General features: G+C 39.7%; 1 protein-coding gene across 4 annotated transcripts; it reads left to right on the top strand.

Moving 5' to 3' along the window:
* The first annotated feature begins 48,316 nt into the window (after positions 1-48,316).
* KCNG4 (potassium voltage-gated channel modifier subfamily G member 4) lies at positions 48,317-70,290 on the top strand. Of its 4 annotated transcripts, XM_074881900.1 has the most exons (5): positions 48,333-48,367; positions 48,758-48,807; positions 50,490-50,593; positions 51,458-52,257; positions 68,681-70,290. In XM_074881900.1, the coding sequence occupies exons 4-5, from the start codon at positions 51,508-51,510 to the stop codon at positions 69,464-69,466; spliced, it is 1,536 nt and encodes a 511-aa protein (XP_074738001.1). In that variant the 5' UTR covers positions 48,333-48,367; positions 48,758-48,807; positions 50,490-50,593; positions 51,458-51,507; the 3' UTR covers positions 69,467-70,290. The 4 variants fall into 4 exon arrangements, with proteins under 4 accessions (XP_074738002.1, XP_074738001.1, XP_074738000.1 ...); XM_074881901.1 differs by lacking the exon at positions 48,758-48,807 and having other exon boundaries at positions 48,317-48,367; XM_074881899.1 differs by lacking the exons at positions 48,333-48,367; positions 48,758-48,807 and adding an exon at positions 50,083-50,354.
* The last annotated feature ends 588 nt before the right edge of the window (positions 70,291-70,878 follow it).

Genomic DNA, 70,878 nt, shown 5'->3' with positions numbered 1-70,878 from the left:
CCTCTTTGCCCCATAGTTGTGGCAGTCATGGAAGACCTTGAATGCGGGCATCCCCCATTGCTCGAGGGCTGCCCTCCCCACACAGCAGCCATCTGCACAAGCAGGCCCTTGTGAAGAACAAAGGAGATTCATGTCTGTTTGCTTACAAACTTTTAAAAGCACGACTGTAATTTATGACAGATTTCCCTTTCCCGACATCAGTGCTAGACCTGGAAGAAAGCTCTGGGTTGCTTACTGCAGCTATCCATGGTTTATGTGTACACAGCCCTTCGATGCTGAGCTACCAAGGACATGTTTCCTGCACAGATGCTGTTTTTTTGCTGAAAGTGATGAATTCCAGAGATCACAAAAGCTAGAAAACTGTCAGCAAAGAGCTTGTGGCTCAGGGAAAGAAAATGCAGCTGCTGGGAGCACCTCTCCCTGCGGGGCCCCTGCCGTGACCTCCACCTCTGGCAGGGAATCTTTGAGGAAGAATGGTATTTCAGTGCACGAGCTAGCTCCCACGTGGAGGTCATCAAGAGCAATGGCAGAGATGTTTGGGGATGAGGAGGGCTCCCAGACTTTTAAAGGTTTGTGAATAAACACCGTGGGAATGGTTTACAAAAGATGCTTTACTAAAAAGAGAACTCAAATTGCCAGAAATTCCTGCCCACCATTGCTTCCTTGGTATCACAGCAATATGTCACAATTTAATTAAATTCATTTTTTTCTGATTTTGTGCAAAAAATGTTTGTGACTTTACAGCCTGAGGGGCTTCCCAGTTCTGTGAGAGCAGAGACAGGATCCGTGTGTAAATCATTCCTCCTTTCAAACTGACCTTTTGCTACGGTGGATTAAAATCTCCACTTTATTTACAAACTTCAGTTTACTGAATAAGCTATTGAGGGCTGTAACTGTTGATCAATGTTAAGGCCATCTGAAACATCAAAGCAAAGGCTATTTATGAGAGAGGATTGAAAAAACATGGCAACTTGCCTCTTCCTTTCTAGCTATGTGCAGCAGCGATGGCTCAATCAGTTCAGCTTCTGTGAGCGTATTTTAGAAGTACAGGTTGCAACTTTTATGGGCTGAAGAATAAATACCAAATGTAGTCTTGATGGCAGCAAGCACAAATCTCCTGATTCCTCAGAGTTACAGTGTCATTTACTTCTGTGCAGTGAATAAATATGGCAGTGCAGACAGAGGAGATGATGAGGAGGTTAGACCTGGGTTTTGAAGCATCAGGGTTGGATCAATGTTGAAGGCACTGCATTAGCATAGTCCTCCGGGCTGTCTTACTCCAGCAATTAAAGTCAAGGCACAAGAAGTCAAAATGGCTTTATCAATATCATCAGAATGACAAAATCCTGCTCATTTCTAGCTTTACGTTAGCAGAGGGATCCCTTTAACCCCTCAGTCCTAGGACCTAAATCAAAGACATACCCTTGAGATTATCTCCCTCAGCTTTCCCAGGTTGCAGATCCGACAAATAACATCAGTCAGGACTTTTCCCCCACCAGTTTAGATTTCCCTCAGCCCCATTTGAATCAAAGGGTGGTTTGTTGCTTTTCATTTAATTTCACTTTTTTTTCTTCTTCTTTTTTACCTGGCAGGTTGAAAAGATTAAAAGGATCAATTCATTTTTCAGATAAAGTATTTCACTGAACACCCCCTAGTCAAGAACTGGGACGCTTGTAATAGATTTCAGATTCACACAAGCAACTGTTCTCTATTTTTCTTGCAAAAACACAAATAAATATGCAAATCAAAGCTATCAGTGGCTTAGATTCTCATCAGAAACCATAAATAAACATGCAGTTTATTCAGAGGAAACACATTTTGGAAAAACTTTCAGCTTTCAAAAAGGCTACAGTGCAAAAGGAGGGGAAAACTAGGCACAGCTTCCTCTTGCTTCCACTCCTTTCATATTTTACCTTGACATTTGTCATCTACCAGATAAAAGATTTGCAACAAAATTGAAATATTTCCATTGATAAGAGAGGATGTGCACAGTCCAGAAGAATACTTTTGAGGGTGGTTCCTTTCTATGTTTGGCTACTGACTTCAGAAGATTATTTTCCACTGTGAATGACACTCAAATATAGCTTGCAGGATACACTTGGCTAAATATAGCAACCCAAAGCCAAAAAGGCATTTTTATAAAAATGTGCCAAGACATTGATTTCACCAGGCATTCAACAGGCACCAGTCTTTCAGCTTTGTTTTCAATCAAAAAAAAGTTTGGAAAAATTAGTTACTAACACATTCTTATGACGTTGACCACTGGACGGTAATGTTACATGGTCTCTCTAGTTCTTTTCCTTGCCATGTGGGCAAATAGCTCAGATCTGGAAGCGAACACTGCATTTCTGTTGTTAATTATGGGAGGGAGCTGAGCCTAGCAGACCTAGAGTTGGTTCAGAGCCTTTACCTCTGTCAAAAGCTGGTTTTGTGGTAAAGCTACTTCTTGGAACCTGGGGGTAGATGTCAGATCTCCAAAATGGACCTGCTTCAATTACTGTTGGCAAAACCAGTCTGATTTGCTTGCAACCACAAGTCCCATGTCACTTCAACCCTTGGTAACATCCTCCCTCAAGTCCTTGCACTTTCCTGCACCTCAGGTCCCTCTCTTTGCTACGTATCTTCCTTTGAACTTAGGCTGAGCCACGGAAAGAGAAAATTAACCTGTAACCTCATGGAGCCAAAGAGGAGATACTCTGCCACACACAGTTTCTTACAACTTCCTCAAAAACTCTTAGCTATGTCCTTGTCTTGCCTTTTGAACTAACGTCCTACCTTAGCTCCTTATGTCTCCATCACACACTAAACGCCAAGGGGCCCTCATGTGAAGACTGTAGGCTTCTTTCACTTTTCTAATGCAATCTCCCCAAAAACCCCCAAATTACAAGCCTTGAGCATTTCAATAATCTTCAAGTGAAGGTCACTCATAAGTGTATAAAAGCAGAGAATTTTGTTTATACAAGGCTTTATGTATATGCTTAAACTTAAATGAGTAAGTTCCAGAGAAGGGCTCATACACTTAAATTTACAGATGGGACGTAGGATTTTGCTGGTTTGGGATCTTGGACCACAAAACACACAAAGGAGGTCTGCCAGACTTCACATGAACCACAAGGCAAATTTAATCTCCTTAGAAATGTGCAGCTGACTTGATACAGATTTTCTGGTGCACAGATCAAAGTACATTGGGCTAGCATGTGTCTCCATGTGTGAAAGAGATGGAGAAAAATGGAACAAATGTAAGAAAACAATGGGGTTTCAATCTATGAAAGATTCCTTACATTTGGTAGAGAGACTCTGCCTGTTAGCTAGTAGTGAGGGCTGGGGAATGTAGGAATTTTGTTGCTGTCTTGTGACTGCTTCAGACAAACCCCCCAAACTGCTACAACTGCTGGCCTGAATAGTTTGCTGCCAACTTCTTTCACCTCCTTGGAGAAAATGGGTTCTTTTAGCCTCCTGGGAGAAATAGTTAGGCAGAAGTGATTCCAGCTGGGAGAGGATGGGATGTCTTTTGTATTCACAACATCTGTACAGCATAGGACAATCCAAAGGGCTTAGGGCATTAGGTGACAAGTTGTGTGGCTCTCTGAGGTTGCTGTTGAAATGAAAGAGTAAAGAAAAAAGCCAGCTTTGTGGCTTCTGATCTGTTTGGAGTCTCTGCTGTAGGCATGTGACGGGCTGCATTGCGCCTCACACAAAACAGTCACAGACACACGCTCCCAGTAACATAACTTCAGGTGACATGGCCTGACCAGCAGGATGTTTCCATCAGCCTCTCTTCTTATCCCAGAGGAGATAGGGTATAACTTTGCACCTACCTGGGCCACTCGATCTAGGGAATAAAGTAACAGTGTTTGTGGAAAAATTTAAGTGGCAAAATAGAAATGTGCTCAGAGCAAGAATGTGAAGATTTGGTGTTTCTATGAGCTGTCATAAAGCAGTTTCTGTATCTTCCCCCAGACAGAACCTTGACAGCAATCAATAACTAGAAAAATGAGGCCAATTGTTGGCAGGAGGATTTAATATCTCTTCAATATGGTACTTTGTTTTATTTCTGTGTCTGTTATCTGCTGGGACAAGATCTGGGAGAAGAGAAACAAAATCCAATTTTTGTTGTATCTTCCACAGTAGGATCAAGTCTGTTTTGTACCATGAGATGAGACTGTACACTTTACAGAATAACTGCTCTGTCCTCTGTTTTTTCCTCACCCCCAAATTCTCGAATTCCTCCAAAAGGTTAAATATAGTTCTGCTTTGACCTGGAAAACAAGATATGTCTAATGGATTTTTAAGGATTAACTTTTCCAAGGTGCATTATTTAACTCATTACTTCAGTGCTCAGCTGAACTGTCAGATTTGGTCTCTGTTGTGACACTTGGAACAATCTGCAATTAGACACAACAGATTCTGCTGGGAAACTGGACATAAATCAGGTAGTGCTGAGCACTGAAGCTAAATGGGCAGACTAAGCAAAACATACACTCAGGGGTCCCCTGCCACTCTGCATGACTAGACATGATGAGATTTGCCAGGAGGTATGTGATGTGGGCCAGCAGCAAAGTGTAGGTGTCAAATTCTTGGCACACTTGCCTTGCAATGTGAGGAGACACCAAGCAAATTCCTCAGCTTTCTACAAAGGCAAGGACTGTCTTAAGGGCAGACACGGGGCAGTGCCCGGCTTTCTGCTGGCTCCGTGGAAAACAGCTGCCTCCGTCTGCAAAGTCACAACCGTTTCCTTGCATGGGTGAGATACCGGCGTTATCAGTACGAGAGGGCAACAAGTGACACAGAAGCATCTGCTTGTTCAAAGCAAAACAAGATCTGAGAGTCAGCAGCTCTTCTGCACAGAAATGATACAGTGTTATTCAAGGGGCCTCAAAGCGGTGCTTACTGCCTGTAGGGAGGGCTGAGGCGCCCAAAACCAAGGCTGGTGTACAAAGCTGTGAGGACCTTTTTGTTCCGAGTGTTTAATAGGACAATCCCTGCTTAATCCTAGACTCTGATGTAATTTTCATGTTACCAGTTGAGACTGTTTATTCTGAGACTTCCAGGACTTCATACTACAGGGTTGGTTTTTTTCTGTAATTTTGTATTCAGCCCACACATAAAATGTCATTGAAGGAATAAGTAACAGATTACTTGCCTTACAGCACAGGGCAATCCCAGTTATCCTCCCACTCAGTCCTGCAGTACATTGAGGTCTCTTCTCACGGCAAAGTGAGCAACAGAGCAAGTAAGCACACACTTATCCAACATCTGGTATTAGAGGTACAAGACTTATTCTTCTGATTAGTTTTAAACATGAGTCCTCACCTTAAAATAAGTATTACTTCCTAGTCTCAAAGAAGTCCTGCTATGCAGACACTAATACTAATCAATGCCACTAGTCATCATCAGTGTCAACAACAGCTTTATCTGGAATTCAGAAAGGTGATAAACAGATATTTTCATGTTTCGTTTACAAAATCTCCCCTCCCCCTATCAGAAAAATGTATGTTTACTAAATACCTCTGATGACATGAAGCACTTTTTATTGTTTGAGTTAAATGTATGTCATAGACCTAATTAGTTACACATTTCCCTAGGAGGAAATGGGAAGCCATTAAACCTACTGCATTAAAATATCCCTCAATTACTGCTTCTTTGCAGATGATTTCAATTTTGTTCATCTGCCTTTTCATGCCGAGTGGTTTCAGCAGAGATGTTTGAGGAGCAGCACAGGAGCTGCACCAGAGAAGTGCTATTTGCAGGTCCCGCTGTCCTGCCACGGGTGCCCACATCTCCTGGGGCTGGGAGCCGTTTCTGTCCTGGCCCTCCCCATACCACCCCTTCCAACAAGGACTGTCACTCCATGCTCCCTTCATCCCTTCTTACCTCCCAGCCTGACACGTCCATTCAGTATCTCAGTTCCCCAATCCCATGTTCCCTAACTCGTCCCAGTCTGTACCATTCCTCTGTCTCCAGGAGGAAAACCATACTTATTTCCAAAACCCTGATCCTCTGGACACCTTGTGTGCCCACACCCCTGCAATTCTGGCCTCCTGGTGTGCTGGTGCTTTCCTGTCACCTACAATGCAACAGGTAACATTCAGCCTTTCGATTTACAGTTCTCCACTTACTTCTCCACAATAAGAACAAGCAAAGAAATACAAAAGGCAAGAAGAAAGATGATGAGCAGACAGAAAGCCTTTTAATTGTGCGAGTTCAAAGCAACATGCTCAGAGGATGATGAGTATGACATACTGCTCATTTCAGTTCAGGGCCACGTTGAAATAAGCTGAGTGATTTAACTAATGATTATACTTAAAACAAGGAAAAGAGGGATCACTGAGAGGTGCAATTATTTCAACAGATGCTGCAAATAAGGTCCTGTCATTGCTCACAGAAGGATTGTGCTGCACATTGTAATGCAGGGACTCCACAAACAAGCTCTTTTTGGGGACTCTTGTGCCTTGATTGTAGGAGCTGGAATTGGTCCCTTCACTGGGACTTCATTCAGGGACTTTTGAGACCTCATCAAAAGCTGAAAAGTGTTGCATTATACTATCATACATAAAATGGGGCAAGAATGACCATCACAGTTTGGATTAGTGAGCTGAGACAGGACCTTAGCATCGGATTCTGTTTGCTTGAACTCCTGATCGCATTCTTGTTGAACACGTGAAAGGCACATGCAGACAGACACAAATGTGGCCAACACCATCCCAGGGATGGTGGATGCAGTAGTACCTCTGTGGTGTCATGGTGTGACAAATGAACAAGGGCCAGGGCTTGTGTATCTTCTTAGTCAAAGGTGATCACTGAAATTCTTTAATTCTCTGCCAGTGCAGATTGAGAACAGCACATCTAGAGAACCGAACTCTTCCTCAAAACAATTATCCACGATTTATGTCATCTCTAGCATTTAATCCTTTTCATAAGTCAAAACATATATTTTTCTCTTTTTTTCAGAGTACTCTAGATTGTTAGACAAAGTTCAGAATAAATCCTTAAATTCCCTGAAATCCACCTGCTCTGAGATTTGAGCTTTAAATTCAGGCTCGCTTTGTGCAAGTGTAAACCACAAGCTTCGGCGGTGGAGGCCTAGAAGTTAGGGCTCAAACTTTCTTGAGAAATTTTCCATTTGAGAAATAATGTAGAGGGAAGTGTGCATTTTGAGTGAGGTCTGATTTTGCTTGGAAATTAAATCTATTTACACAAGCTCTTTGCAGCTTAACAGCTATGGTTAAATCTCTTGTAACCCCACACAGCATTATCACACCTGTTTAAATAAGGTACTGGAAGCTGCAAACTCACATTTTCTGGCTTCAGAAACTTGTTTACTTTCTCATTTGATAGCATCCTATCTTTTCTGATGTTTCATTTCTCCCATTTCCAGTTACAACTGACTCTTCCATTACTTCAGGACTATCAAATATTGCAAAAGATGAATTACACAGAAATAGATGTTTGGTTCTTTGTTAATACTACTCAGCAGCAACAATCCAAAAAGCATTTTAAAGACTCTAAAAGGCACTCAGAAAAATAGATAACGTTCATGTAATTTATTTTAGTGATGCTGTTAGTGTCATCCTCAAATGTCATAGCATTTTTTCTTCTTTTAAAGGCAATTGAGGATCTGACTGCAATTCTGTTAGCCATTTTCCTACAATTGTCAATTTAACTTGAAAGAATGAGTGTTTTTATTGTGCAGAAAATGTCACAATAGAAAGAGCCTTGCTCCAGAATACAAGGATCCTCCACCTTCTGAAAGGATGGCATGGCACTGCAAGCTGGAACTGGCCTGGGGGCTTAGACCCACTTCAGAATTAGACTGGGAGACATCTTTGCTGAGACATTTAAAAGTGTTTTAATAATTTTTTAAGAATGCAACTGTCCCAATCAAAGTAAAGAGGTTTTTTAAATGAAGATATTGGAATGTTCATGCATATGATGCTTTCTTAATAGGAGGAAGATGCACAGTCTTTGCTGACTGGCTACAGTTGTCCATGTAATGACACATGAAAACATCTGGATATGCAAGATGAGATTAAGGAGCTATCTGAGAACACCTGCTTCCAAATGGCAACTGATACATAAAATCCCAAGGTGTGGAGACTGGGTCCTCAGCAGCATCTGGGTCCTTAGCCACCACACAGCAGCTCTCCGGCTTGGTTCCTGTTTTGCTGCACTACTTGCTCGTGCAGACACTGTGAGGTACCTGGGTCACCATCTATTTTTCTGCCTTTTGCAGCATTGTTTAATGTCAGCTAAGAGTTTTGCACTGACTTTCACATCCCATTGACAACCTCTGATTCACATTTGTCTCCACAGACATAAACCATGTGTTCGACAGAAGAAAATAGGACAGATGAAAGGCAATGGGATTTTGTTTTCTTTATCGCATACTTCTAAATGCATAACCTGATACTGATGTACTGCCATTTTTACCACTGAGTCTCCATCTGAAAACAGAAGACACTACACAGACATTAGGAGACCTCTTAACATCAGATGGATATATGAACTGCTTAAGACAAAGGACTTTCCCCCAGAAACTTGTATGGCCTCCCCTATGTTAAAAGAAACATCTATCCGTATTTCAACGATAACCTGAAGCAGTACACCTATAGCAGTTACAGCTACTGCATTAACACAGTATCATTAAAAACTACTTAGGATAATTTCTACAACAGCCATTACCCTTCCTCATGAAGCAGTCACACTACAGTTGAAATGAAAGGACTGTTCTTCTGATGATCGTGCAGTGATGTTCCACAGTTGAGTGTTTCAAGCATCCTCATGTGAAGCAATCTTTTTTTCAGAAATATAAAGTCACTACAAATGAAGGGGAATTACTGAATAGGTTTGGAATTATCCACACTAAGCACAACAGGTTAAGGGCACACATATCCCTTCAACTGATGATGTAAACAAGCACTCAATTATATTTAAAGCATAAATGGAAAAAAAATAATGTACACTAAATACAGGAAAAGCACTTCAGAAAGAGCTCATATGAAACAAAATATTTATTAAGTCTCAGAGAAACCTACTGGTGAGAGATATCTGACTTCCAGCATCACCAAGGAAATACCCTCTTACAAGCTTCTTGGAGCTGGTGAGGACTTTCCAAGAATATTCTTAAAGTTAGGCCTAGTCCAACACATCTGCTCTTTAAACTAATGCTCCTTTGCTTCTCCCAGGTTCCCTCATCGTCCTACATAGCCAGCAAGGAGACTCTGCCTGAGACCTTCATCTCTGAGTACAACATGGGAGCAGCTGGATGGGCCACATGGAACCTGCATACAAAAAACCAACAAAGGCAGCAAACACACCATGGTGCCGTGAAAGAGACCCAGTTATATCCTTTGTCATCCACAATTAACTTTACAGATGAAACTAGAAGGTATCTAGTCCAAAAATGCTGATGAAAGGGAAAAGTAAAACACAGCTAGGAAAATTTCCTTCATTGCAGTGCTACTGTGAGCAAAGTATAAAATCAAGAAACCAAGTTTGATATGCTCTGTATCTGCCCCATTAGCCTGACACATTATGTGAGTTGTCACTAATGGAAAATTCAGTTTATACCAACAGGCAAGCATTTGGGCACACATTTGTTAATCCACACTGGTTTTAAAGCAAAGTTTTAGCAGTTTAGGGGAGAAAGAAATAAAAAGAAGTGGAAAATATGTTGTTCTAGAAGCTGAGCATTTAGAGAACTTCTGTTTGCAAGTACAGAAATAAACAACTTCTTGTAGATACTGCCCTCATGCTGCCTTTTGATTGAACTACATAGATCAAGGAGTTCTATGGGGAAGAGAAAAACAAAGCAGTGAGGAATTTAAATGAGTTTTAGGAAGGAATTAGGAAAGTCTCCAGGACACAGTTGTAAATATCACAGATCTGAGTACAACAATATAATGGATTTTCACATATACTGCTTGCAGCAGCTCTTACAGATGCTTGTGCAGATCATCCCCCTCAAGCCAGACCCCACATGCTTTACTCCTTTCTCACATGTTATGGATCCCTCTTGCATGAGCCCCCAGTCCTGTCGCAAGATCCGTATGTGTGGATAACACCTACACATGTAACTCCAGCCGGGATTGCCTGGGATGTCTGCTTTATACGAACCACTGAGGCCTTCTCGGACTGCTAATTCTTCTAGACTCAAACACACATTCTTAAAAGACTCCCTCTTCAAAGAGGGCTGGCTGGCCCCAGGAATAAATCACTTGGTTACAGGCAGGCACTTCTGAACATTTTACCCACGGTGAAAGGAAAGCACTATGTTATGTTTTCTAATGAACTATTCACGGTTATGACAAACTTTGTTAATCTCAAGGTCAGCTCCCTCTCCCCACCTCTTTCCACCTTGCCTAGCTGTTTCATTCAATGGCTTCTTCTGCTTGTCACATTGAGTGAAATGTTCTAAAAAACCAAATAGTCTCTTTACTTGCCTCTTGCCATGAGGCCTGAGCTGTAACTGGAGATCCCAGATGCTACCAGATAATAATTTTAATGATCATCTTCCAAAGAGTTCAAAACCCAAAAAGCAAAACTTGAATTCCACTGAAGTCAATGGGAGATTTGCCAGAAACTTCAATGCTGGCAGGATTTCATCCAACATTTCTTTCCCATTAGATTTAATTAGTGGTTGGTAATGAGGTACTCTTAAAATTCCCCACCTCTACGGAAAAAGAAACATGATTAGATTAGAGTGTACAGTTATAATTCACAAATTGGATTGTTAGAACTAGTTTTCCTCTGCTTTTTCCCCTCTTCTTTGCCAGGAATAACACAATTAAACTCAGAGTCTCCACACATATTTCAGTCAGGAATGACTAAAGTAAGGTTGTGTTGAAAAAAGCTGCTGCAGACTACTGAAATGGAGGCCTGATTTAGGGTTCTTATTTCAGACTTGAGGAAAGTCAGATTACTTCACATATGATACTTTACAGAAGATTACAAATTAACCACAAGTCATCCAAGAACATGCCTTCAGATGGAAAATAAATCAAGAGGAAATTAGTCAAAAAGTAAACACCTCTCTTCTTCCATCAGGTTAATGAACACAGACCATTCTTCTTGCCAACAGTGTCCCCAGCTGAATCAAATGAGGTTGCGCTCCTGGGAAATGAGCATCCCTCAGAAAATCTCAGCTGTAAATTCACCAGAAATGTGTCTCTGGTCTTAAGACAGGACCCACAGAAGCCAAGGTGGTGACATCCACTCTTCAATGCCATGCCACACCACTGCCTGCTCAGTCCAAGCCATAGACTGGCTTAGCCCTAATAGCGAGGCTTGTTGAACCTTACATTCACCTATCACAACACTGAATTCCCATTTGATTTACTGAGTCTGCCAGACCTCTCCTCTTAGGACCTCCAGGTATTAGAAACTGAACAGAGGACAGCATCTCACTTATTTTCTGACACTAAGCTGCAATAAAAATGTACAAATACACATCCAGAAGTAGATGTTGCATTGGAGTTACAGCAGTGGTTGTTTCAAAAAAGGGATTCTGGTGAGAATCCACCCAGCAGCTTCACAGGTCCATGCAGGGATGTCCATGCACTGGAGAAGGAATAAATAAGAGTAGAGTGGGGTGGCATGGCTGGCACAAAAGATGATAATGGGATAAGCCCGACAAGAAGGTTGCACACATTTGAAGAAGAGGGAAAATGGGGTAATAAACAGAGGAAGTTCCGAAATCTGGCATGTAATTTTCATATTTCTTGGAAAAAAAATACAAACAAAACAAGTTTGTTTATATTTGAGGATTCCACAGGAAGCTGTTTCTTTGATTTCCTAAGCAAGAATTTCCTTGGTCATGTCAAACTCCTCTGATATTCCAGGTCAGAAAAGAACAAAGACTGGAAGTTGAACTCAATTTAATACTGCTACATAAACCCAAAGTCAGACACTAGCTGTAATAATGGTTGGAAATATGGATTTTATTTCCATTTGCTTTCCTGAGTAAGTGCTCCTGGTTTTCATTAACGTTTGGAAGAAATCATGCCGACTCCAAACCGATTAGAAGGGGAAGCCAGTAAATGTAACATGGATTATGGGATCACTGTCTGGATTAAACTGACCAGAGAATGGCTACAACCTTCACTTTCACAAAATACAATAGTTTCCATTTGCGAATGCAAATGAGTGAACAGCATAGTTACAGCTATATTATTTTATCCAGGACTATTTTTTCTTTCACTTCCCAGAGGATTAATACTTTTTGCTTAGAATAATAAGCAATAAAAATGAGTAGGCTGTAAAACCCAGTGATCTGGATGGATTTACCCCCAACCTGCTTCAAAACAGCTAATATTCATGAGCCCTGGTGATGAGACGCAGAGATAATAGACCATGGCCAGAAGTCTGCAGCAGTCCCGGGAAGGACAGACACTCACAGACTTCCACACTCACAGGATGCAGAAGCATGACTGTATAGGTAGTCTTCCTCAGTGAAAATGCACATTTTAAGATTGTTCCTGCCCTTCAAACATCCGTTGCTACATCTGTGGGGGTGTGGAAAGGTGGTATTTGTTTCACTATATAGCCTAGAACAAGAAGTATTGAGTTTCTAATCTGCTTTTGCTCAGTTAAAACCAAAATGAGCAATGACATTCAGCATAACCGTAAGATCAAATGTCATAAATAGCCCGGTGTCTTAATTCTGCCCTGAAGGTATCATATTTTCATTCTCATCAAGATATAATTGTGCATATCTACCAGTGTCACATCCACAGGGAAAAAAGTCGACTTTGCACTTTACACACAATCTGAGATGCTGTCAGTGATGCTAAAGAAAACTCCTATCACTGTGTAGGCCATTTGACACAATCAGGCTCCCATACAATTTACATGAGTCTGTTCCTGGCATCAGCTGAAATCTCACTAAAACCACAGAATAGTGGTTGACCTTGCATAAGCCTTTTTCTGCTTAGGAAGTACTTATCAAGAGTAAGTTTGTAATGAAAAGACTCATCTCACTTCTCCAAAATGCTTCTGGAAATATGCAGCCTTCAGAAAACAAGGTGATACTTTATGCTCTGAGACTGATGAGCAGCTAAGCAAATGTTATTCTAATATTTCATGTTGTTACTAGAAAGAGGTACACAGACTTCATTGAATTCTTGACTGCAATGGTAAATCTGGGGGCTTTATCCTGAGATAAACCACAAATCACACCAAACTGTTCAGGACAAATAGAAACATACTTCTGAGAAAGCTCCCCTATATATATAAAGTTTCTCCCTGTATAAAACAGATACATATCCATAAACCTTAATCCATTTGTTCAAGGAATGTTGAATATATAGCCTGTATGTATCACAGTCTTTCTCTTTCCCAGAACCTGGAGCACCCCAAAGAGCTGTATATATAATTTTACTGATTTGATAATGTTATATTATAGAATTGTACTCTGTCACTGTCTGGCCAGGCTGTATGATCCAGAGGGAGTGAATCTCTGCAGAGCCTATTTCTGTTCCAAGCAGAGGAACAGCGCTGTTAAAAATTAAGTGCTGTCAGTGTACCGGCCTTTTCTCAGGATCCAGGTCTGAGAACAAAGATGTTTCCCTCCAGCAGCAGGGCAGGGAATCTGAAACTTAAACAATTGGTTCTTCTTTCTGCAGGACTTCTCCACTCCAGTATAAGAGCATGCCTCTCTTTCCAATTGTTTTTAACTTCTCGAGAGCAATCCCTTCTTCTAATGGAATTGATGCCAAAACTCCTGGGAGCACAAGTACTCCCCCAAAAAATATAAATCCTTCTCCCACTTTCTCTCTTAATCTCCACTAAATCCCCTTACATTATGCTGAATTAGATAACAGGGAGGGCATTAATAATTCTGCAGATAAGAAATAAGCTGCCCTCAGTTAAACAGCCCCTATTATTTATATCCATGTGAGCAACGATCATGGTTTAGAAGATGCTGGCTTCCCTGGCTTTTTTGCCTTTTTTTTTTTAATCTATTTGCATATTTCAAATAAACTTGTGGAGCTGGGGACAGAAGCTATTAGAGTAATGGGAAAAGCCTGATGGAACAAAGCTGATCGAGAACATGGATTGAGGAATATTATATAACTATAAAATGTTTCCCAAAAGCAAGTGAATAGTGCCCTGAATCTGCAGAGATGACATCACCGCCTCCTAAGAACTTAATTCCCACAGATCCATTGTATCTTATTATTATTTACAGGGAAAGCACTGAGTGAGATTGTTTCCAAATCGCACTCTGTGTGCAGCCATTAGGCTTAGGAAGTGCTGTTGCCTGTAATGGCTTCAATAACTGGGTTTGCGGGCTTCTCTTTTATTATCGGTGCTGCTGAGCTGTGGAACCCCTTCAAATCCACCTGCTTCTGCGATGGGGGAATTGACTGTTGTTGATGGCTAGGTTTTTTTGAGCAATATTCATTCACCTGTCAGGACCGAATATCTGAATGAAGGTGGAAAAGGCTCTTTAAATATTTTCTCCAAGCCACAGATGGGAGCATTAAAAACTCAAGTAGAAAAGTACAATTTTTTTATTCTCATTTGAGCAGAAAGGTTAAGTCTGAACTGTAAGCATGGATGACACAACCCCAGGTAAAACAAAATTCATGTAGCAGCTCAGCAGGAACTGTTGATGAAACAATTACCAAATAAACTGCCTGAATCTGCATTTCTGAGGTACAGGTCTGATTGTCCGGCAGTTAAATTAAAGGCCAGTTGAAAGCAAAGTGCTCAAATGACTTAACAGAATATTCATTTGCCATCAGTAAACACATACAACAGGGGTTAGATGAGAAAATCCTTGAAATTAGCAAGATCCGGGAAAACTACCTGTAATAATTTCTTTGATGAATGAAACTTTTCCTCCTTGGCAGAGATCACACGTCGTAATTGTTCTGAATGTGCTTATTATTTTAAATTGTTTGTTCTATTATTACCTCAGCAAATGAAGGTAAATGGATTGTTAGGAAAAAAATACCTGTGGTTATTCAATCTGTATGTTTAGTCACCAAAAGTGCATACTTTTCTGTTCCTGAATAGAAATCTATTCTTCCCCTGTAATATTTGCTAAGTGTTTTCTTCCAAAACAGAATACTTTTGCAAATAGACATAAAGAAGAAACAGTAACAAGCAAACCAAGGGTTTCCCAGTCAGATTATTGCATACTTTTATTTCTGTTCAGCTAGCCACTACACGGGGTAGCCCTGCTGACTTGTTTAATTTCAAACTATGAATTGCATCCACTACTCTCAGTCTAGCTCATGTATCCAGATCGTTCTGCCCCTCAGTCATCCTCGTTGCCAAAGAAATGAACCTGCAAATTCCCTGTTACCCTACAATTTCAATAAACTCAATGTAAATCCAGCTGTAAAGATTTCACAGCATCAGGCAGGGAGATCATGTTAATAATTTACATCTACAGTGTTTAAGCCATATAAATCTCTGCAGGACTGATTATGTGCTCAGCTCTGGCTTCAAACATTGCTGTGCAAAGGAGCATAAAGTTAGACGAGCAGAAGGAAGGTGTCTTTCCTCTCCTCCTCCCAAATGTTGCCCTCTCCCCTCCCTGGCCATATAATCAATTTTTGTCTGAGCCCTGGAGAAGTTTTGGGTGTAGTCAAGTGAAGAAATAGCCTGACAGACTGCTCCCTGTGTCTAATCCTGCAAATCAGGACCAATAATCGTCTTAACTGTTCAGCAGATCTATTTTTAATGAGTGCCACCCACTATCTGACTTTCGGCTCCTGATTCCAGATGTGAAGCTATTGGCTGGTGGCTAATACTGGACTTTCACCCGGACTGTATAATCTGTTGGGATTATTCAGTGAGACGCTTCCCTCCTCTTCTTACATAACCAAGGGGACCTTTCTTATTTATCATCAGAATTGAGTGTTTTCTAAATTCAGGCCAGAAAAGCTGTTCTCTAAACTCACCCACTGCACACTGATATTTATCCATTTATAAATACAATATACTGAACTCAGATAACAAGGCTCCTAATTTTAGGGCTTTCAGCTTCTCAGTAATTGTTGCAACTAAATCTCAAATAATAATATATTTAACTTTTCATTAGATTCAAATTTTCCCTAGAAAAAAAATAAAATTTTAATCCTAGCCCAAACCTTATATAACTCTTCAGAAGATGATTCATAGTACAATTGCATTGGATGACAACTGCATTTTGAAAGATACACACAGACATTAATGTTGTCTGCCAGAATATCAATTTTCTTTGAAACATATAAACTCACACTGCCTTCCTTTGACTGAAGGAAGAAATCTGTCAATGTTTTTAAAGTTCAATATGAAATACCTCCATTGCAACAAGAACTGAGTGGGAAGATTTTTCCTGTTCCCTGAAGAACTGCAAGATTTTGGAAATGGTTCATGTTGTGCATCAGTACAATCTATCAACACTTTGAAAATCTTCAAGGAACAGAAATCAGATTTCTTGTCATCGGTTCTGTGCGGCCGAAAAGTTTCATTCCTGTAATTTGAAAACATTTTGTTCCTATTTGAAACATTTACATTTTTTGAGCTGGAGATATTACCTAAAATATTAAAATGAAAAACTAGTGCCTTCCAGAAAAACACCAATTTTATTATTTTGAAAATTATTTTTAAATTCATTAAAAATTAAGCCAAGAAATTCCTATAAGAATTTGTCATTTACCAAAGGAAAATTTCACGTAAGAATTTTTCAGGGCGACTATTTCTTTAGGAATCAATAAGTCTGTGGACTCAGTTACCTGTATTATAGTGTTCAAACTAAAACAGTCAACTTGAATAAGAGCCAGAGAGAACAACTATACCTTGGCATTGTATTACCAGTGCAATATCCAGAGGAATACAGGGAACAGTGGAGGGAGCTGGCTGTGTTACCTGTTTAATGAAGTAGACATATGTTTCTACCCAGGAATCTTACAATTACTAAATATTCCTCATGGTTTAATTACGGAAAATACTGCTACATGATTTTGTTTTGTGGAAATTGGAAGTTTACAGAGACAAAAGCTGTCCCCATTTTGACTGTAATGTTTTTGGCTTTTTCTCTTACTCTCTAAAATCTCAGTCTAAAAAAAGTGGGATCTTTTCTTTACAACCTTTCTAAAAGATAGGGTTTTTTTAAAACACCCACTCAATATATAGTCAGAAGTGTAAGAACCAAGCGATTTCACAAACAAAAGCATTAATGAAATATATGTGTCTGGGTTTGACTTTTGTAATTGAAAACAGAAAACACTTCTGTGATTTCTTGACTACACCTATACTATGTCTTTCCTTCACACACTCCTTCCCATTCTGTCCTACCAAGTATTTCTGCAGTGACCTGCACTTTGCTGATGCCAGCCACAGAAAAGAGCCTGCAGAAGTTTGACACGTGCCCTGCCCACACAGAGTTGTGGTAGAAGCTTCCTAACTCCATTGGTGGGTTCACTCAGCCAGCCAGGGGACACAGACAGACTGGGTAATTGCAAAAATGGGTTTCCTAGGAAACCAGAAAATCCTGAAAATGCAATATCACTTGATGAAAATAGTTCATTCAGTGATTTAACTACTTCCTCTAGATTTAAATTGGTCTCAATTACATTTTTTTTTAAAATTTTGACTCTTTAAGTAGAAAAAACCCCCTCATTTTACTTTTATCCACATTTTTAAAACTACCTCACAGATCGTTCATAGGACTTGGGCAAAGATACAACAAAGGCTGCTGGCAGGACTGGAGAGTGACCTTTGATCTCTTGACCTTCTAGACCAGTGCTTCAACCTTTCTTTAGATAATTAAAGATATATTATTTTTCATAAATTCTGTGGTTCTATTTAAAGGGTCAGGCTTTGTCATTATCATGTTTCAATGACTGCAAGGGGTTTCAAACCTACGGCACAAATTAGTCACAGTTAAATGCAATGAGATCGCTCTGTGTGCTTTGTCCTTGATTACCTCTACATTACAGAGTTGGAGATTTTTTTAACTCCTGCATTTTTTAAAACATTTGGTTAATTTTGAAAGGTCAAGTAAAATGTTTTCCTATGCTTTGCATTTAATATCACTTGAACAACGGCTGGAACAAATAATTATGGGATGTAGCAAGAGATTATGCGTGTGCAATCAGTGCTTGGGAAGAGCTGGATGTAGACGCCATGACTCTTGTTGTTACGGTGCTGTCTGAACGAGCTATCACATACAATATCCTTTGTTACTTTAGGACAATCCCTAATGGACTGAATCACTACATCACTGTAATCTGATTTAAAATGAGAAATAGCCATAAACATCTGCTGCATCACTGTCCAGTTTGGCTTTACTAAACTCCTGTGTGTATTGCAATGAAGAAGCCACTATCTGTTGCCAAGGTCTTGCCCTTTCCATCTTCTGTGCCTCTACTAACAATCTCCAAAACCAAGAAAATCCATAGAATGACTCAGAGGTAGAGCAGGACTGAGACCAGAGCTCAGTGGGAGATGTCACATTGCATGGTAGGTCACAACATCCATGCAGTCACTCACAGCTACCCACATACTCCCACATAAATACATGAGTGTACTTGGAGAAGTACTTGGCTGTGGAGTCATCCCACAAACATCTGTGCTATTTGCTACACTTCCTCCTCCAAAGGATCATGACAATATGGGTCATATTTGGAGGAAGCTAATTGACTTTTCTGAGCTAAGAGGGGGATGAGAGAAGACTGACTGTGAATCCATACTATGAAATAGGAATAAAAGCAACCCCAGTTGCTCTATATATCAATATGTTCATGTCATATTCTTGCTTATTTTTCTACTGTGAGAAAAAAATAAACTATAAGAGATCCATCAGCAGGTTTTTCTGACTGCTTCCAGCTATGCCTTTATAAATATCATGAATTTGGAGAATACATATATTTCCTGACCTTCCCAGTCAGGCTCCAACCCCAGTGAAACTCACGGGCAAGAGCAGCAAGTAGCAACATAGACCACTTTGGGGGTTATGGAATACCCTTCGCCCTGACAGGCCAAAGATTTTCCCCAGCATTTTAGTCCAGCCTCAAACATTCATTCTGGATCCCAGTGTTTTCATTTTCCAGTGACTTTTGCCAATGGTAGACCTCAAAAAGTAGCCAGGGGCATTATGATGTAAAAAGAAACTCCTCTGCAAATTATCTTCTAAAAAACCCTGTTATCTATACACTGAACTAAAAATAAAACACATGCATGATAGAAAAAGAGAGGAAGGAATGAGTCACTTGCCTTTGCTGTTTGTCTTCTTGTGTATTGGCTGTGTTGTGCAGAATATATGATTCAACTCCCCCAACATTTTGCTTTCATGGGCCTAAGGGCCTTAGGATTTCAGCAGACAGTTCTTACAGTTTTTTCAGTCTTAAAATCTCTCTGCTAAATAAATTTATGCAATCCAGTGACAGATTGGACTTTTACTGTGTAGACAGAAGAAAAAATCAAGTACAGGACAGAAAAACCCAGGCACCCATATAACTTTACTGCCAGAGAAACTAATTGGTTTCTTAAATTGCACAGAACATGTCAACAAATAACAATAATGTAGTGAACTATGGCATGAAATGGCTTGATCCCTATTCCAACACAGTGCTTGGCTTGTCCACCTCAGGTCTAATCTTGCATCTTTGTGGTCAGAGAAAAAGGAAATGCAAAGTTGCCGCGAGTCTTGCACAAAGATTTTGGGGCAACAGAGATGTATTTCATCTCTATTTCATCTCTCATTGTATATTTCTTTGGTAGTTAAGTGGGATCAATTGTGGAAGGAAGACATTTTTACTTTCTAGTTTTCCAGAGGCTGATTCTTTTTAAAATAAGGTCTGTTTACATATGTTACAGCTCTCTGACCTGTGGCACACAGGTTAGCACATCCGTAGCACAGGCAAGGCTGGCAGCTCCGTGCTGGGAAAGGCTGGTGATTCATCTTGGCAGCAAACTCATTCTCCCTTCCCATTGAGGAAATCATGGAGATGGGAATCTGTTCCCTGCTATATACTTTCTCTTAATTACAGTTAAACCCAGACCACAACGTTTATATGTTTCAAATGTCACCTTACAGAACTCCTCCCTGTGTTAGCACAGGCTCCCCAAACCCAGCGGAAGACACCCGTCTTTTGTAGATGATTAAATACACTGTACAATTCAACCTTCTTCTCCACAGAAGTCAGGGGCTACCCCCAGAGAAGCTGCTTCTCTTTCCAACCATGCATACAAGAAGAGAATTGAAGCTGATCTTAGCAGACCGATCTGTGATGAGCATTTCAGCCCAAGACTCTAAAGTCTTGACTTCATTGAAAGAGGCAACAAAGCTCTCAAGAGCTTAATAAAGCCAAATCTCATCCCAGTTCACTGTTTTCCAAGTCTAGGGCTATTACATCTGTCCATGATCCTTGTAAACAAGAGATAGTTTTCCACAGATAAAACATTCAGCCATTAGAGCCAACAGACTGGATTTACCTGGGTAACTTTCTTCTAAATAAGCGTGTGAAATAATAGATGAGCAGATACTTCTGCTGTTCACATTTACAAACAAACTGGCATTTGTCATGTTGTCTGTACCTGCCTTACAGTCACTGCTCTAACTTAGAAATGCACATTCATCTGCCCAAAGCCTCCAGCATGTTTGGATGGAAGGAAAGAAAAAAAAATAAAGGCAACCACTCTTCAGTGCAAGGGCCTGGGACATACTGATACAGGTGTGATCCTTAATATCTCGTGACAAATCACGGGCTCCAGCTGTACTCCATGAAACAGGAGGGAGGTCAGTGCCTGTGCAGCAGATACTGGCACCTGATAGACACTGTTCCCTAAAGAAACAAATGGAAAATGTTTTCTTCTGGCTACTGCTGACTTCGTGTTAACATCTACCTTCCTCCCCATGTCCTGCCTGCTTTTTTTCTTTTATTTTGTAATGTTGCCTTGTTGAACCTGGATGGCTGCAGGCTTTTGCAGCCTTAGGCAAACTTTAGCACATCTCTCCATTGTTTCTATCCAAACTATTTTTTTAATACTTTTTAATTGGGTTATTTAACATAATGTCACAGAGCTACCTTTTCAGTTAAGAAATAACAAATATTTTAACAGAGTTTGTCTCCCTTGTCTTGTTTTTCATTCCCTGATGAGCAGTACCTTGATCAGTGCCTTCTGGAAAAGATGTTGCAGAAAGGTTACTGCATCCCTCAGACACTTTCAACTCCTACCCCTACTCTCCCCCCCCCCCCCCCCCCCCTTTTCCTCTATCCCATGTGATTTTGTTTTCCTCCTCCTCTTCTCATTTTACTCTGTTTCCTTTGATTTTCTGTCTTTTTTATCTTTCTCCTTTGTCTTGAGCTGCAGGTGCCCTGCAATACCCCCAGTCCTTCCAGCTGCTTTTGTTTTTCAAATCCGTGCAGCTGCAGCCAGGAAAAAATCAGGAGGGATGAGAGTCTTGCAGTCACATACTGGGAAGCAAGAGGGGAGCCAGCAGCCAGAGGTGGGCAACCCAACTGTGAGAGACACCAGCCTGAGAAATGAACATACTGTGAACATAATTTGAAAACATAGCTAAAAATTATAACCAGAGAAACTGAGGGGGCTGAGGGTGAAAATGTCCATTTAATTTCAGTGCCTCCTGGATTCCTCACTCCCTTAAGATCCTTTCAAACTGAGTTAAATCTTGTGGTCCTCAGACAGGCAACTCTCCCACCGACTATTATTAAGTATCCTACTCACACACGTCCTGAAGGATGCATCAGACCCTGTTTCCACAATGAAGAAATTACTTATTCCAAACTGACACACCAGATGGACATACAGATCTCCAAAGATGTTAATGCCAATACCCGTCCTCTAGTTTGTTTGAGGCAACCACAGTAATGAAAATAAATGCCTCGGGCCTGACAGAAAGCAGGCGTTTCATTACATTAACAGCTAGTCTTCCAGCCAAAAGTGGTAACAAATTAAATAGCCATCTGAGATGTTAAATAATAAACCCATGTATTCTGGCACAAAGTGCCATCTGTGGCTTGCTCACTGAGGGTTCAGTCTTCAAAGGCACTGAGAGCCTTAGTCTGGATCCAGCAAAGCACGTGAGCGAGCAGTTAGTCTTAAACACGTGTAGTAGCAGCGAAGCCCAAGAAACAGTTCATATAATGAACATTAAGCCTGTATTTAACTACTGTGCTACAATAAAGGCAGAAAATTCCACTGAACATATAATACATATGTGAACACGCACCTCCTTAAGGAAAGCAAGTGATGAGTCACTTTAAATTTGCACTATTAGGAATAATATCCTGCAGTAGATACAGATAACCTCTATTACTTTACAATAGTTAATATTTAAACCTGAAGCAATAAAATTATGGTAATTCGGAGAAAAGATTGGACATGAATTTCTAATATGATTATTTTAGCAGATGCCACAAGCAATGTTTCTTGTAAAGGGTGATTTCATGTTTCTGAGGTTCACAAGCTGCCATGTAAACATTTGCTCTGCACAGCAATGTAGCTGAAGAAATGTCAGTTCTGAAACATAAAATCCCACTTCGTGAGGTCTCACAGGTTACTACCCAGTGTTCAGGTTCTCTCCACGGTAGGTAGCTTTGTGTGAAAATGTTTCAGCTAAAGTCATTGCTGCTAAATAAAGGAAAAAGCCAGAAATCACCAGCTCTGCAGGTGTAAACTATCTGTCCAGCCTGCAAGTCGCATTTTCATTGCAGCATCACTGTATAGAATATATCCTTTAAGATTTCACTGCAGCAATACCCAAGATTAAAGCTTGTAGATGGTATTTTCAATTTTATTTTCCACTCTCTCATGCTTTTCCATCTTTCTTTAAGTTTCAGGTCCAGCAAGTTGGTGGTTCTGAGAGTTTTAGCCCACAAAACAATTAAAAGAAATTCAATACTAAGACTTCACAGTTGCAATGAAAAGATTAAAAATGTAGCCTAAATATGCCTTACAGAACCAAACTGGAGGTATAGTAAGATATCGTCTTCATTTTTTATAAACCAGTAATAATTTAGGAAGCTTAATCTGTGATTTAATGGCAGGTGTTGGCAATACTATTGTTAAGCACCTGTTCCATCCGTATGAAATCCTGTTGACTCATTTGACTTGCTGACTTAAATTTAAGTATGTGAACAAGTGTGCTCCTAAACCAGAGCTGCTGGTAGGAAATATCTCACCAAGACTAAATTTTAAGGTAACTGATCTGAAAACTTCAACAAAATTCCCTGCTCTACCTTCCTACAGAGTCAAACTGAAACAAATTCTGTATTAGAAAGAAAAGCAGTTGTAGATGATTTTGATCATTGTTTTTAAGCACTGAAGAGGGAATTGCAAAAAATTTCCAATAGTTTCAATACCGAAAAAATGTGCTTGTTCTTTATATTAGCAGTGTGTTCATTCCATATTTAAAATCGAGTGCTCTCTAGCGTGAATGCCTTGTGAGAGTGCAAACGTGACATTGCACAGACATGCAAGTGAAAAACAATTTTGTCCAGTTAAGTGCCCATGGCAGATGCTCGATTCCCCAGGAAACTGTGACATCAAGTGAGATGGGATCATGCTGATTGCTCATTGCATGAGTGTCCGTGTGTGCTCCTGCAACACACTGTGTCTACTGAAGCTGCAATTAATGAAGAGTTATTAGTCATCTTGCTGCTATACTCACTTCTGCCATCCTGACTTTGCACTTGCATTAAATAGCACCTTATTCTGAGGGCCTTCTTTCTGCCATATTTCCAAATGAAGCACTGACTTGATGACTGCTGAGACATGTGTTTCGTGGTAAGTCCACACCAGTTGCGTGCTCCTTCAGTCCTCACCAAAGAAGATCTGCTTCTAGTCTCTGCCAGCAGAGATCTCTCTATTTGCAAACATTCATTTCTGTTCCAGCCCAGGGACAGCCGATCCCAGTGGACTTGTGCAGAGGAGGGCCAGCAGCTGAATTATCACATCATGCAACACATGAGATGTTCCTTTGACTACAGGGATGGGTCAAAGTCCCCTTGGCTCACTGACAAATCCACATGAAATACAGAACTGTCTTATGCATCAGAATATCTTTGGGGTATCTTTGTACCAAAATTAATACTATAATGCCAAAAAATATTTATAGTACTTTCATTATAAAGGCTTTGACAACCTGAGTCGTTTGTCTGTATATAAATTCGGTCATTCTGATTTTACTAACTTTCTGCACTCATCAGTCTCTTGATTGTCTTCTGCTACTTCACCATGTGCTTTATGCTGTCATTAAGAAAACAAACTAGTAACACCTACTAACTTTGATGTTGTCCCCTCTGGCTTTATATTTAATTTCCCTAGAATTAAATGCAATGTTTAATTTCTTTGAAATGTTGAGAAGATGACTTAAGGCAGACTACGGGACAAACCCTTTCATTATAAAAAAATACCACAGTGACTATGCTGCATGTTTATCATATCACCGGGCAGATAGATGATACCAGGAAATGCTGGTCCTGCAGTTTCTCGTGATCCCATGGAGAGGGCACTCAGCACAATTTCTTTTTTTTCTATGCTGTTGCATTTTTTTTAATAGATGGCCACCAGTTCCAGATGTCTATAAAAATTAGAGCATCTGAGAAATTCAGTAGTCCCAAGTACTAGGACTGTGTAAGCAGAACAGATGGCCAGTCCTACAGCCTTGGACGTACATCCTCCTGACGTGTGAGAGGAAAACTGCAGCGCAGGAAAAGTGAGGTATTGGGCTTTCTATTAGCTTTATCGGGTGACTGACATTTTGCTGGAAGACAGTCAGGCTATTTCTGGTTGCCATGTGTGCTGCTGCTCATACCTAAAATGGAGACGAAATTGTGGAAAGATGTGAAAACTGTCGTGATGCAGCAGACAACAGAAGGATGAAAGTCACTGGTCTAGACAGATTACTATAGAATCACATATTTTTGATTGAATATTGAAGGACATTCCTATCAGCATTGGCAACGAGTGCTCCATGACAAAATAACCATTTGGCACTATACAAAGAAGTGGTATTATACAAGTAGCAACAAATGGTAGTAAATATATAAAGGGATATTATGGGCTGCTTGCATCTAAATGTCTAGATTAAAAGCTGTAGATAGACATACATATAAAGAAATAATATCTAGACAGGCAATCAGCTGTCAAGGTTTTAGTGCCTTGGTACCTCTCATTAAATACAGGCCTAGAGTCAAATTTTCTCCTAACTTGCATATTACTGAAATAAAAATGACAGAAAAATAAATTCAGCCCTGCCTTAGCTTTGTGATTTAGCATCTCTGATCAGTAACAGGTTTTTCACAAAACCTTTCAACATCTCTGTTTAGAAAACCTAAAACTGTGACTACGCTCATTTATTCCATGATTAAGTCTCTATTTTCAACAGTTATATTACAAGAACAACCTATTCTCTGAGGTATTACTAGAAGCACAGTATTTGGATAATTTTCATATCCTAAACTTAAGAAGAATCAGATAAAAACTTGCTGCCATTATACTTCTATCTTTCTGTCCACATAGCAGGGGTCAGTTGGGATCTTTGCAAATATGCTGAGCTATATGTGTAAAAGCCCCCATCTCATGAAGTGGCTCAACTTTGCAAGGCAGGATTGTGTTTGCTTTTGATGCTCCTTATTGCTGCCTTTCCCCTTGCATTTAACTTACAGCTTCAGCTCACTGAACTATTTGCTTTCTCTGGGAAACCAGGTCATATTCTGCATGTGAACTGGTCATACTGTGTACTGCTGGAGGCAGTATAATGTTTATATGTGGAAAGAATAAATTTTTTTCTGCAAATAACAAATGCTATTTATCTTATTCCTCAAAAATATGTTTCATTGATAATATAAAATACTGCAGCAGGGTGACATAGTAACAGTAATTGCATATTAACATTCCTGTCTGGCATGTTAATCCAATTTCCTTTAATAATCTAACGGGACTAACAGGTGTGTTAAGTCACCTTGAGGCAGAATGACATCTACACAAGTTATTTGCACAAAACTCTGGTTTCTAATTTCTGAAGTCTTCTGCTGCTTTTAACTCATATTCACTCTAAAAAATGTACACTTTAAATGAAAAGCTTTAGAAGTTAAGTTCCTCTGCTATATTTCCAGAAAGGATGACTAAACCTTGCTCCAGTGCTCACATTAAAGTTGTGTTGACATATGAAATGAATGAATGATGCTTTATGTTGTCTTCCATATACGATACTTGGCAACAATATGCAGATTAATGTCTTGGAGGCTGGGAAAGTGAGAAGTAAGAGTACCCCTGAGATTGCTTCCAGATGCAGTCACAAGATACATTCTCAATAGGACCAGGGTCAGTTAATTTTATAAATATCATTTACAATCCAGGCATTTTCCTGCCAGCTATTCTGTGTTCAAAAATTATTACATCTATTCCTATCCGCAATAATACATTATGCAAGCCAAACCCTGCTTTGCAGACTCAGCATGTTACTGGGTTGCCTGAACTGTTGCAAACACTATGCGAACAACCTCAAGGGTTTGATCCTTTCCTAAATTGGAACCAAAATTTCCATTATTTCTGGAAGTGCAGGATAAAGCTCCAGTTTTGGGGTTGTGGGCCCCCAATCAGACTGCTATGTGAGGTGCTGCACAACACCACAACTTCCCATTTTACGATCTGTTTTGGTATCTGTAGCCCAGGGGTGTAAAGAATATTATAGTGTGTCTCTTGAAATAAGAGGAGAGCAATAAAGCTGATGGGAGAGCTGGAAAACATCACTTACAAGGAAAGAGTGGAACTGGGAATGTTTGGTCCAGACTCTAAAAGAAGTTATAACAGCCTTAAGCTACATGAGATGATTTTGCTGACTGCTCTTCTCTTTGCAGTTCTCCATATCCAGCGGCACTGGGCAAGAAAGAGCAGGCTTGAATTGCAGAAGGGAGTTTGAAAACTAGAAAAAAACAAACTGCCTGTCTGCTGTTAGAGTTCAGCACCAGCAGCACAAGAATGGATCAACACAGGATGTTCTCAATTTGCCATTATAGCAAGAGAGGGGGAATGGACAGCAAGGGGATCAACCTAGGCAAGCATCTGTTAGAAATGGGATGGAAATAGTTTAAGCCTGCTTTGGGATCAGGCTCATGTGGCCTCTAGAAATTCTCTCCCTCCCTATTTTTTATTACTTTGTGTTTAGATGGAAGATTTCTGCAGTCCCTCTAGGCATAGATGATTCTGCAACTGCTCAAAGGCAACAGTATTTCTCCCAAGGAGAGTTTCACCCAGCAACAGGGGATATATGGGCTGTATTAACTATTCCTGTGTTCCTCAAGGAAGTAATTCATGTAAAGCGCATCATTAAGTACCTCCTCCCTCAGTTTCTTAACAAAAATAGTTGTGGTTAAAGCAAACTGTTAGGTACTTGCAGGTCTCTGGGACAATCTAAAATTAAATGCTTTACAATAAGAGTTATCTCCTACTTTTCCAATCCACAAATAATTTTGAGTCCCACCTGATGTTTATAAACCTCCAGTGTCACACTGTCCTCCATACTAATGAAAACAACTACAGTACATGCACATTTTCCCCCAGCATGTGTACTTTTTGCCAGTGTGTAGCTTATGATCTGGGTACTAGCCAGACTGATGGTGTTTCAAAATTTATCACATTCCCCTTGCTCCGTCCCTCTGAGGTACTCTCATTAGGCTGAAATTATAAGCTAGGTATTTTGTTTTGCTCCATTATACCTCTTATTTTAGAAAGACATCCAAAGAAAGAGGGGAAAAAAAAGACAATATTTTTTTTTTATTATTTGGAGCACATCACTGGAGCAATGTACTCTTGATCTACCTGCTTCTTTCTTAATGTTTTACAATTTCATTATTTAGTCTTGATATAATACGTGAATAAACACAACAAAATCCAATGGGAGATTTATAGCAGTGAGAAAACTAACCACTGAGCAACTTTGCAGTGAGAGGAGTGAATGCTTTGGGTGGCCACAAGCTAGTGGGATTGACACAAGACCAGTGAAATCTGTTTTGTAACTCTGTTACACAGATCAGAATAGATGCTATAAATCACTTTGGTTATAAAACTCTTTCCAGTAGTCATGTACAGACAGAGGTATAGGGACAGGTATTTCACAGTTCTGTTAATGGAGCAAGCTGAAGTTTCTCAGCTGGTCTTTCAGAATAGTTATTAAGGAGAGAGCAGTATGGATGCTTGAAACAGTACTGATGCTGGGAGACAGTCATGTACTCAGCCTTGTAAGTACTTAAAATTCTAGTATGCTGCAAGAATACCATGTATTTGAGAGGAAGCGTTGGCTGAATCATGCCCTGCAGAAGCCTGTTGACAGGTAAGAGTGGCATAATCAGGTATCAGATGTAATTATACTTGTTAGAGTAAGCTGTAGTCACATGACTCCTTCATTCAAAAACTACAGTAAGCGTTGCCTGTGGATATACCAAACTGCAGATGAATGCCTGGGCACCCTTATTATTCCTCGTCATTGAAACAAATGCTTTTATATTTAATTATGGAAGAGAACTGTCAGAAGAACATGTCAGACAGAGAAAGGTAAGGATCAGTTTCTTTTTGCTTAATGAGCACTGTGTTGACAGTGTCAGGTATACAGAAAACCAATCTAGAGATCAGCTCCACATACAATATGGGTCAGCAGGAGTAACCTGAAGAGGCTCACTGCCCTGTAAAGATCGGCTGTAACTGAGCACTTCTAGTGCTTAACAGTGCACTCACACGTTGCCTTGTGCCTTGCACACAATATATAGCTAGAGTTTGCTTGTACATCTGCTCTTCCTTTTTCCTTTATAGATCTTATCTTAAATGGACAATAATGGTTAAAAATATAACCCCTTCCTCCAGTTTCAAACAAAAATTAGCACTAAGAAATAAAACATATTCTTAAGTTATTGCAAAGGCTGAGTATTAAAGCTACCACGTTAAATGGACTGCAATGCTGCTCAGAGCTCTGAATTCAGACCAGAAATTGGGTTTCATTATGTCACTTATTGCAAGAGAGATATGACAGTTGTACCAGTTTGATGAACTTGTCAAATAGAGTAATTTAATTAAGTAACTGCTGCCTTGCTCACTATTCTGCTGTTCCTGAGACCGCTAGCATCATCTGAGCACAATAATAAATGCACCAGTAAAGTTTGCTTCTCCTCTGAACACTTAGAAAACCCCACTTAGCTTGACTAATAGCCATGCTTGGAACAACAACCTGTCTCTAAAGTATCTTACTATTGTAGGAACAACAGCTTTAGATGACCAGAGATTACAAATTTCCTAGTGGACTACACAGCAATTAACTTGCTTCTAGCCCTTAAAATTATAAGATACCAGATGACACTTTGTTTATTAAAGACGTTATTGAATTTGTTTTAAAATTTAAAACCTGTGACCAATTTGTCCTGAGTCTTAAAGACAGCTACAAAAGCTACTTAATAAAAACACTGGGAATGTTTTAAAATTCCTCAAAATGTTTTTTGTTTTGATCAGTGCTGGATAATGTGGGCACAGCACAGGGTCCTGGAGGTGCTGTGGTGACCACAACATGCTCAGAGCATCTCTACAGAGGTCCCTGGTAGGGATGGGGCATGAGGAACACACCAAAAAGCATATATTTAACCTAGTGAAGCGCTAGGCTACTGCCAAGTGTGGTGGGAATGAGGTGAAATAACTTCTTCCACACATTTTGGGCAGCAGGGTGAGAAACGGCAGGAACAGAAGTACAAAGTGAGACCATGCTCTGGCCAAGAAAACCCATCCAAGAAGCACCACAAAGTCACATCCAGTTTCTCAGTGGTCCTGAAGTCAATAAAAGGTTTCTGTTGGCTTTACCGGGCTCATGCTTTAAAAAATACACATATTTGTTACGCTTTCATATGTCACATAATCTTACATATTAAGGCTTGCATGTCTAAAACTCCTTACAGTTAAACAAACATCACCCAATAGTTTAATCTCTCAAACATTGTGATTATTTTGCTAAGCAAGTCTGTAACTACTGGACCCAGGCTCATGACAGTCTGAGAGATGGGAAGAAGTACATGTTCCTTTTCATTCTTTTCAGACTCAAATATAATCCTGAAGATATTAAAATATTCATGATACTGAATATTTAAATTCTTTCACCCTGCTGGTCTGGATACTTCTACATTCACCAAAAACGAGAGAAAAAAAGAGAGTTCTAACAAATGCAATAAACATACATAAAAAGCTAAACAGAAAAAAAAAAAGTGTGTTCAGCAAACAGAGGTACCTGGAAAATAACAGCTTTAGTCGAAGGTTGATGAAGCATTCCCTGTGAAATAGAGATGAATACGTTACAAAGGCATGACAATAAGAAATTACCTTTCTCACTGGTCAGTGGCAGACAGAACTAAGGGTCAGGGTCAGCTCATTTTACAGACCTTAAGAGTTAGATTTAAAATTTAGACCCAGATTTGATTCTAGAGCTCTTCAAACTTCAGGGTCATATTCACATGCCAGAGGCTTGCTGTCTTTTATTAACAACACATACTTTTCTTTCTTGGAATATCCAAATGTGGGGATGGAAGGCATTAGTTACACTCACAAATAGGCAATGGGCCAGTCACATTCAGGTTTGACTAGAGGGAAGACCTATTGAAAAATATAAAGCTACAGATCCCAAGGTGAGACAGTTTTCCCTTTTTTTTAACAACTTATTCACAGAATAAGAGGGAATTCACAGAATAATTATTCAGACAATAGAGAGGGGAGAGAGAGATGTGAGAGAAGGCATTAAAACCAGATACTACTGGAGAACCCAGATATAGAAAGCCCCCCTTGATAGGAATTTCCAACCTAGGCACTGGTGATTGCCATATCCCAGGAGCAGGCTTCAAACCAGACTTCAGGTAACATGCAGGGTTTCAGGTGAGGGAGTACTTGCTTACGAAGGGAACTGCCCCTCTCTCAAGCAAGAGGGATATTCTCAAGTCTTGGTGGGGGACCTTTTAACAGGGAACACTTACTTTATGAAATACATTTTAAGAACCACTAGATTGAGTCCAAAATGACCTCTTCTCTTTAAATATCTATTAACTGACACATCCAGATGCCCTCTCATACTTGATTTTTACTGGTCAGCCTTCACGTTTTCCAAAAACACGAGCCAGAATGATCCACAAATTCATGAAAAAATGTTGATGTCAGTATGCTGAATATAGAAAACACACGAGCAAACATCTTCCAGATATGTTATTAAAGCTAAAGTAATAAAGTTTATCCAACTCTGAAAACAAAGACACAAAAAAGCCAAGCAAATAAAAGGCTAGTTTAACTTTGGCAGTTTGACTTTCAAATGCAAACCCAAAGCATTCAAAACAAATGGAGCATTTCTTTCATTTCCAACCATGTGAGCGATGCTGAATTTGAAGCTTTCCTCAAACATTAGGCCTTTGAATACAATTTTTTGTTCTTTATTTCTTTCTCCCATTCTCTTTTCTATAATCTTGGGGTATATGAGGTACTTAAATCCTTTAGATCTTCAAGGTTTTATTCACCTTGATACAGCTGCAACCATATCACCAAGTCACTTTATTACAATACCAAAAATTTGTACTATTACTCGTTACACTGTCGCAAGCAACAAGAATTCAGAGCTCATAGGGAAGAACTAATCAAGAGTATGTAATTTTCCAGAATGGTTTGGAAATACAGTTCTTAGAATTTGAACTGAGGGCAAATTGCCTCAGGTTATGACATTTCAGAAATTATTTCATTTTTAGGATTTTATATGAACCCTTGGGATTTTCATTACAAACTTTTAAATCTAAATATTTAGCAATCTTAAACCCCCTGTATTTTATGAAATGTTTAGAGTACAAAAAAGATACAACATTATAAAATGTATAAAATACATATAAAGACACAGGTACTTCGAATTTCATGTTGGGTTTTTTAGTTTGCACAGACCTGTGGTGCCACGTGTTTCACATTTGCACCCATATAGCTTCAGTGCATGCACCCAGTGTGAGCAAAGAGCTGTGAGGAGGAGGGAGGACTGACCTTTGCACTGCAGTGAACACTATTCATGCCTATGTGAAGCTTTTTGTTCTTTCTCTTAATTTGATCTGCTGGAACTGGTTTTGCTCTGACCAGTAGAGCGTAGGCAGGAAGTCAGCTTTTGCCAAACAACAGAGTGGTGGTTGAAAAAGATGGTGGGGTAAGTAGTGTCCTGAAAAGCAACTCTGTGGCAAGCAGGCACATGTTCAGCTCTGACCCTACTGAAACATGCTGGCAGGAACCTGAATCAGCTGACATGCCTTAGTTGATCAATACAGCTAGTTAGCATAAACAACAGCACCAAAAAATCAGGGGGGAAAAAAAAAAGCTATTTTCACCCTTTGCATAAAGAAAGTGATTCCTACCCTTACACTTTTGATGAGTTTGAACTGGATGGTTCATGTGCATGTTTTGAACCCAGAAATGCTCTGCAGAGAGGCACGTGGAAGGTGCATCTCATTTCTGGGTCCCTGTTGGACTTCAGCACAGCATGAAGAAGCAGAAGCAAATCACTGAGCTCCTCAGGAGATTTAAGAACTCAGGTAGCTACAGAGGGCAGCTACCTCCAAAAGGGGATGGAAACTGAGTGTGGGTTTTTAGAACTGTAATTCCATCATCCACCATTCATCCCCCCACTTCAGTCTCATTTTCAGTACTGGTATCATTCTCTCTTACCCTGTCTCTGCCTATTGCACAGACTGGAGGAGCACTTCCACATTCCTTGATCCAGGTATTCCCTCTGGCTGCACTGCAGCAAGATCTGGCAATGTGGGGGATGACTCCTCACACCATGGCTCCCAAAGAAGGAAACTGGTGTGTGCAGGAGGTACAACATGTTCTGCACAGGGTTTGTGGTCTCGATAGTGAGGGAGTGAGGATTCTGAAGTGCACCACAGGTCACTCCAGGAGGCAAGAAATGGTGCAACCTCTGCTCGTCTATCCTCCATAGAAAAAATGGGGATTAGAGTTCCTTACCCCTCCTGAAATTGCAAAGGTATTTGCATTAAAGCTGGCAAGATATTCAAATCCCGTGATAACGGACCCATACAAGCAACTCAGATGGGAAGAATGCCATTTCTAGACAGCAATCTCTCTTTACTTCTTTTTCTATCAAGATAAGCTTTAGCTCTTACACAGTCAGTTCATTCACTAGGACTTTCTATGCAATTTTCAAAACCTTCCACACTGCCCCAGAGATACTCAACACAGGAAGGCAAAAGGGGTGAGAAGCCATGTTACACGACTCACTCTCCTCACCTTTCCTTAGACAAAATGCTTAATATGAGTACAATCTGCCAATGTCACCCACATGACAGTGCTCTGCATCTGTGTGGCCATATGATTGCTTAATCTGCCTGTTTCATAAGATAATTACTGAATGAGACATTAATATTAGACATAATCCATAGCCTCACCAATTGCAATGGCTGGTGTTTCGCTAGCACATCTAAACTAGTCAAGTTCGGAGATAATTTTGCAAGGAACTTTGAACTCTTCATTGAACATGGAAGTTGAAGGACAAAATTAGGACTGAGCCTGAAATCTGCTGCTTGTGAGCCCCAAGTCCATAGTCAGTACAACCCTTTTAATTGTTAGCACCAGACAAGCCAGTGTGAATAATCCATCAGCCATTTAAATAACTTCCCCTTGATTTCTCTAGCTACTAAAAGAGCCTTAACCAAAATAATTGTATTGAAATAGAAAATGTTGTGAAGTATGTTAAATCTCTCTACAGGAAATTATAACACTGAAATGTTATGCAGAAAGTGATTTCTGCATTTTGTGAATTAGTCCTGCGGAAAACGGTGAAGAAAAAACTATTCCTGCCTAGTGAGAGCCCAAAGATTTCTTAAAGGAGGCAGAGCAGTGATTTTTGCCTCCTTCGTTTCTCAAAACCAGGTATGATATACCATTCATCATCTGTGACATGTCTATATCCTACAATGGGTGCGTATATGTATTTTTATTTACACACACATACAAATATGTTCAACACAAGTAATAGGAATTAAGAAAATAAAGTCATGCAGTGTTACACAGTAGGGGTAAACAATAATTCTTACGAAACATGCATGAAAGTGATCCATACAAAAAATGGCTGTGAGGAAATGTTCTTTATACATCATCTGCTGCATATACACTGCATGAAAATGAAATGTTTTTGAAATTACATAAATATGAGTATTTCTCATATTCCTATCTCTGTAAATAACTGATTCTTGCCAATGCAGGAAAAATACTTTCATTCCTGACAAAATGGTTCTTTACATGTTTTCTTTGGATATATTTTGTGACTGCTACCAAAACCCAGCGCTACTCTCCTGCAGAGCAAGGGGGCCTGATCTGACACCTGGCGATGCCGTTGCACTGCCAGGTTTCAGCATTGTTAGGGGGCAAAAGGCAGGCAGGAGGGATGCAAGGGCAAGGCAGAAGAGCAAGATCATCTGCTCAGCAAACACCACCAAACAGGCCAATTTCAAAATAAACACACCACTGAAGAGACGGGCTCTTTGACAAGAGACTTCTAAACCTCCTCTCCTGGAACGATTCTTTCCATGAGCGAATCACTAGTTTTATTGATGATCTCTCACTGCTCATGACTTGAGAGAAGACCTTATTCAAACCACTGCTGTTTGATTAAACCATTAATAAGATATTTGACGCAAAGGGGACTGTATATTAAAAAGAGGATAAGCAGCCTTTGGGAAGAGAGGTGTTTTTCTTCGTTAAATGTCAGAGCAGTTCCAAAAACTGAACAAAACCAAGACCTACCAATGAAGAAAACTATTCCTGTCACGTAACTACTGATTCCAAACAAAAATGACAAATTCACAGAACAGGATGTTTTAAAAGGTGTTTGAGGTGACCTCAAATTTCTGACCTCTCTAGTTGTTTGCTAAAGAGATGAAGCTAAGCCTTGCCAGAGCAGGCACCTATTCACCACTGGTGTAACCCAAGTGTGGATAGCTGGTGCGGCTCAGTGGTTGATTGCCTCCCAAACACTTTGGGAGCATTCCCACTTGATTCCTGCTGGAGAACTCGCTTGATTAGGTCATTTTAGGAGCCAGACTTCCCCCTCTGAAAGAGTGGGGTATCTGTCATGGGTCAAATGACTCAGAATCAACTTTAATAACAGATAAATAAGAAACAACTTTTCCTTAAAACCAGTAAGGTTAGCAACAGCGGAACTAAACTGCAAAAGGATGAAGCAATGAAAATTATTGACAGTAGCATCCTCTTTACATGCTATCAATGACAGCATTAAAGGCAGAAATACAGACGATAAGGGTTCGTTCACAAACGTGATGACTCCATTTGTTTTGCAATAACATTATTTTGCATAAGTGAACAATTCTTAAAAGAACATTAAATATACAGTTTAATCAAAATGTATCAATGCAATCAATACATTTCAAGATCCCTGCCCTGATTTTCTACTCAAATCTCTCTTAGCTGGTGTAATCCCACGGAATATAACAGCTTTGTTCTTGAGGGGATAAAATCAGCTGCAGAAATGAAGTTACATCTGGAAATGATTACTTAAAGTCACAATATAACTTTCTCTCCCCTGTGCAAGGCGTCAAAAGAAACTGGCAGAAATCATGTGACTACATTTTTGTCTAGGTAAAAAGACAAATGAATAGGCAAAAATTAAAGGTCATGTTGATAGCATTAGACAATACCATCTGAAATACTTCCAGGGAGAAGTGACCAAGAAATAATATATAAAATCCAGAAATACCCAAGCAAAAAGTCACTATCCTTAAATATGTGCCTTCATTTTACCTCCAGCATGGGCCAGACATTCCAGACTCTGCAACTTTGAATACACAAGTGGACTTACTCCTTACTCAGGTATTAAAGCATTTACATCCCTTAAAAAACTAAATTCTAAATGCCAGGATATCAAAGGTACTGCAAGTTTATTCACTGAAGCAGATTGAGTAAAAATAAAATATTTTTAATCCCTGTCATTTCCACATCCAGCATTATTACAATACAAACATTGCTCTAGAAGGACAATATAGAATATGAGTTCAAAGAAATACCAGGACCCTAGAAAAATCACCCTTTTACAAGATCCATGAAACTGCCTTTCTTAAATGAAGAATGTTAGCTGTCATTCCGCAGCTAGTTTGCATGAGAGTTCAGTCTCTGATCAGACTGCAGTTCATCTATTCATGCAGCATGAATTCCCTAAAATGAGTGTACTACCTACCAGCACAGAGAAGGGAAAGATTCAGCAGTGAACACTAGTGTAAAAAACAAATACTGGTGTCACTAGTGTAAACCCAGTATTTCCTGCTCCACTATGGAGAGTTTGATGTGGGAGAAGTGCAACTTACACAATAAAATAACGTTGGGCTACAGTGTGAGTGCTTCTGCACCAATTTTTGTCATGCATTTTGCTATATATATGTATCTCAAAAACAAACTTCCCTAATACCCGATTGCTGTAGGGTGTTTGGATCAAAGCCCCTGTATATTGCTTTAATTGGTTTATTGTACTGCTGTCTTGGACAGGTTCAGAGGTAGAGTCCCCCTCTTGTCATAAATATTACAGAGTTTCCTCCAAAACTTATTTTCTATTATTTCTTTGTTGAGGATCTCCTAGAGGTTCCTAGAACTCACCCCTTATGTACTAGGTCTTGTGTAGACACGTACTGAAAGATAAATCATCTCCTAAAGGCTTTAAATCTACAGAGAGAAGAAACATCAGTCTACAGATGGGAAACCAAAGCACAAAGGGTCAGATCTTCATTTAAGTGCATGCCTGGGGGAGCAGGAGCCTCGGGAAGCAAAAATGAGGTTAAGACCAAACACGTTATTTAATATCCTCAGGTAACAAAGGAAAGCTATGGCATCAATTAAGCACTGAAGGATTAAAATCAGGTTTCCTTGAACCCACCCAACAGGACAAATAAACAGCATTGCATGTAACTCCTTTAAGAAGATGAAACTGTGGGAATAGTTTCATGTATTCTCAAAGTTAATCTATCCACAAATGAATTTGGCTTTTTTTTCTCTTGTCTTTATTTGAAACAAATGCTACAAGGAATAGCAATAAAACCACTTTCCTGTCAATTATGTATTGAACTGTGAAGCAACTAACCGAAGAGGTTATGTTTTCTGCATAAAAATGATCAAACATAACAATAAAAAAAGTGCTTTGGAAATTTTTTTATGAGTAATGTCATGAAAATGTTAATAATAAGCTAACTGGCACTTTTTGAGGCTTTCTCATGAATATAACATCTTAAATGCGTTAGTCATGAGACTGTATTTTTGAAGAGTCCACATTCATACTAAAAGATGATATAACTCTTAGTAAAATCAAAAGGATGGATTGGTTCTATTTTCATCTTTATGCCAGCCTAAACAAACAACTGTAGCCGAGTACATCTGGAGAAAAGAAGAAAAACATTTGTTGATACTGTGCCATGTCCCCCATGACCTCATCCTACGGAGGGCATGATAAAGGACAATCTTGAATTCAGGAACATGCAGGGCAGTGGGGCTGGTCACAAGCACTCCGCTATGCCAACAACACTAAAAGGGCCATTAGTAAATCAGCATTATATATTCTGGGCATGCTTGGGATCAGTAATTAAAAATTGATTTTTAAAAACTTGAATTAAATGGAAGTACAAGGATATGGGAAGATAGTATCTCCACATTCCATCTCCAACCAGAACAGTTTGCCCCTTATAACAAATTCACTCCAGCTTCCATATACTGGGCACATAAAATCAAAACACTTATCGAACAAACACTAAGTGTTGCACACAGCTTTTTATTAGAGTTGTAAAAATAATGAACTTAAAATCTTTTTAAAACAAGGTATTTTGAAGACTACTGAATCTTTTATTAAGGTGTGTAGCTTCTGACTACATAACTGCAATTTGCTCTTACTATGAAGACACTCTAGGGGAGATACATGGTGTGAATCTAACAGGACAAAGCTTCAGAAAAGCAAAGAATATCAGTGGAATTTATTATTAAAGGATGAACTGCAAACATATGACCATTAGCCAATTTAGTCCATTGTAAATAGATTCTGGAAGGGACCACAATTCAAAGGACTCATTAACTTAATATGTGCTCTTATCAGCCAAAGACTCTTTTAGTACCTGAAGTGAATTTAAAGTTGAAGATATATGAACGATACTAACACTTCTTCTCTACAGACTTTTCTGCATATGATCTACAGTTCAGCATTACTTTACTGGAGTATAAATCATCCAGCTTTGGCCTGGGCCTGAAAACATATGGTCCTTCTTTTCCTCAAACAGGGCTGGCAGATTTTGCTTGTCATGCCCATACGAACATTTTCTACTCACAATTAACAGGACAGCATCCAGTACGACTGGAATTAACAGAATAATCCTGGGACAGAGGCAAACAGGATTTGGCCCTTAAATTATACATATCAGGCAATTGGCCAGTTAATGACAATTAGGGAAATTCACTTGAGAGTCTCTCAGTGAAACTGGAGACCCAATTTTGCCTTGAAACTGGTAAATGTTTTCATACAATACTGAAGTCCAAACAAACCCACAGTGCCTGGCTTAGTCTGTTGCATCTATTTCAAGGGTGAGCTTTCTGAGACAACAACCATCTGTTTGCCCTGTGTTTTTACCAAACAAGAGGGTGTTCTATTCCTTGGATTCTTAAGCTCTGCTGCAACACCACTAATGACCAAGTAGTAGCAAAAACATTCTTGTCTTAGATACCAGAGAGCCAGCACTGATTTCTAGACAATACTCATGTAACAAAACATTGGTTTTTGCTGGAAATCAGAGCCATAATATAGCAAAAGCATCACAGAAAGTACATGGCAAGGTAGATGCGCTACAGACATGGTTGTATTCCAATATCCTGAAACACTTCTTTTGAGTTGCATTATAAATTTTGAGATAATATCAGTTTACGTGAAAATAGTAACACTTCTGTAACAGCAAAATAATTATGAGCACTACCAGAATGTGAATCCAGAATCTACTGGTCCTTCCAAAGCCCTACAGCCAGACAAAATATGTTGGAATATGAAGCTTCACAAAGCTGTTTCTTAAAATTAAGATCTCATCCTAAACCCAGGAAAACATTATACCACTTCTGTGTTTTCCAATCAGCTTTAGTTCTTTCCTTCTCATATTATCAGTAATGAAGAACTTACAGTCCAGGCTATGCCCTTAGTGCCCTTGGGTCCCTTTTAGCTCTCGTTTATCATCAAATTCTGCCTGAACTCAGTGACCAATTCTGTTGACAATGCACAAAAAGGAAGATGATTTAGCTGCTTTTCTGCTAGCAGGATTGCCTCCCCAAAGCTGGAGGAGAGCAGCATTATCAGTACCAGCAGCAGTTCTGCCTCTGAGTTCAAGTAGGGAGTCGGAGGTGCTGAGTAAAGCAGTGACAATTTTTTCTTTAGTCATTGTTCAGAGTAGACTGCCCTTTCAACTGATGCCCTCCGTTAATCTTGTGTTTAGATCACATCACCTCAAGTACTCTACCTAGTTTTATCTGCATTTACAGATGAAAGAAGTCAGTATCTTCATTCATTTTACAAGCTTTTGCAGTAGCATGTGATCAGCAGGGCTCAGAGGAGAATACAAGCAATAATACATTAAACTGTCACCTAAAGAATAAAAAGATGCATTATATTGCCTGGTTCCATCAACATGGACTGATACACCAAGATGACTCCTGAGAGGAAAACAGGCTGCTGAAAGGACAATTACTGCAGTAGTAGCATAAAATGGCAGCACCAACAAACCACAGCAGCAATCAGAGTGTGGAGGGTAATGAAAACTCATTAGGTATATGATTAGGAACCAGGGAGTTGCAGGAGCCCATCAAGAATTATATCAGGGAAAGCTTACTGATACTTCTGGTCCCTGTATTACTTTATGAGCTTATGACAATTTAGGTTATTTCATTCTAATGAAAATCTTTTCCTATTTCTAATCTCTTCAGCAGATTAAATATTGCTAGAAGGATTATTGACACCCGCGCACAAAGCCTGGACTCATCCACTGAGTTTAGTTATCTATTTAAGGTCATTACAGTTGAAAGACAGTCCCTTTTGGTCAACTCTATACCCAGTAGAGGACAAGCAACAGGAGAGAGACAGCCTTTCTGAAATCTCTATCACCCCTTAAGTAATTGCTTGTTTTCTGCTATCCAAATAAATGCTCTGGAATGAATATATTTCAAATTAGCCTCCTTCGTTAAGTAGAGATGGATTTATGCCAAGTGCTGCCATTTACTTAAGTCCTTCTGCAAGACTGTTAAAAAGGGAAGTTCTAAGCAGCAACATCTTGGAGACAGAATTTGTCCTGGGCACAGTCTGTGAACAAAATGTATGCACTTATGTAAAATCACCAGGGACTTAAAGTTTCTGCAGCCTGTGTCTAAACCAAGGAATTTTTATTGAGGGTAAATCACTTCAACTAAATATGATGATAATTTCTGCTTACCTCAAGAAAAGGGGTGCATGGAGACATGTTTATTGTGTTTTTCCGCATGAAATAGTCAAAATGAACTACAGGAATTCTGACTTAAATACATGAAGAAATATTACAGCCAGAACGAGCCTTTAAATTCTCTTTTCTCTCTCGCTTGCTGCCACACATTTATATGTAACACAACCGCCTGGTTATTTCCCAAGCACACAGTAAGAGACCAAGCAGTAATAAGTTACCTCACTCAAATGTCAGGTGTATTTTGAGCCACGGTAATATCTCAGCATCTCACATACCTTTCATGTCCCCTAGTTTAATTATCAAAGGAGCACTGAAAAGGAGCACAGGAATGAGGTGTAGATGAATATGAATTATTGAAAGGGACTAGGAAGAAAGCACTGCAGAAACAGGAGTATCTGTCATTTAAGCTCCATGTAAGAGGTTTTAAAGCACAAATGAGAGCAGTGAATGTGAAAATGCTTTGACTGGTGTTTGTACTGCTCAACAGAGAGTAGAGGGTGTTTGAGCTCCCACACAACTTACCTCTTCACAGTATGGGGAGGTCCAATATTGGGGGAATACCCAGCAGTACCCAACATGTGCAAGCCAGCTTCTACACAGCTACCTCCTCTTGTCACAGCTTCAGGAGGCACCTCAGTGAAGGACTGGGGGATACTGGCATTTTCCAGTGCCTCCTGTCTGTCTGACCTGCCCTTCAGGACCACTACTTTTGCAGTTTACAGCAGTGTATCTTGCCCTTACTTAACCGAAGGGTAAAAATCATTCTCTCAAACAAGATTCTCTCCTGTTTATGCCAAGGGCTTGCACTCATCCAGACCAGCCACTGGCTGCTAACACCTGGCAGGACAAAACTTCTGGGTAGAAGAGCTGCTTCATTGGAAAAGTTCCCCTCCCTTCAGAAGCCTAAGTGACCTTTTAATTTAAGAAGTTTTCTGTTTTCTAGCTCAAGCATTCAGACTGAAATTTTGTGTCTTCACCTAATCTTCAAAGCAGTATTTCCTTTTGCTTCGTGTTAACACTCATTCGACAACTGTGGATGGTTGTCATGTCACTGATAATCTTTTAAGGTCTTAATTTCTTTTTTTTTGTAAGTCAAAACTTTAATGTCTTTAAATAACTTTGCCTACCCCAGTCCTTTCAAATTCTGCAAATCTTTTTCAAACAATGAAATCCAAAACCACAGGAACTGAAAACTTAACCCTATTTACATTTAATCCATGATCCGTAGCATCAGCTTTTTAAATATCTCTACAAGCATCTTTTGATTAGTTTGGAGGATGGACTATGTGAATGGAGTAATTTTATGTTTTGCTTTATGCTACCCCATCATATTATAAAATCAAACAGCATTTCTGCTTTCCAGACACTTGCTTTTCATTGCATTCATCTCTCTTCCTACTTTATGGCTGTTTTGCTTTAGATTAGCCCTCCATAGTGGACATATTAGTCTGTTTTTCCTCAGGTTCAGTCTAATTTTATTAATGCCTACCTTTTCCTCTAATCTCTCTCGCTCCGTCTCTGTCTATTGATCCTGCCAGACATTTCCCTTGATTTTATCATTAATTAATGCATCTTTGTAGTGTTTACAACAAAAGCTGGGTTATAAATGTGAATCACATACCCATTTGCTTCCCAGCCACTCAGTCACACTTGTTCCAAATCAGTATGCTGATAATTTTAAGATTATAGTGAATGAAACATTTTCTGATTACTTTTCCCCTCCAGTCTTTCAGCATTTGCAGCTGATAAGTCCTCCTGACTTTGTAGGATAGGAGGAGGTAGGGAATACAGACTGAGAACAGAGTGATCAGTTTGCAAAAGGTAATGGCCCAAAATGTCAGCTTCGGGCAGGGAAGCTCAAAAGGGGCACTTAGACCTTCCTAATCCTTATGCTGTTGCATGCCAAGCCAGCTCGCTAATGTACCTTAAAACAGTCCAAAACATCTTCTACATGAAGGGCTGATGAAGCAGCCAGACATCAGGGGAAAGTGGAAAATACTTATCTATTGACAGCAGGACAGGAACTTGAGCAATCCTTTAGGTGTTGCAGTACTGAAGCTTTTCACTGCTGAAGCCTTGCAGCCCTGTATGCTGAGAGGAGTCTGTCCCTCAGCTGCCAATGCCAATTTCCAAACCAACAGGGAAAGAGTTTGCAGGGGAGGAAAGTGCAAACCAAGGGTTTACTTTTGAAAATGGCTCTGCAGCTCTTAGTTCACTTTTGAAATACGAACCTGCGAAGAGTAGGTGTTGTCAGATGGACTGAAAGACAAGTCCGATGAGAGCTGTTGAGGGAAGAGCTTAGTTTCTCACATGATGGTGGGCTATTAAAATATGTTCAGTGTCAGCCTAAGAAAGTTGTCCCCAAAGCAGATGGTGGAACTCCCAGAACGAGCACAAGGAGGAAAAGTTCTTTCCTTTCCTCTCTCAAAGGGAAAAGTGAAACAGCTATTCAGAGCCCAGTGGATGGGGATATTCCCACGGGTTCACAGAGACTGCAATGCAAGCACACAGTCTCTTTCTAATAGTTTCATACTAGTATGATCAAATCATAATATCTTTGTATTTTAGCCTGAATGAGGCTAACATTGCATTGATTAAAATGGGTAACAGATCTCAACAAGGAACTAGATAAGTTATTAAGAGCAGCTTAAGGGTACTTCTTAACACCTGGGTGGTACTGTATGCACAACAATGTCTTTTACGCATATTGCTTTTTAACGCAAGGTCTCAAGACTTAGGAAGAAACATAACTGGAATGATTCCTTTTTTGACTTTTAATGCATCATAAATGCAGAACTGGATTTGTATGGTAATTCGTTTGAACAGTATGGTGTTAGAAAAAACAAGATGAAGTAATCAATCTCACCAGTAACAACTCTAAAAAAATTCTCAGACCTTCCTTCACTAGTTCTAAATGCTTCGAGAAATAAATCCTAACACGAGAGGGGGGGGAAAAAAAAAATCAGCATTCAGTATTCAAATCTACCTCACCTGCTTAGCAATTCACATTTTAATCTGGCAGTTCGTCACAGTAGCTAATGTAATTTTAACACTGTTTCTATTTGAAAACTGAAAGCATTGCTGTATTTTATTCTTGAGCTACATAACTTTAGATAATCAGTCTTACTAGTAACTTATCCACCTATTAAAAACAGTCTTCTCCAGCATAGCTAGTTGAAGATCAACTTTTTAGTATCTCCTGTCCTTCTCCCCAGATGGGAGCTTGCTGTCTTACCTTGGTATCATAGAGTTCTCCTTACCAGACCACAGTAGTTACATTTATTTGATTTGACTAGGAAACCAAGACACAGACATATTAAGTGATATGCCTGGGACAATAAAGAATTTTACAACGGTAAGAGATAAAGAAAGAAGTTCTGGATTGTAACCACAATATTACCTCTTCTCTTTCAATACTGCACTGCCTGATGGCAGACATTTTAGCATGCACGGTAAGTCAGGTGCGTGTCTATGTATACAGACAGATACCCACTACCCGGTGATCTCCAAAATCAATGGCACTTACAGACATACGCATCCCCCGAGTGAGCATTCTCCTCAGCATGAAACAACAGCATTCATGGTACTTGAAACATCTGGTTAAGTGTTCAGTTTTTCTTGCTAACAAATTCGCAACACCTTTTTCTGCCTATTTCCCTCTTCAAATTCAAAAATGGGTGTTATTTTTCCCTAACGCATGGTGGCACAGATACAATTTCTCTGTTACCTCTCCCTTTGCAGATACCCTTCAGATAGCTTCTCTCTGAAGCAAAGCTTTCTCTTTCTTAATCATGTCTCTTGTTACTTACTGTAGAAATGCATAAAAATGGTAGAAAAAACCCAACCTCAGCAGTCAAATGGCAGTCGAATATCAAGTTTTAGAGGGTCTTCAGAAATAGTAGACGTTATATCTGTAGAGCTGTACCCAATACTATATATTGGGTATTTGTGATATTTCAATGATCCTGAGGTGGATTACTGAAATGACTCTTTTAGTATCAGTCATTAAATTGGTGTCATTCATAAATGCTTCAGAATTTTGAAATGAAAAGCACTTGCTAAGAAAAATATCTATATTGTTTCCAATTTTTATCTCACCAAAGGTTTTACATTGTCAGGATGGTTTCAACTTTGATAGAAACATCAAAATGCACAGTCCAAATGTGCCTGCAGAGTAGGAGAGAAAATGGAAGTTTGTATTCTTGAAGAAAACTTCCATTTACCAGCAACAGCCTCATGCTGATTACCACCAGGGACTCTGTTTTAATTCCCTCAGTTGCTAGGCTCTCAGTGAGGTCAAAAATGCAGACCGAATTTTTTTCCTGATGTGCATGCAGTTAGACAGATGTGCCCTTTGGTTTGGATTCCAGGAAGGGAAGGTTGCATGTGTTTCCCATAAAAAGTTTTGGCACCTTCTAATGGACCGGTGCTCAGAGACAGTAGAAAAACTTCTTCCTCAAATGCTGAGCTTGTGTGTGGTGCCCAGGGTGAGACTGATCACCAGAACTGCAATCGGGAGGGAGTTATTCTCCAGATCAGGTTATGAAAGACTTGAGATTGTCTTCCTCTAAAGCATGACTCTCACATTACCTGGGCATATCTCACTTAATCAGTCTCTTGCTATGTGGAGAGATAATAGCACTCAGCTCTAAACTGTGGCATTGAGCTCTCTGTTCCCTCTGCCCATGTCACACAACATTTTAATCCCCTAAAACCTTTTAAACCTAAGTGATTCAGCCCCTATGCAAAATTCATTGGGATCAACATAGAAGTGTTTATCCTTTTGAAATTAGTTTCCTTGAGTACTGTCCATTAACAGGTATAATTTTCTGGAAAGCACAGAAAACTTTGGGAAACTTATCTGAAGTTAATTCCTAGGTTCAGTCTTCACGCATGGAGAAGAGTGAAAGGACACAGAAATTTGTGCATTACATGTCATGAACCTTATTTTACATTTACATAGCAAAGGAATGCTCCAAATAGTTAATTTCCTTTAGTGGCATTTTGCCTACTGAGAAGTGACCCTGTTTGGCTTTCATCAAACTCGACAGATAAAAAAGAAACAACTTTTACAAAGACAGGGATGGAAATAAGGAATAAAACACTGCCAACAATATGTGACTCAGTCTTCTAATACAGTTTGTGGCACAACAGGAGCATGGACCAGGACTGGGGTTTCTAAGGGCTCGGATGACCTAGCAATATATTATAAAAGTGCTTAACAAATTAAGGGCACCCAATGCCTGATTTACCACATACTCCTGGGCAATTGCAGCATTATTCCACTGGAATCAATAATGCTGCAACTCAGTAAGACTTGAATAATGAAGAGGTGAAGCTAGCCCTTTACTGTCAATTTAATTATCCATACAAACTAAGCATTTGGCAAGAAAAGGTATTTCTATTGCTCCATGAAGACAAATTATGAGGAAATAAACAGGAACATGAAGTGAATGTTGTTGGACTGAATAAAATGTTGGCATAAATCCTGAAAGTTTACTTTCTGGACTGAATAAAATGTTGGCATAAATTCTGAAGGTTCACCTTGCAATATATAATGTCATAATTAAACTAAGAAAAGAAGGCTAAGCTATTCTTTATGTCCAATGAGTAATATAAAGACCCGAAAAGATGTTGAATTTCCATGTAACAAGGCTATCTAAATCCAATTACTTCCAGGAGTGTTAACCACCTGTGAACACAATGAAATCATTTAAACTAATTTTTGTGTGTTAAAATGCTCCTTTTAATCCTGTGTCAATTATTTTGCAAATAAATGAAAAATTATTTTATTTATCGTAAGAGTTCAGATGGCACAAACATAAAGAATCTGGGAGAGGCCAGGGCTATACATTGGCTAAGGCTCAGAGAAGAATTAGCCCTCAGACAAAAGGCCATATACTCAATTGATAAAAGAAATAGCATCCAATAATTTTGCGATGAAATTGCACCAACTGGAGATTCAGCACTGGGCTAATTTCTAAGCCAATGAATGAAACAGTACAGGGTTTTAAAATTAATTTCTTTCATTCTCATTTTTTCTCCTCCTTTTCAGTGCATTCATATTTCCTTAAATAATTATTTTGATTTACACTTTTGTTTTCTCTCTGACTTTAAAAGCCTGAAATGCATCTTCTGTTATAGATGCCAAGCAAAGTAATTACCTTTGTATTATATTTAAGCATTACAAAAAGTCCAGTTGGGAAGGAAGGAAGATTGACAACAGTGCCTTTATTAAATTACATGCCTGCTCCCTGCAGAATGATTGGAAGACCTACAAGCACATACAATTTCAGAGTGTAGTCTGCCCCTCTGTAAGACTGTCCATTATATACAGACATCACTAGTCTTGAATATATATACGTGCACATACATATCTAATCAGTTTTGTCTTCAGCTCCTTTTTGCTGTTCTGACAGAGAAGTACTGTCAGGTAAGTAGTGCATGATCAACCCAGAAATGCATGACCAAACTATTAGAGCCTAGGCCACCCTCCTCAAGTTTCTCAGCATAAGAAATTCTCCAAAAGGTCACACCAGGGTCTGTGCAGCCCCCATGTGCATCGTGTATCAAAAATCCAGGAAAAAACAGAGCAGGGAAAGCATATACATTGTGATATTTCCACTAAAATATCTCCCTGCTGCTGAGTAATACTTTCCATGCCAGACATGGGATCTATCTGGTGGACTTTCCTTGCATAAATTTGCTCAGTCCTTTTCCGAATACTTTACACTTTTGGCCACCACAACATAACGTGCCAATAAATTCTACAGTTTTATTATGTGCTTGGTGAAAAAAGTGCCTGCTTCTTCTGTATATCTATATTCTGTATGTATCTGCTGCTTGATACAGGATTTTGGCATAATTTCAGAGAACAAAATACAGGAGAAGAAATCACAGGTAAGCAAGCTATTAAAGCCCATGATATTCACTGGCTTTCCTATTTTCTACAGCATTTAACTATTAGCGATATCTAGATACTAGCCCTGCAAATGATTTCATTATTGAACTATCTAATAAAAATCAGCTCACTGTAAGGGATGTCTCTTACCAGATTCTCCTCTGCATGTCACAGGGACATGATGACAACTGCACCATCACACCCACAAGGTTTCAAGCCAGCCTAGTAGATCTCTGCTGTGTGTGTTTGAATTTGAATTCAGTAAGAGTTACACCATCAATTACCACACAGCCTAGATTGAGGCTTTAATCTTGGTTTACATGGGGCTAGGCTTAGTCCAGCTGAGAGAGCTGTACAACAGTGTGCAATGGCTTCATCCCTGGGGCCATCTGGGTAAGAACTCTCTCTTCTGCTCAGCTTTCTTCTCAGCAGTAGCATGTTGCCATTGTTGTACAAAGGAGATGCGAGAGGCAGGTCTAAAACAAATTACAGTAGAATGGCAAAACAACAAAAGGGGGGAAACAACAGCAAGGAGACAGGAATGTCATTCATGTCAACAAATAAATGAAGCATGTGGAAACTGCATTTAAGGCATAAATGGCATGTAAAAGAAGTTTGATACAACCATATGGCTAAGGAGCAAGGAGACAGCAATTCCAGAAACTGTAAAGGAAATAGAGGACAAGAAAAGAGAATAAAGATTATGAACTTCATACTGAATAGGGCAAATCCAAAGGGAATTTAACAGGAAGACTACAGCAGTAGTTATGAAAAACAAAAAAAACAACCGTGAAAAACCCAAGTCAGCAGAGGTTCAAATTGAGCCAGGAAATATGCCCTTCCCACCTGGGGAGGGATTTCAATTTGTGATGTCAGCATTAATAGCTTTAGATACTCCACTGCTAAGGAGGAGCTCATACAGACACGGCAGTAGGGCCCAGGAGAGCAGAAGGCAGAGGCGGGCCAGGGTGGAAGGACAGCTCTGGAGGTAAGTTACATGTTTAAGATCTTCAGAGCTGGGTTCAGGGCCTGGCTTCCTCAGACAAAGTAAAGCAGTTCTCTTTTCTGTACCTTCATATCCAGTTAATAGAATCAAGATAAAAATATTTCTATCCTTTCTCTGTCTCACTTATGAAGACAGATGACTTAAGGACTGACGGACAGTCACTTGTATGATTCTAGCTGGCAATGAGGTCCTGATCTAGCTACAGACACTGCTGCAGATCTCAATAAAGCAAGTGTTAGGGTGCCTAGTATTGGAAGTGTAGTCTTAAACATTAGAGTATATGTATTTCCTGATAAATAAGTATAACACTCAAATTACTCAATTATGTATGATATTTACTCATTGTTTTGGATTTATTCACCTTCTTGTCAGCTGATTTCAGAAATATAACCTTCAACACCACCACACAAGGACTTCACAAGGTAAGAAGGAAATGCTAATTGGTTTTATCCTTTTGTGAAACAATCCATCCGAAGTTAATTAGAATAGGTTTGCTTCTTTGCAGAAATAATCCGTAAGAAGCACTGATAGGCAGAGCAAACTGCATCTTGCACAAAGGTAGTAGGATTTAAGTGATTTTGAGCTGTGCTCCCAGAACTCAGTTGCCTTCAGGCATCTCTCTGGTCTTTCTCTGTGGATGGCATAATTAGGACTTGAGTGAAAACCCTAGTGGTGAAGCCTGATAAGAAGTTAATCTTCTGGGCACCACGTGGGCCAAGAGAGATGTGCCAAAAAGTCCAATTAGCAAAGGCTTCCCTTCCTAGGTTGTGCCATAGCATTGCTCAGTGCTGATAAACAGCTGCAGCATCTGCTTCGGGGGAGTGTCAGCTCAGCTGCACACAAGTCCCACAGCCATTACGAGGGTAAGTAGCATGGTGCAAGCAAAGGGCACCACCTTCTACCCACTGTGCAAATGGCAGAAAAGCAGCTCTGCGATTCAAGCTCATAACACTTCTCCACACGACCTTCACACTCACAGTGGGACATGTAAATCCTACAGATTCACACACCTCTCTAGTAATAGGATTCAGCTTCAGTGCTTTCAGCCACACTGGGTATAGGCATAAGCTAAGGCATTTCTTGCTGCATTTGGGAGTACCACAGAGGGTACTTGTCAACAGGAGCTGATCGTAGGTTTCTTGAACCCTCTGACTGAGGCCGAGCAAGCAGAATATGGGTCAAATCCATGTCATCCCAATTTTAGACTGAGGCAGCCCAAGACCTACTGGCAGTACAGAACCCAAGAGCATTACAGCAAGCTCACCTCCCCCCCAGCCATGTACGAGAAAAGCAAGAAAAGGGTTATGTTTGATTTCCCATCATCTGTAAAGAAGAAAGGAAAAAGTTCTTGGCTGTTGGAAAAGCACTGCAGATCTGGAAAAGAGAGTGCTCAGCACCTATTCTTTGCAAGCCAGAGACCCTTTTGTTCATGGGAGGACAGCACTTCCCTAATAGCCAAAGGAATTCTGAGGGCCAGCATCCATGGACCCAAAAACCTTCCCTCTCCATCTAAGGATATTTAAGAGCAAATCCCAGTGTCAGGAGGGATGCAGGACATGGAAACTGCTCCTGAAGGAATTTGACTGGTGTCTCCAGAGCAAGCAACTGTGGTATGACTACAGTGGAAGGAGTTAATAGACATTGAAATTGTTTTATTAAGTAGGTTTGCCAGAATTTACTTATTATTAAACCTCATTAGTCGGAGACTGTCCTTGTACTTCATGTTCTTACCCAGTTGCTGCCTGCTGAATAGACAGAGGGATGCTGGAGAGATTATTCCTAAGCCCTTCCCCCTTCCCTCTCCCCTCCTCTTCCAGGACCACACTGACAGTCCCAAGGGAAACAGAAGAGAGACGGGGAGAGGGCAGGATCCACCAGCTCTCATTCAGCACATTTCACCTGGAAGCCCCAGGAGTCCAGAAGAGGTGCTGCCACTTCGGACACTGTCTCCTTTGCAAAGGATCTATTAGTACGACATATATTACATGAACACATACGAATATCTTCCCCTTCTAGGAAAGAAGGAGAGAAAGAGGAAACAGACTACGATCTCCAGAGTGCTATAGTGATTTTTCATGTAATCAATACTGTAAAATATCCCCAGGTCTTTCTGCTGGATTGTAACTCAGAGGACAGCTGATCAGCTTGCGGCATGTGTACTTCACCTGCGGGGAAGCCAGGCACTGGGCAGCAGCCCGTGGCGCGGTGGTAAGTAACTTCAGGGAAGTTTTCATGCAATTTTTGCAGTTCGCTGACTTGGGGTAATGAATGCCTTTGAATCTATAGAGATTATGAACAAAACCAGGGGCTTGTTCCTAAGAGGAGGAAGCGAAGGGGGGGTGTCTTTCAGTTGCTTCCCCTCCCCAAGCTGATAAAATACTTTTCTTTCTGTCCTTGTAACAAAGTTTTCTCCAGGGTGGGCAAATGTTCCCTATACCTTCTCAGTAATTTGCAGTGACCAGGTTGATAAGAATAGTCACCATTTATACAGCACTTTACGTCTTAGTGCATTTTACAAACATTACTAGTTAATCCTTGCAATATCCCTGAGAGGCAGGCAAAACAGGCATGCAGTGAAAGGAAGAAGAATTGCAATCTGAGCGTTCAAGTTAAAGCAGTTAGGAACTTTGCATCCAGTTGATGGCAGGTAATTGACCACTCTAATAACTATTAAGCAGCTTAGTTGAGTTAGAGTGTATTTAAGGGTTTATAGGAATAAGAAAGCAAAGTGACAACCACTGGAAAATACAACAATCTAACGATGACCGAGATATGCTTGGAGAAGAGTCGGATCTGTTCGCATTCGGATTTGCAGGCATCCGACCCTTTGCGATAATTATGAATGAGGCTTTAGCTCTCCTCTGTGTCTGTGTGTTGCCAGACAACCAATGAGGCTGCAAAGCAAATCGTATTCACAGGCTGCAGATTTCGGGAAGAAGCATAGAGGTGACTTTTACTTACAAAACAGGGACTCATTAATTTTGTGATTTAGGACAGTAGCCTGAAACACCTTTTCTCTTACAATAACCTCTGCTATGTTTTCTCCTCCTTCCTATATCTTTCGGCTGACAGATAACCCTGCTCTGATGCCATTTCGGATGTCCCAGTGAGAACTCTTAGAGATGCCTATTCTTTCCAGAGGCAGTGACCAAGACTATAGTAACATTAGCTACACTTCCTGTAATTCCTTGAGCCGCTTCTTTCCTGTCTCCGTTGAAACCCCTTCTGTCAAAGGGGTCCATTACCAAAGAGCCAGGAGGATTTACCATCCTGATCAAGTCTCTGCAGTCGATCTAAAGACAGAGATCATGATAAATGTTGGAGGCATCAAGTACCTGCTACCTTGGAGTACTTTAGATGAATTTCCCCTGACCAGACTGAGCAAACTTAAGTTTTGCAGCAGCTATGAAGAAATAATACAGCTGTGTGACGATTACGATGAAGACACCCATGAGTTCTTCTTTGACAGGAACCCCAGTGCTTTTGGGATGATTGTCAGCTTTCTAGCAGCAGGGAAGCTGATGCTCTTAAGCGACATGTGTGCCTTGTCTTTTCAGGAGGAGCTGAGATACTGGGGGATTGAGGAATCCAACCTGGAGAACTGCTGCTTTCGAAAACTATTTCAAAAACTACAGGAGCTGGCTGAGGTACGCAAAGAAGAGGAGCTTCAGAGGAGCAAAGAAGCTACGTGTGTCTTGGACGAGAAAACCAAATTCGGACAGTTTATGAACAGACTCAGAGATATGGTAGAAAATCCCCAGTCAGGACTCCCAGGGAAAGTCTTTGCTTGTCTCTCCATTCTCTTTGTGGCCACCACAGCTATAAGCCTTTGTGTTAGCACAATGCCAGACTTAAGGGCTGAAGAAGACAGGGTAAGTCAGTCCTTTTTAACTGGTCTAACTACAGAATTAAAAGAAATTTGTCTGTCTTGCTACGCGTACATCATTAAAAAGATAAAAAAGATACAAAAAATCCATAGCGATGAGGTTCAAAACTGTCACTGGTAATGAAATGGTCTATAGCAGAAAATCCAACAGTGGCTTTTCAAAGTGATATTCAGCTAAGAATCATGTGTATTTTACTAATTGTTAGCTAAAATACAGGACAGAGCTTCTGGACAGAATAGAGAGCTGCAGCTCTAATACAGTATTGTGTTTCCTTCTTAAGAAGCAGTTGCCAGTGTAAGTTATATTAACTTGTTAGCACTGAGACTCTCAAACTGACATTGTGGAGTTTTCAGCATGCCTTACTCTCTAGTTACAAGCAACCTCTCATTTGGACACATCACCTAAAGAAATATTTTGCTCTGAAATCTTTACTTTTAAAGGTATCTTCCCTTGTGATAATACAGTCAAATCTTTAGAGAAGAAGAAATATTCATTAATTTTTATAATGTTATAATGTTACATTTCAATAGCTGCGTAAAGATTACAGGATGAGAGACAGATGAAGTAATTTTGCAGATACTGATACTTACAAACTGCACCTCCAAAAATCGTAATTCCGTGCTAACAGAATTTTGTATTTGCCCACACAGATATGTACATATTGTAGGAGTAATGCCAAATACTAGCTGAACTGCTAACTGCATTTAAACCCTTTTCAAGTAAGTCACCCACATTAATTCAGGGCAAATAAATCAAGCCTCTTCCATTCATGCAGCATCTTCTCTATAACACTGTTGTGAATGTTTCAGCATTTTAACAATTTGTTATTCTAATAATAAAACAGAGGAAAGTGACAATCTAAAGTTACTTCAGAGGTAGTAATGTCCAAATTCATCAAATAACCTTGACTAATCTCTTTAATGAATCCTGCACTTCATTTGCAACTGCCCTTCCAAAAGTGTTGAGGAAATCCAGGGCAAATAAACTCCCTGCCCCAAGCACTACTATAAGATGAGACACTCCATGGAGTATTGTATGCTGATGAATAAAGTCATTTTTACATTTATAGCACAGCATGGCATGCACAATACAAAAATCTGTATATGTTTTATTGCTCAAGCAGTAAGTCAAAGCAGCACAGTCATGGTGAAGAGACGTCATGATATTTGATATCTTTGAATAAAACTAAGGACTGCACAGAAGGCTGAAATTTAAGATCATCCCCTGTTCCATTTAACCCCCTGAATATTAACTTACATTTGCATAGGAAGACTTTACCTTTCAGTAGTAAGTCTGGTGCTCTTGCAGCCTTCCACAGCTATTACTTTTGGCAGGAAAAACTGTAACACTGTTCCAATGCTTCTTCCAAGGAAGTGCTTTAAATATAGAACATCCTTCTTGCAGCTAGATGTAAAAACACTACAAACTCTGCTCTAGCAAGTGCTTCCTACTAACTTTTTTAATGGAAGTAGCCCGATGCATTTTATCTTAATTTCACTGCAGAAAAAGCTTTTATAAATACTTTTCATGCAAAAGAAAAAGCACATAATGTTTCAGAACTCAGCTAGATGTAATATGTTGTGTGTTTTAAAAATAATTAACCGTATGTTAGAAAGGGAAGCACATTGAGGGTTATAAGTATATCTGGTAGCTGCAGTATAGCTGCTGTTCCTGGATTTCCTATAAAACACAGATGACATTCCTACTTAGACATTTGCATATATATCACTACTTTAAAAACAAGCAAATTGGATTGAAACAAGCTCAAAAGATGGAATGTTTAAAGTGCAGAGGAGAGGATGAAGGATGAACTTGAGCAAAGGACCACATTTGTCCAAATATTTGGAAACATTACATAATTTACACTTACAGCATCAGTCTAATGCACTTTGTCATTGTGTCCCAGAAGCACAGAACAGAGTATTAAAAGTCTTATTATTTGAATCGTATAACATTATGCCAGAGAAAACATAGGGGAATATATGAGACAAAATACTCATGCCTTGTGGAAAAGCTGAGAATATGAACTACTGAATAGTAGGTTTCCCACCCCTAGGGATGGAAAATTCTCTAAATTTCCATCCCTGCAACACCTAAGATTTTCTTACTGGGATCTCAAAAAAGCATTTTAGCTAGAACTAAACTCGGAGAACTTAACTGACTAAAAACACTGCTTCTTGGTTGTGGCCAAGTCATACTCAGGCAAATTGCAACTCTACGTTGATTTGTAACACAAAATTGGTCACTGGCTAACCTCTGAAAGTGATTCCAAGATTGGGCCACATTTACCAGCAACCTGGGACAGGCATGCAGAATCTGAAATTTTGGGATTTTGTGCTGAACATAAAGATCACACGATATCTGTTTGCTCAGTGACAGAAAACAGTCAAATTCCTTCAATAAAGTTTCTGAACAACCTCTAATTCCACACCTGAATTCAAAGATGCACTATCCTGAGGTTTATTTTTTGAGTTAAAGCTTGGCAAAACCTCTATGGTAAATGTGCTTACAAGTACTGCAAGGATCCATTTTCCAATGTCACAAACACTGGAAATTGAATTTATCCATTCTGAAATACAAATAAAAAAGGCTTTACCTCTGCTGCATATGTACCACTCTAGGGTCCTTTTTCTCATCATCACAGCCACATTAAGAGAGTGAAAAATAATACAAGGTGACTTCCACTTCAGTCAGAGGCTTGGCTGATCCCACCCTGCAGGCACATGAAATCACTTCTCCTTTTAGCAGTTGTTAAACCAGATCTGCTTAGAAGGGAGAATAGCTGCCTGGGCAGGCAGAAGAGCAAACAGGAGTCCTCACCATCCGAGGGAAAGTGAAAACTCCAGTCTCCGGGAGAGGGATGGCAAGGAGCCAAGGCAAGAGCATCCGCATCATGGAAGCCCAGTCACCCTGGCAACCAGAGGGGAGGGAAGGAGCCATCTCCATGGGCAGCAGAAAAGGGAGGAGAAGGTTAGCTTAAAGATAGGGATAAAGCTGAAATTAAAATAAAGAACAAGTTATAATTGATACCATGCACACACTCTAGAATATGTCAAATGACATTTAGGAACCTCCTCATTATTGATCTGCAAGAAAAACTCAGATAGATGGGCAAAAAATTCTGTAACTATATATCACATAGCACCTGCCATGAATCCCAACTCAGAGCAGACAGCCCCAGGCGAAGGAGGCCAAAAGTTCAGGGAGAGCAGTAAATGTATAGCTCTAGTGATGTCAAGTTTAACTCTGACCATGAAACAGATATTCAAAAGGATTTATCATACATGATGCCAGGAAAGAGGACTCATTAGTAACAAATTATGTTATTTGGGCATAAAACAACTGAAATGTCACATCCTCCAAAGGCAATACCTCCTTATCTGTTCTTTATGGAGACCAAACTGCCTTCAGTAAGAAAGCAAATGTAATACCACCAACACGTAGTAATCAAGGCATGTGTGTATGCAGAGATAGTAAAAAAGCCATATTTGGAGGTGAGAAATTCTGTTTACTATTGTTCTGAATGGGTAGCCTGAGAGATCTACAAATCTGAATCAGACACCACACAAATAGGATAAGAAAGCTGAAGCGACAAAATGTACCAGTATTTCCCTCAAAAAAAGCAATTAAGATCATCCCACTAGAGACAAGGCAAAAGTCCCATCAAAGTCCCACAAAAGTCCGAGTCCCACATAAGAGTTACAATCAGGATCCAAATAGTCACTGCTCAGCACATCTAACCCAAAGAAAAAAAATCATTACACCAGAGAGCTATGAAATAAAACCACCACAGAGCTTGGACAGGGAGACTGCTTTGAAGCACTCTTGGGATTTTCCTTAGGAAGAGCTATTTCTTTTAATGAGTCCCTAAAATTGGCATCCTCTAGAGAAATGACTCAGCAGAAAGGATACAGCAAGGTCATTTCTTCAGGAAGGCAAGTTAATTAAGGTCAGGGCGGGGGGAAAGAAGAAAAAGAAACTCAAGACATTTCCATCCCCTGTCCCTCAGCACCGGTAACAACCAAATCATTGTCTCCCAGTGTAGAGAACTGACAATAATTCACACTTACATAATGTTTTATGGAAGTGTGGTTTAAGAGAGAGGGAAATGTCTATTCTCTGTTCTCCCCCTCTTCTCTGGTGATCAGTGAGTGGTCAGACCTTGTTACTACTAATTGTTGTATTTGCTCTTAACTGACCTTGAGAAGCTTGTAATTGCTTTATGTACTGTATATAACCACTTAATGAAACATAACTGACATCAGCTGCAACCCGTATTGTCAGATCTAATGATTTTATCTTGAAACTTAAAATATTCATTTTTTTAAAGCTCCCATTCCTGGGGTTGTTTGATTATGGGAGAATCTAATTCCTTTTAAAAGAGTAAATTTTTAGTCTCTGGTTGCACTGAGAATCCAGAAAACATGAACAGAGGAAGAGAACCAGGTACCTAATATGTAGAACCATTTTTAAATGATTCTTTCTTTCTACACCATTATTCTGGAGGCCCTGACTTCCATTTTTCAATGTTTGATGTTGCTGATGTTGTCTGTATGATACTAAAACCAGCATATTTGGCTTCTGCTCTAGAGGAAACTGCTGAGAAACACATTTTCTTTAAAAGTGGAGTAATTTTTATAGGGTAAAAGCAATTTATTGGTCTTACTGTGAAGAGAAAGAAAATCAAACAAGATATTTGTTTCATCAGGGTTACCATTGCCACAGCTAACTGCGTTGATTATAAAAATTCACATTGACTTGTATCTAGCCAGTTCGGTATGTGAAGATATGCTTGCAAGAGGTATATCCTCTTGCTCAGTATTCAAGCTATTAAATCCATTACAAAAGCATTAGATTGTAAAGCTCCAACCCTGCCCATAACCTGCAGATAACATTAAATATCTCTAGTGAACTTACTAAAGGAAAACCCAAGAACTTGGGAGTAACTGGAGGAGATAATAATCCATATGGAGAGTGTCAATCAGAGGAGTGTAAACCTAGTCCTGCTGCTCACATAATCTGCAAAGATAAGACTCTTCATCAAAGTGTAATTTGGCCAACTGTTAGAAGCAATTACTTTTGGTAAATTGAATATGACAGCCAGATTTTGACAGATACTGCTGGCTACCATTTTTATAGCTTTTAAATAAGGGGGTCTAAATGTTGATCAAAAAAGAATTTTCTAGCTGATTAGACAGGGCAAAACGATTCCTACTGAAAAATCTTTTTCCATGACTAGTACAGAGTGCTACTAATGAAGTGGGGCACTATTCAGAATACACCTGAAAAGCAGGGGTATTTCACAGTAACTTGGTGTTCAAACTTCCCTTCTAACACAAGCATACACCACACAAAGCATGGCCCAGAATGACCTGCTCTCTTGCAAAGAGATTAATGAAACCCTGGCTTTCAGAAACACTTCTAATGCTCATTCAAAAGCGTAAGACTACAAAGGCGTATGTGTACATGCCTATCTATAAATATATTGGTATATACATATGACTTGAGATTACTTGGGACAAAATAAAGCTGGATGTGCTTTGGTTTTATTGCATCTGCTCAGTATATTTTCTAGGTTCTTATCAGGACACTTACTGCGGACGCTCACTCTCCTGAATTATCTAGTCATCTAGTACAATTCTGATTTCTTCTAATCATTTTGGTCAGCAATGAAAGTATTGCAGCATTTTAAAGTAGGAAAACATGCTTCACTGAAGCACCAAAAACCTCCCAGTTTACTAGTGTACTCGGCACAGATTTGCTTCATGGATTGAATTAGTTACATTAATAACAATTGAAAAAAACTATGAAAGAAAAAGCCATTAAACAACAGAAATCAGAATATTCAAGCCTGGGACTTTTATATATATATATAAAATTATCGTTTTACGGGATCTGCCTTTTTTTGAGGTTTGCATATCCATTCAGTAACGCCAAAAGCTTTGACCTTGAAATTTCTCCATTATGTTAAGACTCTGATTTCATAGTTCCACATTATAAGCAACTGCTTTCCAAGCATCCACAAACAGAATTGCATTGCTTCAGCATTAACTTTAATACGTACAACATTGATGAAGTTTCTATTCCTCAAGCCCTGCTCTACATCACCAAAGAGGTGCACCAGCGGGGGGTAGACATTGCTGAATATCTGTGTCTCAGCTTACCCTCACTGCTACAGAAAACAATTTTCTTTAGAAAGTCTGGACACTCCAGTGAGTAAATGGATTCTGCATGGTTTTTAAAAGCTGGCTCTGGCAGTACAAGGTCCAATGTTCAGAAAGCACAATTAGACATTATTAGTTTGCCTTATGTTCATCCAGTTTTGGCTGTATCCCAACAGCTCTAAGTCTCCTGGCTTTGCACGCTATCCTGGGGGACACCCAGCTGTTCTAGCTGCTCTGCAACGGGCAGTCACTCAACTGCTACTCAGTGTGCCAGCACATGTGGTCCTCACCGGAATCATGCTTTCTTTTCCCATTTGCTGCTTTCAAGTTTGTAACACTTGCGACAGGAAAAAATCCTGTTCGCTTTCCTCACTTGACTCATCTCAAGGGGTTCAGCACAGATGATTACTTAATAAATGCCTTCTTTGGGAAGATGGGCATTTCCTCTGACAGAGGCACTCTATCTTTGGAAAATGCTAATTGAAATCAATGCATCCTCCAAGTTTGTAGCAATAATGCAACAACTATTAAAAATAAACAAACACCCAAATTTGTATGTGATTTAGAAATTCCTCTTTGAATATGATCGAAATCTTTGAGGACTCTTCAGTCTACTGCTGCAGTCAAATCCACAATCTGGTATTTTAATTCTGAGCAAATCTAATTGCTAATTTCACTGCAGCATCAGGGCTATGAATTGCTTATGTTGTGTTTATTCCCACAGTGTCAGCACCTCCTATTAGCACTAGAATTCTCCCTTATAACAGATTCAACCATATTTGGGACTCTGTTGTACATCCTGTACTACACAGGTACAATAACAAGTAGTTGCTGCTCTAAAGAACTTACACCACAGTAAGGAAAGAAGCGGAGGAGAAACAGTAACAGGGCAAATGATCTGATCAGCAGCAAAACTGGAAATTGAAGGTCATCCTCTTGAGTCCCAGATAAATACCTTGTCATTTTGACTATATTGTGCTTCACAGTTACAAAATGAAGTCTATTAAATTTCTTACTAGAAAAACAAGAAAAAGATAATACTTCCACATCTTTCTCCTAACACAAACACCTGGCATCACCAATCAGTTTAAATCCAATTCAAATTCTTCAGACTACTTCTCACGGTGTTTGCAGAGTAAGGACCCAAGCTTAAAAGTTAATTGAAATATTTTATTTTAGTTACACTTCTGCCCAAGAGGAGATAACTATGTGTTGGATATAGAGATAATAATTTCCTTCTATGTTCTTCCTAATGTCCACATTAATGTATTTCCAATATTAGTTTAGTTTCCTCAAATGTACTAGTTGTAATTGTTTTCATAAGTCCAGGCTTCTTTCCCATAAAGCAAAGTGAGTGGGAAATCATTCTCTGATCAGAATACGCAGCACTCCTTTAACAAGCTCATCATTCTGTAAATCAGGTTAGTCTCTTTCTCAGCAGGCTGTAAACCTTTGGATTTTATTGCATCAGTCTGTAACCATAAATCCAAGTACTGAAGTGATCCATAACATAGGGTTTTCAAGTTCTCCCTAACCATCATTTGATTCAGCAGAGCATGGTTTAATTATTCAAATAATAGCAGCAATGCGGTCGCAGTGATTCAGCAGTACCTGCAGCACTGGAGCTGGATCCCCCAGCTCCAGGTACGCAGGGAACACAGACTGGCACAACACTTCCTAACTGAGTCATCATTTTACAGCCAAAAGGTATTTCTCCCCCCATCTGTTAATTTCCTGGTGCAGACTGGGACAAGAACAGCCAGGAGCTGGTTAGGTATCTTGGTTCCCTACACTGAGGTCTTGGTCAGCCTCTGCTCCTGCCTAACCACTCTCCAGACTTGTAGCCTCACCCTATAGACCCACCACTTTGGATTTGTGGGCAGGCAAGAGCAAGAATCGAAGCTTGTTTTTTCACTACTATATTAGCTCGAATTTTTTTCCACAGAGGGCATTGCCCAGGGATAAGCTGTAGACCAGAATGCACTGTCCATGTATAACCTTGAGAAGTGCAAAAGGCAGCACCCTGCCCAGGAAATGTCAGCCTTGGGCTTAGAGAGGAAAATTCCTGAGAGTTTTGCTTCTAACTCCTCCACATAGAGGACTGAATGTTTTTTCTCTGAGAAGGCCAAAAGGCCAGACTGCAAGAAGAGCAGTCTTGCTGAGATAAACCTCTCAACTAAGTGTTGGATAGCACAAGCAGGCAGAAGGTAGGTCGATAGCCACAATACAGACTGATCCCATCTGCTACCACTTCAGCAGACACTGGCCTCTGTCCACAAAACTGTGTGGATCAGAGGGAAGGATCTGAGCAGTAACTGGCTGTACTTGAATGTGCCAGACAAAATCTGGACCTGCCAAGGTAGGTTTCACAGATGTGAGTTGGGACCTTGCATCAGCCACCGAGCCAGGCACGTTTCTGGTGTGAAAGATAACGTTCTGGCAGGCTATCCTTCGACTACAGGGTGCTAAAGCAGGTCCAGGTCCTATGTTTAAGGAAACTCTCCTTTAGGACTGCAATAGGACTCTGAATCAAGAAGAGTCAAGCATACTGCTTTATGAGTTCCTTCCCTCCTTTGTTTTGAGACTGTTTAGTATGGGTGACTGAACACCAAAACAGCCTTTACTCAGAAGCAATCACTACAGCATCTAGGGTGGATGTAGCTGGGAAGAGGTTTCAGATCCTTTCTGCCCATCACTCATTTGTTTTATGATGAGCCAGCTGGTTTCCATAAAGGCAGCCTGGGAATAACAGTGTTATTATACAGTGGTTCAAATCATGATGTCTAGCTGGGTTCAAGGACTTTTATCAACTTGGCTTCATAAATAATATTAATTGCCTTTCTCAAAAGTATGCTGTATAAGCAACATATATACATATTGCTAACGTACATGTTGATTTCCACTCTAAACCTTTGAAAATATTAATTTATGTAGGGATGACGTGATTCTGAAATAATTCATATACTGATCTAGCAGTACTTACTAGCAAAGCACTCCACAAGCATTGGTGCAACTTTCACCATTTAACTAGGAAATAGATTATATGACACAAGAAACACTTAAAATCACTAACATAATCATGAACAGTGTTAACTGGCAAGCATAGAAGACCATGAGAAATGCTGTGGGTTTGCCTGTCCTGCATCTCAGACTCCACCCTATTTATAGATTGTGCCAAATCCCAAATTACACACCACGGAAGACAGGTTCAGATTTCTGCCAGAACTTCCACTTAGAGTCAGTCACACCAAGGGCAGAAAATTGGTACCTACCCAATTCCCATCCCAATCCAGCTGCAGCACTGCACTTCCAATATAATGGGAATTACAGGATTTCTTTCCCCATTTTTCCTCAGATTAAGAGAAACTTCGCATGCCTCCCTCTGATGTTTTCAGATAGTTTCAGTTCCCTTTTTTACATTTCAGAAATTGCTTAAAAAGGATTTGTTTGGGGTGGTTTTTGTTTGTTTTTAAGAATCACTAACAAAACACGAACAGTCTATGGCCACAATACAGAGTAGGTGGAGATCCAACACCCCTCTTCAGAAAGGTGCCAAACTTTACTACCCTGCTGCTAAGTAGTCAGCATCAAAACTGTGCCACTGATTTCCACGGTGCTCTGCAGAGGGTTAGAAAGAACAGATCTGTTCCAACTGATACTGGTGAGGGGACCAGAGGTAAAACTTGACACCCTTTCTCTCAGTGTGTAACACAGCCTTCAGTTGCTAACAGGCCAGACAGACTCAGGTTCAGATGTTCAGAACCCTCACACAGTTTTTATGAGAGGAGAATATCAAAGTGTGCGATTTGCAAAATACAGATTATCGCTCTGTTTTGTGTTTGCCTTGGCATTTATGGAAAAACACATTACAATGGACTAAAGGGTAAATATTCACTGCAAAAGGTATTGGGGTAAATCTTTGGCAGTAGGAAATTAATTGTCAGATCAGGTGATGATTCAGAACAAGTTTTCCAGAGCATATTTTAATTAAAAAGTGTCTTAGAGTGCAACCAAGTGGGACACAATGGTCAGCACAAAGCAGACCCTGAAGGCCTAAGAATAGTTCCTTGGTATTCTCATCCAGTTATCTGTAAATAATAATATTTTTCCTTGTCTAGAATATGTAACAAAGTGGGTTGCATCTCAAAACTAAGGTGAATAAACAAGACATATATATTCTGCAGAAGAAATTCTGATTCAGTCTCCCTGGGCATTGCTACAATTATTGATGCATGTAAAGATATTATTTTCACTAGATGAGATTTATATCTCTTGTAAGATAGGTTAGTGCAGCATAACTCTGAGATCTGATTTAGTTTATTATCCCAGATGTCATTACACTTTAACTGATGTTTCCTGGTAAAGCAAGAGGGCACTTGGCCAGGAAATTTATCTTATTTATCTTGTGAGTGGCACATATCTCAAGTTCATTTAGGTTGAATTCACAGTTAGTGAATAAATTTTCTTCTCTGTAAACTCACCTGTGCAACTGAGGTCTGAGATTTATCTGCCACATATTACCCTGGCCAGTCCTGACCTCAGAGATGCTGAACTCCTGAACCTCAGATCCTTTCAGAAAAAGGTACTCTGAGAAAGCTGCAGTGACACTTACCAGAGTTACCCGATTTCTCACTATCAGAAATACCACATTATAAGCATTGTCCCTACACAGATCCAACTTGCTTAAACTTTTTTAAAGAGCACACAATAAAAAAAAGCAAAATTTATGGAATTCTTGATGATAAACTGGATATAAATTTGATTATATAACTTACAGCTCACCCACGCTTTAAAACTGCAGTCTCAGTCCCTTCCACCACAAAAAGGAAAAGGGCCAGAGAAAGGCAACAAGGATGGAACAACTTCACACAAGGACTAAGGCAGGCAGAATTCCTCAGGATGGGAACAATCTGTGACAGTAGCTGCAACAGAGGGCTACAAAATCACAAATGGCAGGAAACAAGTAAATAGCAATCAAGTAGCCAGAGTCCCTTCTAGTGGCAGAGCTTAGGGGCATCAGATGGAACTAACAGGAACCTTGTCCAAAGCAAAGAGGTGAGTCTCATGCAATAGGGAGCAGACAAAAGAATGACCAAACTCATAGAAGAGCAGTTCAGTTCGCTTACACGACCACCACCTTCAGCTCAGGAAGGTCTGGAGTGGAAAATAGAACCTGGGAGATTTGCCTTGGGTGTCTGTTTTCTCAGGCTGTTGGAATAAGGCACCAGGCTAACTGGACTCAGTACTGCCATATTTTATCATGAGCCTATTTTGCCATATCTAAAGAGAAGTTAATAGAAGTATCCTAAAATGAGCAATTTTACATTATAAACATTCCAATGCATAAGAGAACCCAGAAAATGAGCCATTGCCTTATACAGCAGAAGGCAATAATGAAAAAGAAACATGAATTGCTTATTATCTCTGGTGGTACAAAAGCTTGAAATAGCCACTTTGCTTCTTTGAGGTGGTTTATAAATTTAAAAAAATCACTCAGTATTTCAGGCATCAGGCTCAGTATATATCTTTTTACATACAAAATATTGTTTCCTTTATTGCTGAGCCAAATACTCTTTTCATACGCAAGATCAATACCAGGCACTCATTTTATTACATTTATATCATACGTTGTAGAATTTCAGCTAGAGACAAGTTTCTTAAATCCTCATAAATTCTTGCATTGTTCAAAAGTAAATCTGCAGGATGAATAAAGTATAAAGAGTTAGATCCTCACTCACTGGCTTTGTGATAACTGTTCATCTGTCAGAGTCAATGATAGTTTGAGTACTGATTGATGCTACAGTAGTGTAAAACATGTCAGAGGGTTTTGTGGAAACAGTCCACTCAAAATACGTTGTGGTCAGTTATAAATAAAACCTCATCTTCCCCTCATGTTCACAGTCAATACCACACTAGCTTGGAGCTTTTAGAGGTTCCACTACACCATGGTACTTTGGTTACAAAAATGCAGACAGGAGAAAGACGTCAGTGACAAATTTGACTCAAAGATCTGAAAATAAAAGCTCGGAATTCTGCTCTAGTTAATGGCGAGGTCAAGAGAGAGAGAGTTGTTTGGTGTGGTTTGTGTTGGCAGGCACTGATCACCAGAATTTCCTAAATGTGTTTGCTTTGTTCAGAAAGAGAAAATATGTAGAAGTCATTGTGGCACAGAAATTCCTTTATTGGCCATTTAGGCAAAAAAACCCTTTCATGTCTCAGAGTATTTGGGCCATAATTTGACAGTTCACTGAAAGTAACCAACATCTAATGGGAATTTGGTGACAACAGCAAAATTGAAATCTACCACTGACATCAAGACATCTGTATTTTGGTAACAACATAATATCTGAAATCAGTATGTTATTCTGTCTGCTCTTTGGACAACAGTTGTTGAACATAAAGTACTCTGACATCTAAAAATCATCAAAAATACTGGGGAAAAAATGGGAATTGGCTTTAGTACTTAATATTCCCTCTTTTTCCCTCTTAATCCAATATTTGCTGCTTTTGAACAAGATGTTCGAAAGGATCAAGAATCTTCAGAGACTGACATTAGAGAATGATATTTTATATAAACCATACCACATATATTACATAATAGATACAAATATTCCTAATATATAAAACATCCACATACAAACTCACTGGATGAAATTGAACTCCCAATAGGAAATTAATGAGCATGTTCTCATTAAATACCATAGAGCCAGGGTCCTACACTCTCTTTCCAGACACTGGTGAAAGACAAATAAAGACCGGCAGAGAAAGAGTCTTGGAAGTTTCTGGCAAATGTTGTGTATGGACTAAATCATGGTATGTCTACACCAGGTAATGGAGTGAAGTGGCCCTGCTGCGAGATGGTAGCCCAGCCGCATTATTTCTAGGGCTCGAGTTAGTCACCTCCATACAGAACTACTGTGCCACATGGATAGATCAGTTCCCTACGAGGAAAACAGGGATGGTTTGGCTGCATGTCTTCATATAGTGTAGGTATGTCTCAAGCAAACACATCCTTCCTTTTCTGTCTCTTCCAAAAAAAATGAAGTCCAGAATTCTCTGCATTAGTCATAGTGTCAGATACTGATATTTTCATTCTTTTGTTTGTTGCAGCAGAAAAAGGGACTGTGGTTTGAATCACATGCAAACATTTCTGAAATGTCTTTTGCAAAGTACATAAAAAAGACAAAGTGTGCTAACAGGGGAGAACTCACCGCCCTTTACATCCACAACTACACACAAAGGAAAAGTAAAATGCACAGTAACATTCCTGAAAAGTTTGATTTAAAGGATGCTTTTCTGAAAAATGAAATATGCATTTAGGAAGCTAACGGCACAAATCGCTTTCTCTAAATGTATATAACTTTCCATGGAGAATACTGAGGTAACTGAGGATGGTGAGAAGAAAAAAATCTCCCAGCTAGTCCTTGCAATGCTACACCCTGAGGTTTCACACTCAATTCAAAAAGACACCCAAGATCTTAACAAATTTTCCAAGGAAGGAATAGTGAAAGCTACGTGATGATCTGAGCACAATGTCACCTGTAAATGTATAAAGGTAAATAAGTAACAGATGTACTGGACATTCAGCCCAGTTAATAAAAAATAAAATAAATCTTGATAGGAACAATGAATAATTCACAGGCCACATCACTAAAGTGACCACAGGCAGGTCTGTGCAGAGTCCAGGCTGCACTGTACAAATAATTTACAACTGAACACTGCATAACACAACTGCTGACCGCAAGCAATCTCATCAAGCCAAGTCAGCAGGTCTGCAAACATCAATGCACTCCAGGCGCTGCCATGGCAATGACTTCAAATGGAGCTCTAACCTGATCCTGTACGCGTAACTCTAGCAGGGTCAAGTCTTCATTACCTTTTGTGATGTTTAAGAGACAAATTATGATCTTGACAGTCTACTGTGCAGAAAGAGGAAAAAATCCTCAAATGGTGCTACAGAGCTAAATTGTTCTGAGGGTTAGACAGGGTAAAACACATACCTGAGGGAGATGATACCATTTTACCTGGGGAAACTCACGTTGCCAACCATATAAATGCTGCCTGAACAAAAAGACTTGTTACTCCCGAGAATAGCTGTAATTCTACCACAAGGGAGACTCTAAAAAACCAACATCGCATTGCAACACAGAGGGTAACTGAACATTGGTAGTAAGTTTAACTAGTAGTAGGGGTATGTGTTTCCTGTGGTGTTTTTAATCAATAGTGCTTGTGAAATTTGGCTAAGAATGGATAAGACTGTATGAAGAACTGTTCCTCTAAATTGCTTCATTTCAGAGACAGGCTATCAGGAAAGACACGTACAGCAACCCTGACTTCATTCTACAGAGGTTACAAAAAAGTCTTTCACAAACCAAGGGGCTGCAGTTATTCCTGAATAACACATGGCCACTCTGCTCTGCCAAAAGGAGGTTCTTTCTCTGCACAGATCCTCCTTCATCATCCCTAATTCTGCTTGATCTTCTTCTGCAGTTCTGAACATGTCAGAGATGCAAGAATACAAGGAGAAGACTCTTCAACCTTGCTAAGCCTTCATGTAACAATGTTGTAGCGGAAAAAAGCTATTTGCTAAATATTCATTTTCAAGTAGCTTAAAAATCTAAAATGAAATTACCGCTTTCTACATTTGGGTTTTCGGAACATGCAGAGACAACCCATATTCCGAGTCCAGCCTGGGATTTTAAAGTTGAGATACTGGTCAATATCTTTCTCTGGTTCCCAGTAATAGCCAAGATTTCTCATCTTCACCAAAAATTAAAACCCCGTACACTTCATATGCCAGTCTTTTGATAACACGCACAGCAAAGAAAAGCACATAAGGCTGCTTCAGAATCAGAGTCCTTTAAAGACTCCAGTTCGCTTGAACTGGTTTTGGATTAGAACTGTAATCCAAATTTTTGCGCTGATGCAAGAACTTAATGTAAATAGCAGCACACCACTGTGAAAATATACAAGTACCTGGTAGGTGGAATTCTTCAATAAACTTATTCACAATGCTTAAGAGCAAAAAAACAGCATTAGTCCAATCACAAAACCAGGTTTCTTAAGAACATATTAATTCTCTGTACAGGTACAGGAATGTATTTATCAATAAGATAGATAGGGTAAGAAAACAGTGACACCAGTATTTAAGAACAATGTGTTCCTTTCATTGGGAGGTGTCCAGCTGCTAAGCAGTACACACTACTTTCACTGCTATTTCTTATCTTCTGCAAGGCAAAAAATGGTGGCAGGACCCGATTTGTTTTCTGTCAGCTGGAATGCAGTAAGCAGACACTTGTGCATATGAAGGAGGCAGCATGTACACCTCAGTCCCTGTAACCAACGTGTCCATCTGTTAGTTTGCTCTTTGGGTGGATGTAACCTAGTGGCCCTCCATCACTAAAGGACAAAGCTCAATCTAGCCTCTTGCTTACCCAAATTATTACAAGTCAAATTACATCTGCCTCTTTGTTTCACTGGAATAGGCCAAAAGAAGTCTCATTTTTTAAGCTCAGCTCAAATATAAATAAAAAATGTGAATCCAAGGTAGTTCAACTAAAGCAACTCCTTTGATAACAAAACTGAGAAAATTCTGCTTGGAGCATGTGGCCTCAATACTGGGAGAGGATTCTTCAAGGCAACTTTCACGTACTGGGTGGTTATTTATTTTCCTTTAGATTAAAATATTTGCATGTATAGAAAGAAACAAGATTTATATATGGCATAACTGAGTCAAGGATCCAGATGACTTAATATCTCTGAACCACTTTTAACTGCACCAGAGTACACAGCATTTGTGAAAGTACCGTGCATTGAATAGCACCAGAAGTTTACTGAGACATTCAAACATTAATCTTTTTGAAGAGAAAGTGATTTTTGTACAGGCTTATAAACCAGTCAAGATTAAATTAATTTCTGTTTGAGAGCAGAAAGTGGGACTTATTTGGGACTTACAGGCTGCATGCCAAGACTTTATACAGAGACTAGTTTCATTCATTTACACTGGAAGAAACAACATAATAAAAATAAGCAGGTAGATATATCTGTTCATTCAGATATTTCACGTGCTCATTATTGTCCCTACACCATTGAAAGGTGGCTGCAATATGACTACGTGCTAGCTGGGATTTGTTTATTTCTGATACCAGTGACTCAAGCAGATACATATTGCATCCTCCTTAGTGTTTTTGGATGCTGGTTCACAGACTGTTCTTTTATTTAATTATCTTTTTGTTTTGTGTCAGGGCGAGTGTTCCCAGAAGTGCTATTACATCTTCGTTATAGAGACCATCTGTGTGGCTTGGTTTTCCCTGGAGTTCTGCCTTCGATTCATCCAGGCAAGGAGCAAATGTCAGTTCTTCAAAGGACCCCTAAATATAATTGACTTCTTGGCTATTTCACCCTATTATGTTTCCCTCATCTTCTCAGAGGATGACTCAAATGAGGAGGACGACAGGCCAAGCAGTAACACATATTTGGAAAAGGTTGGTTTGGTGCTACGGGTTTTACGTGCCTTGAGGATCTTGTATGTAATGCGCCTTGCCCGACACTCCTTGGGCTTGCAGACTTTGGGCCTCACAGTTCGGAGATGCACACGGGAGTTTGGTCTGCTTTTACTCTTCTTATGCGTGGCTGTCACCCTGTTTTCTCCTTTGGTCTATCTTGCCGAGAATGAATCTGGGAAGGTGCTTGAATTTACAAGCATACCTGCTTCTTACTGGTGGGCTATCATTTCAATGACCACTGTGGGGTATGGAGATATGGTACCACGGAGCGTCCCAGGCCAGATGGTGGCTCTCAGCAGCATCCTCAGTGGGATTCTCATCATGTCTTTTCCTGCAACATCAATATTCCACACTTTCTCCCATTCCTACTCAGAGCTGAGAAAGGAACATGAACGACTGCAGTCTCGGCTAAACAGAGTGAAAAATGGCAATAACTCTGATGACAGCGACACATTCAACGAGACAGACAGCTTGATCCTGGAGGATCAAGCATCACCAATCAAATACATTTACACAGGGAACTAAGCCTGGTTGTAAAGCATTCCCAAGAACAGGAATAGAAATATACACATATATACATCAACATAATACACAAAACAAGGCAACAACATAGGTTACGATGCTATTCTTCTCTGCCAGCATAGGTATAATAAGCAGCCAAGCCAACGCAGCTAGCTCCAACACATCATTATGGAGCAGGAGGTTTTGAGAATGTCAAAAGTCAGAGTTTATTCAATAATAAATATTCATTCTTCTCTATGACTAATAAGAATAAACTTTGTCTCTGCCAGTCATGTATCTTGCTGAATACCTAATATTGAAAGAGTAACAAACAAACCAGCTTCTGCTGGCACAAATACACTTGTTATTTTACTTGTCTTTGAATTTCCAATATTCTTGCAATTAACATCTTAAGCCAAGCATTAGAATGCATTCTTTCAGGGCTATGCACCAGTGTTGTTTATACAATGCTCATCCACCAGGCATACAGAAGAAGCCTCAATACAAATCTGAATTCTGCATCTAAAGCCACTAATAAGCTTAAAATAAAAGCACTGTATGTGAAAGCTTTCAAAGTTTGCCTGTGGCCAGACGATCAATCTATAAATAACAAATTGCACTGCTATTGTATAAAATACATAGTGCTTGCAAGAGAATTTGCTTAAAATGCAGCTGCGGTCTGCAAACTGTAAACATTTCATACTAGACAGCAAAAGTTTTCAAACTTTTTCATATACTTATTTAAAATAATAATGAGGAATAAAAAGCCCCAAGTTTATTGACCATATTATAATGAGTTGGTGTTATCTTTTTCACTGAATGGTGATGGCTTCTCTGGAAGAAACATAAAAAAAATAGAGTTATTGAAAATGAGATGATAGCTCAGAAGTATCCAAAGGTATAAATACTAAAGAATAAGGCAAATGACTGCCAGAGAGGCAATGGGAATGATTTCCTAATGCAAATAGAGGATGTCCTTTCTGGGATATCCAAGTGCAGCCAGCAGAAAGCGACAGGACTACACAGAAGTCACCAATGCTACTTCATGGGATAGACTAGATGTTCTACAATTCGACTTTTTAGCTACTGTGAATGCAGTCAGTGAAAACCGATACCAAGACAGGAAGGCTGGGTCTGTGCAAACACCTGGGTGTCCAGGGCCTGCCTCGGCTCACAGGCCCTGTTTGTAAGAGGCCTGGTGATACCCACAGGACTTTGACACGCTGAACATTGGGCACATATTTAAGTACTGAGATGAATCAAGGCCTGAATTATTTTTTAAATCAGTTTTTCAGCTTTCATTATTCCACTTCTTAAATCTTACCAAGGTCCCTACAACCTTGTGATGGAGTAAAGCTCAGTGGAGTGACCATTCAGTTCCAGTTTTCAGCAGGCACCATTGCTGCACAGTACGGCACAGTCTGGAGCCCAGGGTG

Source organism: Strix uralensis, chromosome 12 (genome assembly GCF_047716275.1).
Source record: "Strix uralensis isolate ZFMK-TIS-50842 chromosome 12, bStrUra1, whole genome shotgun sequence".
NCBI lineage: Eukaryota > Metazoa > Chordata > Aves > Strigiformes > Strigidae > Strix > Strix uralensis.
Note: the sequence above shows the minus strand (reverse complement) of the source record. Positions and strands in the feature narration are given on the sequence as shown.

Excerpts from the sequence above, each read along its gene's own strand:
- KCNG4 (XM_074881901.1), top strand. The coding sequence starts at position 51,508 with ATGCCTATTCTTTCCAGAGGCAGTGACCAAGACTATAGTAACATTAGC. Across the intron at positions 52,258-68,680 it reads TAAGGGCTGAAGAAGACAGG|GGCGAGTGTTCCCAGAAGTG; the intron begins GTAAGTCAGTCC and ends GTTTTGTGTCAG.